Source organism: Tyto alba, unplaced genomic scaffold (assembly GCF_018691265.1).
Source record: "Tyto alba isolate M040663 unplaced genomic scaffold, T.alba_DEE_v4.0 Super-Scaffold_10, whole genome shotgun sequence".
NCBI lineage: Eukaryota > Metazoa > Chordata > Aves > Strigiformes > Tytonidae > Tyto > Tyto alba.
Window position 1 is genome coordinate 24,110,984 of NW_024881262.1, and position 72,089 is coordinate 24,183,072.

The 72,089-nt window shown below is 46.4% G+C and overlaps 1 protein-coding gene across 5 annotated transcripts; it reads right to left on the reverse strand.

The window, feature by feature from the left end:
• Nucleotides 1-7,521: 7,521 nt before the first annotated feature.
• On the reverse strand, nt 7,522-56,233 carry ST6GAL1 (ST6 beta-galactoside alpha-2,6-sialyltransferase 1). 5 transcript variants are annotated; one of them, XM_042799377.1, is made up of 9 exons: nt 56,004-56,233; nt 55,651-55,840; nt 40,903-41,069; nt 23,321-23,451; nt 21,626-22,307; nt 17,695-17,792; nt 12,448-12,549; nt 11,018-11,192; nt 7,522-9,004 (listed from the first exon to the last, which is right to left on the reverse strand). In XM_042799377.1, the coding sequence occupies exons 5-9, from the start codon at nt 22,254-22,256 to the stop codon at nt 8,763-8,765; spliced, it is 1,248 nt and encodes a 415-aa protein (XP_042655311.1). In that variant the 5' UTR covers nt 22,257-22,307; nt 23,321-23,451; nt 40,903-41,069; nt 55,651-55,840; nt 56,004-56,233; the 3' UTR covers nt 7,522-8,762. The 5 variants fall into 5 exon arrangements, with proteins under 5 accessions (XP_042655311.1, XP_032857523.1, XP_032857521.1 ...); XM_033001632.2 differs by having other exon boundaries at nt 23,324-23,451; nt 56,004-56,232; XM_033001630.2 differs by lacking the exon at nt 55,651-55,840 and having other exon boundaries at nt 23,324-23,451; nt 56,004-56,232.
• Between the last annotated feature and the right edge of the window lie 15,856 nt (nt 56,234-72,089).

Here is a 72,089-nt window from a genome sequence, read left to right on the forward strand (position 1 = left end):
GAGCAACTCCCTTGTGACCACCCACTCACAGTTACAGCTGAGCACAGCTGGGAATTTCAGACCTCGGCTAACAAAAGGTTATGCTGGCAAATTACACTTTGTGAAAACAAAGCGTGACTTCAGGTGATGGTATCAGCTCAGCTGCTACTAATTTGTGTATCAGCTTTTCCAAAGATGCTTTATTGCTTATGCTGGAAGATTACTGAATAAAGCATCCACATAATGCTGAGGCTACAGAAATATCACACACAGATCTACAGAAACAATCTGCCTCCAAGATCGGATGGATAGTGAATGATGATGGGATTGGATCCCTACATACACACAGGTTTCATAAAGGAGAAACACACTCACCACCCCCCTTCCAACTCCCTAGAGAACTTCCAGGGCAGGGAAAGGTGAGGTGGGGTGAAACACAGCCCCTCCATGGTGCAGGAATCCCCGGGTGTCCGCAGGGACCGTGAAACACAGCATGGCCATTCACACACTTAGGGTGACACAGGTTAGCAAGATAGGTGGAAAGCAGGGGATAACACCAGCTTTAACATTAATAGCTATATAAGAGAACTGAAAATGAATTGAACTCAAAGCTGTTTCCTGTATTAACCATTGTATGGCAAACAGTGATGAAAATAGCTGATTTCTTGACATACCACTTCCTTGTTCACACATACCACCAGAGCAACTCATTTGTCTTTTTTTTTTCCATTCTCTACAACATATGACAATGCTGTATTATAGCACCATCATTATATTTAATTATTAAATAAAAGCATAAAATTAAACCAGAGTAAATTAAATGAGAATTCTTCCAGGGTACCGGTTTGGGCACATACAGGCAGAAGGACATCAGGAGGCAAGGAACTGGTGTGCAGAGCTGGATGAAATTTTCACCATGAAACCTGGAGCAACACACCCTCCCCAAAGCCCAGCTTCCCTCTGCAGGTGTCCTTATGTACCTCCAACCCACCCACATTCACTCATTCTGCCCTCGATTGCTTTACACATCTTGAGAACTGAGATCTGAAGAGACCTTCTTCCTTGTAGGACACAGCTGGAGAGGACACTGTTTTATTGGTCTGTCACAGAGTAAATGTTTTTGAGTTTTATATTAATGAGAAGCAAACCCAGAGGTTGGCATTGCTGTGTACAGGTTGCACAGAGCACCCACCCAGCCAACCCCACCCAACACCCGTGTCCCAGCAGAACCTGGGTAGGGTCAATGAGAAGTCGATCCAACAATGAGTGTGTAGGCTTTGTTTACGAATACATATCCATTTTGTGGCTTTTTGTTGGCATCCTTCACCAGTACCTGCAGTCAGATCACCACACGAAAAGGAGCCACCCCCAGATACAGCTGTGCCACTTCCACTTGGTGGCAGAACTAAAATGGCTCAGACCAAGCAGCACTGTGTCTACCCCCAGGCCGCAGGGACAGTGGCCTGGACCACAAACTCAGAGGCAATGGCTCACCTCACGTGTGAGGTGAGCTCAAAGACAGTTCACTCAAGCTCTCTCAAAGGGAGCTCAAGCTTCAAAGTTTATTGAGCAAGACTACAAAAGTCTTGAAAGCACGGGGCAGAAAAAGCACTCCACACGCTGGAGACCAGACCTGCTGCCAGGACACTCAACTTCCCCAGAGCACTACCTCATGCCATTCAAAAGCAAGAATGCCAAATTGCTATCGTATTGTCCAAGTCACTCACTGATCTTCCTATTCAAACAATACCTAGAATTTGAAGTACAAAAAAATACAGATAAGTATCTTATCTATGCAAATTAGAACTCTTACTGAATCATTAAAAATAAGAGAAGAGTTTCTCTAAAGTATTGGTCACAATTAGCCTGGTCAGGCTCAAATTATCTACCACAACAGTCCTACTGTAACAAGATTAAGTTGCTTCTTGTTAAAACTGCTTTGAGCATCTCAGTCCTGACAAAAAAAAGTTGTTTTCTTCATCATTTCCCTTAAATTCTACAGCTTGAGTCCCAGTTCACACAACCCATATAAATAGCCTTGAACTGGCAGCTGGGACAAGACAGCACCTTCTAAATTACCTAGAAAACTCCATTCCCCATGCAAATTAGTAAACTGCAAATTGCTTTGCAGTTTGTCCTAGACACCAGAGGTCCAGCTTTAACTGCTTGCTCTGCCTTCTTCCTAAATTCAATTTGCAAATGCCCTCTCACACACACTTTCTTAAGAAATGTGGGCCTTCAATATATCTTTGGTAAACCAAGAGAGCATCAAATAGGATAATGTATGTGAACATACCCAAGATAAAAACAAGGAACTGGGAGAGGAAACAGATTCTGAGTTCATGACAATAATGTATAGCTTCCTTGAAGGCAGGATATTGCACTGATTTATCCCAGTTAAAGATCTGGCTCCGTTTTTGAAAAGTATTTTAAGTGGTAATGCAACTATTCAGCATTGCTGAATAGGTGTGGAACACTCAACCAAGCTGGAGAAAGCTAAGTAAATTCCTCCTTTGTATACTTCTTAAGATTAGCATTCATGTAACACTTCAGACACCATAAATAACACTGATTTTGTAATACATAAATCACATGTTGAGTGTGCAATTCAGTTTTCCTATTTTTATGTTGCTAGATGTACCTGAAAATGGTTTTTAATGAAATACAGCCTACTTTCACACATACTAGTGATTCTGTTTTCTTTTGGGAATGGCAATAAGTGCTGCAAATGCTAGTACTATATTCACCATTCAGGGCCCCGCATTTAAATTTAGTCTTTCAATATCAGAGGACTCAGATATTCCCTATTTTGACAGGTTGGGTTTATAAACCTGAAGTGGCCTCGGGCACTTCAGCATCACCAGAGCATCACCTGACAGACACAGCTACAGAAGGACTGCCAGTACAGCAGAGCCAATGTGCTGTCCATCCTCCTTCAACACACCTCTTCACACTGCTGAGAAGTGTCATCTTCTCTTTCACGTGCTGATAGCTCTGACCCCATGAATCCTCCCAAATGCACCTTCCCAGGGAGGACACGGAGATAACTTCTGCCATCTTTATAGAGTGACCAACCCAGACAGAGATTTTGAAAGCTCCCATTGGTCAGTCACAGCAAACTACTTTCCACCCCAGGAGCTTCAAAAACCCACATGAGGCTTTAGAATTCCTTGAAACCATAAACTACACACCTCTAAGCTAAAATTATAACTTCTGACATGCAGAAGAGCCAGCAGCATCTACCGAAAAGGGGTTTGTCACAGGTTTGAAACGGTTTTGGCTCATGGAAGTGCCTTGCTGCTGTTTACATCTGTAAAGGATGCAAGGGCCAGGCAGGAAAAGCACTTTGAGATATTTGCATGAATGGAAATAAAGACATTCCAAGTAAGTTTTGTTCCCAGAAGCACAGCTTTCAATGCACACTGACCTTCAAAACCAGCAGCATGCTCAGAGCTGGCACAGAGACAAGCAAGACAAGTTCACTGTGTTTTGGGAAGTATCTGTTTCTGTTTAAAGAGATCTAGTTTCTGCCAGAAGTTACTCGCACCAAACCAAACCACTTTCAGTCAACTCCCCTTCTCTGGCTTTCAGAGAGTTATCTGGAACAAATTTCACTAGACACACACTTTTCCAAACCATTTCCGAGGTCAGTTTTTCCCTCTTCACTTTCCATTCTACCTTTGCAAATACCCATGTATCTTTCCAAAACATACCCCAAATAGAGAATTTTTTTTTTTCAAATACTCATTGCTTAGATTTTCTCCCCAAATTAATTTTGTTCACTATACAATGAACAAAAGTTAATGGTAGAGTGCTAAGCTTCAAGTTTGACCTGGCTATCAAAAGATGCAATTGATATGAAATTCTCTCCTTATCACACATGAAGTTGGAAGGTAAGTGAACAGATACAAACTCATACAAAACGCAGAGACACAAGTACCCTATTGCACCACTTCACCCTCTACCAACGAGACATGAGTAGGAGCGTTTGCTCTCCCAGTGGACACACACTGCCCACAGGCAGATGAAGGCCTGCCGGCACACATGCTCAGAAAAGCAAATAGGTGAATAAATGATAAACGTGCAAGTTTGTGAGCTCTCCCTGTAAGAGAGATCCCACCTGCATGCAGAGCTGATATCCTGGAGGATAAGTAGCAGCAGGGGCCACTTATCTCACCCTTATAGAGGGAATGAGAAACCAAGTGTGAAAGCTGGCTCCTATGAGGGCTCCTTCCTTTTTCAGTTGAGATAGCATGAGGGTGCTATGCTTGCAATCCTCTAGCACAATCCGCTGAAAGAAGCTCTCCATACCCAACTCTAGAACAGCAGACAGGCTGCACATGACACAAGCTACGCATTACCACCTCCAGGAGATACCAGATCTCCCTCTCTTGTGTTATCAGGATGACTAGTCCTGTGTATGGAACCTGTTTTCCATACCTTTCACAAGACAAGGCTGCTAAACAGCTCACCGAGTTTAGTTCAGAAAGAAAAGCAGCTCTTTCCTTACAGATCAGGGAGGGTCACTTACCACTTTTCCTTCATCTGCATTTTAAAAGCAAGCTGGAAACAAGCACATCTTCCTCCTTGCAAGTTCTGTCTTCAAAATAGAGTCCTGATCTGTGGCTCCTTTTCACCTGGAGTGAGGCACAAAGCCAGCTGTGTCAGATTGCTCCCATAATTTCCCAATGAGCTCATTAGCTCCAGGTGATACCATGCTGAATACAGGGACTGCAGGCAGCTCTCTTCTCAGGACACCAGCTAATATGTCCACACCTTCACAAGCCCTTTCTCACTTCCATCTCCCCTATAAATGCACCAGAGTATTTCTGTTTCTGGAGCCTTTGCTAGGATCCAAGATTTGTACGGCCATGCACACAAATTATCTGCTCTAAAATGAAGCCTGATGCTTCTGCACTGTGCTTTGTATCATCAGCCAAAGCAAGTGAACACGTTTCCCTGCCGGGATGGTACAATTCACAAGTGAAAACAAACATCCACAGTGCTGGGCAAGAGCGTCAGACTTCATGGTACACAGCACTGAAGCATAAGCCATCTTGCTTGCACCCACACCTTTAGTAGGGTGCATGCACAGAAAACAAAAGAAGTATGTGGCTGTGGTGGCTTGTGTTTCTCTACAGGGAGTGCCATCACGTATGTTTTTAACCATATTGTTGATATACTAGTGTCTTGTCAGATCTAGTTCCCACTCAACCACTCTATTCTTCCTGGGGAGGTGAGGAAGGGTGTGTTGATTCAGGTGCACACAATTCAAATTTCTAGGACTTTTCTCCCTTTGTTTTCTTTAGTGAAAGCAAAACAAACAAACAAACAACCCCACAGGCAGTTCTGTTAGCCCAGACAATGAAAGCTCTCCTTCAAAGACAATGAAGTCCAATGTTCTTCTGCCAGTAGCATACTGTCCTTGCTTTTACATTACCCAAATATTTCCTCATCCAACCATGAGCCCCTGACAGCTGCACTTAACTCCTCAGGGCTCTAGTCCTACCAGATGGCCTCTCCACACCCCTGGCTCTCAAGTACACCTAAAGGCAAAGAGGAAGAAACGGGTTTCTAGCTGGAGCGTGGGATCAAGAACAATCTTTACTCCGTATTGCATGATAATACATTTAAGATTAGACTCTTTTCTAAGAAGTTTATAGTATGGAGAAAAAACCTTTCACTTCCTAGTATCTTGACAAATCAGTTTCTACTGTCTTGTCTAAATAAATTACAATATTTGACTATCACAAGTCTTATCAAAGTTTGAGATTTGCTTCAGAAACTGTTTCTGGTTTTGCAATTCTAGGTCTTTACAGCCATTTTAAAAATCTGCATCAGCTAAGTTTTCAAAATGGCAAGCAAGGACTAGTACATGTTCCCAAGAGCCCACAGTTAGAAATAAAGGTATCTTGACAGTGCTTATCTACCAATCCACTGTCATACTAACATATACTTTTTGCTAATTAATCAGCACAGATGCAGAAATAGGTGGAATACTGGATGATGAGAAGCTTAAACTTAAATTAAGCTAGAGTTCCCATCACCTTCTGGTATTTCCCTTTCATTCCCTTTACTTTCAGTACCTCAAAGACTGTAGCTTCTGCAAGTGCTATAGATTAGTTTATTCTGCAGGGAGGAGTTATGAAGTTACAGCTAAGGAAGAGTATTTCTAAGCAATATTCAGAAACAGAAATAACACCACAATCTAGAGGAGAGATCTTGCCTACATCAAAACCTAAAATAATCCCCTCATTCTCCTCCTCCCCAGACTTGCTGACCTTCCCCCACATGTTTCCCATATAATTATGGAGCATCTTTCCCAGTACCTAGCCTTTCAGTGACTAGCTGGGAAGAGTAGTGTTGCCCTCTTCCCGCTTTCTGCATGGATAGAAAGCTGTTCACACTCTGGAAACGATTAGAGACTGCAGGAGGGATAAGGCTTTTGTTACAGTCTAGCTATTACTGCCCACTAACTTAAACTTGGCTCTTCTAAATACCAGACTTGTCGTCATTTGAAATTTATGTTAGATTTGGATCTATGCAGCCAAAAAGGGAATAAAAGGAGGGTTAACACTGGCCTATTTTAAGCTCTGTCATAATTCCTGTAAAACTCTGTTTAGATTGTAAATGAATCACATGCTGGATCTAGCTAAAACTGTTAGCGTAACATTTGAAATTTCATGCCCTGTGCAACACTATTGCCTGTAAGTAACTAAGGGCTCTGAAAGACCCTGGGGAGCCTGTTTAACGTTTTGTCTTCTTGCAGGAGCACTGCAGAGGAGAGGGTGATTTGGGGGACCCCCAGGTGAGCAGGAGGCAGATTGTGCTTGCTCCCCTGCATCAAGGGATCATCCATCCATTACACAGCCCAAGGCAAGGAGGGTGGCTGGTCCGGTCACCCCAACAGGAGAGGTGCGGGGAAATAAGATTGTGATAAATAACAAATGAGATAGCCTCGGAAAAAAAGGCAGAAGCTATTCAGATCCCAACTAAACACATACCAAGAAGGCAAATCGCTGTGGCAGACCACCCCTTGATCCAAGGGCCAGAGGCAGGACTGTTACAAACTAAGAGTGGAGATGGAGACAGGTTTGCTATGGCTCTCCCAAACAACTCCTGCTGGCTGTTCCTCCAAAAGCTCTCTCCTTCCCTAACAGTAAAAATGAATGCTTAACTGGACACAACTGCCCACGGGCTTCAACACATCCTTGTCCTAGTGCTCCTGAACAGCAGGCTAAGGACCTCAATTATTTTACATATATATGTATATAGATATATGACATGACATACAAGTTGTAAACACTGACAAATCCAATCCATCCCAACAGATGGGCGTGTAGAAAGCCAGCCTCAGAGCTGGCACAGCAGCTCCGCAGCGGCCCTCCTCCCCAAGAGGGGCGAGAGCCATGGGCTTACTGAAACGGGCAGGTGAGCAGCTCCCTCCTGGCCCTGCCTGCGCAGGTGCAAGGCTGGTACAAGTGTCCAGGGCCACAAAGCAATGACATTTACACTGGTTTCACCAAGGCAAGAACAGGCCAATGACTTCACAGGATTTATTCAAAACAGGAGAAGAAAAAGCTTTCTTTACAGACATCATGAAACACGTCAGTACGGAAGAGGAAAGGGAAGGTGTTCTTACTGATTTACAGAGATTGCAGAGCTACTACTTCCACCATGCTGCCACAGGAAGAGTCCCCTCAAGTAGAAGAAAGGTGCCCTCCTCAATTCTGCCTGTGTTTCATCACGAGAAGCAGAGCATACGCTCCCTCCCCACTGCTCACGAAGTATGGCAGCAATGCATCTGCTCCCCACCTATGCAGCAAAAGCACACAGCAGCTGCAAGATCAACTGGAACTCATCTACCAGCAGCTATGTGCTCCTTCTGTTACTGGAGATGAGCCAGCAAGTAATCTGCCAACAATTGCAAAGGTAGACCAGCAAAGCGCTGGAAAGAGGTACTGATTTCCAGTGAGTTCTCCCATTTGTGCCTTGGAGCATCTTCCCCAAAACATTCCTCAAATAAGACTTCTTTACCAAGCACAGCACTGTACTGAAGAAGTAAATGTTCACTAAAATTTATTTTAAGCAATTAAAAAAAAGTAAAAAGATTAAAAAGTCTTGCAAAATCACTGAATTATGAATTGCCTCCCTCTTCCTTTGACAAAAATGTCACCTGAATGGTTTCTCAAGTCTTATACCTTGAAAGAAGTTGTCATGGTTATTTTACAAACTGTTTATAAAATCAGGTATTTTGGACTAGGCGTTTAGCTTATCAGTACAGAGCTTTGAAAGTGTTTCCATAAATCAGTCCTGCTCGAAAGAATTCCTAGGACTGTGGGAACAAGTTTTAAATTATTTTTGTTGTGTCTCAACGGACCAGGTTTTTGGCTGCCATAACCCCTTTGAAGCAAAGTGAACTATATTGAGCATTTGATCCTGACTTGTGCAATCTCTGCTTAGAAAGCATCTCCTGTGCCTCCTATTCACCATAGCATTGGTTGAGATGAAAACAGAGATATCCACCTGCTGCATGAGCCTGGCTCCATCAGGAGCACATTTATTGCAATGGCTCATGCAGATATTGCGTGGACACACCACGATGTATTAACACCAACTTACAGCTGGGAGAAGTTAGGCAACAAAGTCCTAAGAGCAAGTGTTGCAACATGGAAGAGCTGTCAAAACCCACCAGTGCTTAGACCTAACAAATCCGACAACCCTGATTTAAAAAGTGCTTTGACAGTCAAGAAAAATTCCTAAACACACTAAAAACCAATCTGCTAGCAATGCACGTTTCGGAAGCCGGGCAAAGTAACTTTCCCATGAGTATAGATGTCCTCATCTGTGCCCTGGTTTATATGCTTCACCAAGTTTTTCTCAAACAGGAGGGGGTGGTAAGCTCCCATGGTACAGGCACGGTCATGAAACTTCTGGTAATAGTGGCAAATGTCCGTCTGTCGCTTGGAAGGGAGAAATTCATACACGTCCACTTCATCACAGAGCGTCATCATGATCACAATGCCTAGGGAGGGAAAGGAAGCAGATATCCCCATGTCAAACCAGAGAACTGACAAAATATTCCAGCAAGACAGGAGGTCAGCATGGAGCATCCAGATCCAAGGGGAATGGTTTCATTTTTGAATGTTCAGACAAGAGGGGGAGAAAACAAGTCTGGCCAGACAGGTCTGTTTTCTGAAGCCCTCTCTTGCAAAGCATATGATCGACTTGATTATAGCAGACTGTTTACAGTGACAACCATGCCAAAAAGCCAATTTTTAAGAGCGCTACCATTCTCCGCGACCTTCGTGGAAACTTGGGCGCCTGCCAACCATGCACTACAATTAACTGATCCGGACAGTCCATCTCAAACATGCTTGGGTAAGCAGCCATGAGACCTTCACCTTTTCCCCATCTGCCTCTTTGTGAACACTGGGGATGTGAAAGGGATGGTGCTTGGAGGTGGCCCACCGAGGGGGAGCAGCCCCTGCTCGGCAGGGTCCCCAGCTGCCCTGCAGCAGGGCTGTGGCTGCCCTCCCGCGTCCCCTGACAGACACATGAAGTTCAGGCCAGTGCTGGGCCCAGACCTGCCAAATTCCTGACCAGAGCAGAGCTAAACCATAGATATTGGCAGCCTTTCTTCCAAGTGCAAGAAATAGCAAGAATATACTAGGGAAGTAAAACCAATTTATAATATCACAGAAAATTCATGCAGTATTTGAGACATCAGGGATGATGCATGATCAGAGGAACACAGTTTACAAGACATCAGAAGAACACATCCATGAAACCACTTGTTTAACTAAGGTGCATTTTAAACACATTTTCATCCACCTTTTCAAATGATAATTTTCATCCAGGCTTTCCAGGAAACCCAGAGCTGCAAACTGGAACTCGTCTGTGCCCATCAGTCTGGCAAGGTGACTTGTTTAACAAAGCAGGTAACTTGGCCCAAAGTTAAGCCACAGAGGAATTTGCTGCCTGATGTGGCCCAGTGCCTGCCCTCAAGCCCCTAACTCCAGTTAACAACAATTTTGCTGCTGAAGTCATTGACTATGCTGTTATGCAGTTATTCTGCACATATCCCAGCAATGATGTAATAGGTGCTGGGCAAGAGCAAGGCTGTGGAAGAAAACTAGACATCTGACTGGCAAAAATAAGAAGTGACTCTGTTTATGCAGAGGTAGAAGGGTGTCTGTGCCCCAGCAGCAATGGGAACAGAGACTGGAGCAGAGGAGGGGCTGAAGCACGGCAGTTGGACATCCACGTGGCAAACACGACCATACGTCTATGCTGTGATTTCAAATACATGTGAACTTCCTGAGAAGTTCACTCCTTTTTATTCAGCTGGTCATGAGATCTGCTCTCCAGTAAGAAGGAAAAGCTTTGCAACAGCAGAATGTAAAATGAGCCCCTTCATCAAGAGTCTGGATTTAGAATGCTGACAAACAAGATGTTAGCAAGCTGAATAGAGGGGAATATCACTGAACTTTTCAGGGAAATTATTCAGTCTGACCATTCCCAGCCATCCCAGTAAGGCTTTAGCTATATATATTTTTTTTCCATATATACATATATATGTGTATTTCCATATATACACATATATGTGTATTTCCATATTTATATATGGAAGGCATAAACAGGCAACCACTTAGATTTCATCTGCAGTAACCAGATTTATTTCCCTGACAAGATCTGAGCTCGCAGGAGCCATATCCTTCCTCTTGCACCCTGTGGTAACTGCTCTGGTGCTAGAAGCTAAAAATCCTAGAGACCATCTCGATGTTGCAATCTACTCTTGTTTCCACATGGAACCAGGCCATGTTTCTAAATGCTGTTTCAGAGGTGTGCTGCAAACTGATTACTTTAACACTACTGAGCTACTTTAAAAACAGGAAGCTTAAATTCTGGCATAAGACAAACCCTGAAAAAGCAACTCTGATAAGCGCCATAAATCTGTAGCTGTCTTTGAAAAAGGGCATCCTGGAGAGTTCCTGCCTGCAAACTGAACGAGAAGTTTAGAGGGCAATTATCTTACCGAGCATTCCTGATGATGGTGGATTAGGCTGAATATGCTCCAGGGAATTCTCCTGCAGAATATCCCAGAGTTGCCACTGCATTTTTGGATTCAGGATATAGAAGGGCTGCTCTGGATGTATACTACGATATGACTTATAGCTTTCAAAAAAGTTGTAGTCTGGTTTTCTGTACCACTGCAAAACAGAAACAGGAAGTCAGACTCTAGACCACTCTTTCCTGTAACCACATCATACGAGGATGAGTGAACCTGCTGCTGCCAGGGGGCAAAGGTCCTGCTATACCTACACATACTCACTCACTGACCCCACCACCTCATCTGCCCCTCAGGTCACTGTGGTGGTAACCTGATTCAGTGTACAGAGCAGGGAAAACACAAATCTCAGTGAAGAACCATTAGAGTTCAAGTTCAACATCTTCTATAATTTCTTTCTGCACCCTCCCAATAGCAGATGATGTTGAGAACTCTGCCTTAAATGTTATAGACCCCAACCTCTCTCCATGCTGGAGTACAAAGCATCCTATTCTGCAGGCAAGTGTCCCCAGCACAGCCTCCTAAACCAGGCTGAGCTGATTTGCACCCTAAAACTTCTCCTTTCAGTGAAAAAAACACTTACAAAGGATTTATGTCTTAAAGTAATTTTGAGATTTTTCTTCCCTATGCTAAAAAAATCCCATCGTGTCTTACTGACTCTTAAACATGCTGTACATACACCTTCATGTTTCCTGGAGGTGTGGGACTAGACACAAGAATAAACATCAGTGAGAAAATAGGAAATGCAGTTCAGAGAAAGGAACGCAAAGACCTCTCAGTTACAGACAGATCTTAAAATAAGAGCAAAGAATGGACTATTCACTCCTACCTGCTTTTACTGTGAGCCTCCAAAGCTCATCACTTATCAAATAACACCCCTTTGTACTCAAATGAAAAGTGAATGCTAGAGGGATTGCAACACCCACAAGTGAAAGTCTAGCTGACAGAGGAGACATTTGCTAAGGTCTTCATAGGGTTTCCCAATCTGCTCATAGTGCATCAAGTATATCTCATGTCTGACTGGTGCTTGAAATATCCAAGCATCAACCATCAACAAATCCTATAGCAACTGTCAGAAAGAGGAGATCATCCTCTGACAACTGCTGCGGCCAGTAGTGACCTCCTCCCTGCGGCATCAGGCCATAGGAAAGTAAAGGTGGTGAACTGTTACACTTGGCCAGAGGCCCTTCACAGGGATCAGGAACAGGCAAGCGTTTTCCGAGGAGCACCCAAGCATGGGATTCTCTCTGAAGTACATATGGATATATCCATGATAATGAAGAGGTTAACAAGAATGGCCTTAAAATGAGTGACTCCCCACATTAGGAGGAAGTGGGTTAACAGATGCACCTCAAAGCACATGAACCTGATTTTATTTACAGAAAATTCAGCCTTACCTCATGAATCTCTGCATGATATGGTGCTGGATCCCAGACAATTAAGATTCCAGTGTTGTATAGCGCTTCCCTCAGGAACTGCTGCTCCTCAACAGTTACAAGCTTGAATAACAACAAAAACAATAATATACAGTATGCCGTTGGAATTAGCAAGAAGCCAAACAGTAAAACATAGCTGACTACAGCCACAGCCACCCCACTGCATGCAGGCAAGGACACAGCCCCAGGGATGTCCTTCCAATGCCCGCTCCAGTCCTATCTAACAGCATGGGATTTAGTGGAGAGTTGCATGAAAAACTCCCATTATGCTTCACAAGGTTTTCTCTATCCATCTTCAATAATAAAATAAGGCCAGGACCTGCAGTGTGGCCCAGCTTGTATGATGGATACCATCACTACAGCTACCAGAAGCAGGTGGGAACATCAGTTGCTGCCACCAGTCACCAGGATAGGAAGAGCCTAACCCATACACACTGTTGACTTTGTCAAGAACAGTCATTTGACCCCCAAAAAGTCTGCATGTGGGTGGTTTCTCCTGAGCAGCATGAACTCAGGCAGCCAGGGCTCGGTGCTGGGACAAGTGGCTGTGACACCATCGGTGCAAGAGACAAGAGACCACGGCACCCGCAGCTGACCCTGCCTTGCACCGAGCCCCACGTCGCCTCTCCAGGGCAGGGGGATGCAGCTCAGGCAAGGGAGGTTTTAAATCTCCTGAGGGCAGCAACGAGAAGGAAAGCACCACAACAGCAAAGCACATGGGATAGAGCCAGGATTGGTGGAGAGAGACTGTTCCACCAGACACTCTCCTGAACGAACAAAACCAGGTGGTTCAAATGGAGAAGTTGCCCTCCACAGTCTGGACACAACCATCACAGCTTGTGACACCTGAAGGTAACCCAGGTCTGTGGCAAAAAGCAGTCAGAATCAAACAAGTCAGGGACTGATCTCCTGTCCTCCCCACTCAAAGGCATAACCCATACAGGCACGGCTTGTAAACATGTGCTGAAGAAAAGCATCATCATAAATATCAGCTACAGTTTGTCCTGATTTTCTCCATGGATCTAATTAAGAGCTAGCCAATTTATCCCTGAGTATCCTGGCTGCCCCCAGCAGCAGGCTGCCTTCTTGGCTGTCCCTGTAACAAGAGCACAAGGATGCTCTGGCCAGCCCAGATGCAAATTATTCCAAAAGCAAAAAGGGTTTCCTTGCATCTGTTCTTAACTCTGTGGGATTAGGCTTTGGCCTTGACCACGTGTACTGCCTGGTTTCATTTCCTTACAGTAGTTAAAAAATCTAGGCCACTGGTGAGCTGGAGCCTTGCAACGCTGCAGGTGTGAACTTCTGCCTCTGGTCCGTGGACACCAGCGGCAGAGGCAAGGAGAGGGCACGGCCGGTGGCACCAGACATCCCCTTAGCCACATACAAGTGGGATAGGGCACTGCAATGGGCCTGGAATAGGGCAAGGAAAGCAGGTGCTTTAGTTTAATTTCATCGTTTCTACTTAAAGGCTAGAAATCTTTCAGGAACTTTTCTGATGTGAAACACATGAAAGGAGGACTCGAGAGAGACTGAGCATTAGAGAAAGCAAAGGTCAGCCAAGCAAAGCCATGCAAGTTGGCAGAGGCACACAGACCCCTAGAGAGCTGTGACAGGCACAAAAGTAAAGGGGTGAGAAACCAGGTGGGAAGCACCTCCACAGCCCCAAGGTGTTTGCAGCTTCCTTTCCCACACCACACAGCTGGCTCTTGGCAGGAGTAGTTATCTATCCGTCACTTAACCCGTTTGATGGAGGAATCTGGCTCCCCTTATACTTCTAGTGCCTAGTTGTTCTGTTTAATAGCAACTGATTATTTTTAAGTAGTTAAATTAATTTAAATTGCTACATGACTTATTTCTCTTGCCCAGCTTTTTGATCCTAATTAGTTAACTGATTTCGTAATTAATTTGTTCTTTAGCCAATTCACTGTTTAGAAAGTACCTTGCTAATACAGCCCCTACCCTTCTGATATGTTTATTGACTGTATCAAAACAAGTTCCTTCTCTCTGGCTACCGCAGTCAATGCCCTGTAATCTAAACATGCTCCCCTTTCCCATCACAATCTTACTCTATTTCACTGATGTGCTATCTCCTTTCTCTTCCTCCCTGCAGACTTGTTAGAGCCAGTAACAGCAAACGTAGCCAAAGCAGAGAGTGCTCTCCATGACAGAGAGAAGCCAGACAAGGAGAACTGTAAACAAGGTCTGGGAAGAACAATGTACTCTGGTCCTTGGTCAGCTCTGCAGAAAGGAGCTGTGTCCTACAGAGTGACACTGGCATGCCCCCCGCACACTCTTCAGCCCTTATTTTCGCAAGATGTGACTGCTTTCCCAGGGCAAATCGATGCCTTACACACAAATGCAGAAAAACATGCCATTAAAGGAAGCAGTGCTGATGAACCTGTGAAAGTCTAAGAAAATAAGCAAGGCAATGTTAAAGAATTTCTTTATTTAGAACAACTACCAAGCCTGTGGACCTACAAGACTATCCTCAGATCTGAGAACCCCAAATATCTCCTCCTCCCACCAGTATCAATCTGTAAATCTTTCCCTATGCACACAGATGTACCAGATACCCCACTCTACTATTAAAACCATCCACCCCCACATATGTGCTAGAGACTGGTCATCAAATTACAGAAAAATATCTTAAAATAATTACTAAGCAACTTAGGGCTGCTGGCCACACATGCCAAAGGGATACTACTCAATACAGACTAGTTTTGACAGATTAGATTCAGAAGATTCCATTTTCTTCATTTTGGGAATGGACTGAGGATGGATCAATCGTAAGAGCCAAAATAAGAGCAGCCAAGCCACAGGCTCACCACTGTTCCCAGTGACCACTTGTAACGTCAGAAAAGCCAAACCCAGAACAAGAACAAATTACAGTTTGTCCAGCCAGTGCCCGATGCCAGCAAGAGCTCTCTGAAAGGCAAGACACAGCTTCAGCAGCAAGCTGAGAACAAAATGTGATCCGGCAACCCCACGAACAAGAAGGTTAAAATGATGTCGTCATGACTAGAACAGCACTGAAGCATTAAAAGTGCAAATAAAAACACAGAGGAAAACCAGGCTCCCAAACCAGTGATCGCTGAAGATAACAGGGACTACAATTAGAGCTGTTCAGCTTAGAAACTTCAGAAGAGAGACTCCTGCACTATTCATATGGAGAGCATCTTTTTGTCCTGTTCAGCAGCTAGATCAATGTTGCATTTTAAGTTGATTTTAGCCTCTAAAATCTGCAACAATTTTGCTCTCCCTGTAACTGACATTTTCTCAGCTGGTGTCTCCATTCAAAGGGAATGGTGGCAGATGACAAACGTCACCCATGGCTGCAGGCTGATGTGCATGGAGAACAGAAGCACTATAATAACCATGGTATCACACAGGTCACATACATGTTTTTGCTGGTAAATGACTTTGTATCACAGTAAATTTGGCAATGAGCACATCCTCCAGAGAAAGTGTTCTTAGGTGATAACATGCATCTGACATCATAAGAATACACACAGAAGGGAAAGATTTAAAAATGGAGAGGAAGAATGACGTCAGCAGCCAGACATGTCTGCTAAAACTAGGTTGGTACAAAAAGGACTAACTGCCCCACATCTGACTGGTGGTTTAACGCAGGGGAATTGAGACACAGCAAGCAGAACAGAGCACAGTAGCCAGGGGAGAAGGCAAAACCCAAGAGCAGAAAGAAGCAGCAACAGCATTCGCATGAGAAGCAAGAACATGGTTCAGAAGACACACAAAATGAACTAGGGAAGCTGGCTAAAAGCTAGCTCCACATCTTGCCTTTGAGAGCATGACCAAGCTCCTGCTGTTGCTTTGAGAAACTTAAAACCTCGTGACACAGCAACACCCTGGACCCCTCAGACAGGAGCAGATGAGAAAACTCCAGGCCTATAAATCTTATCTTTGGCGTGAGGAAAGGAAACTGCCTTCTCAGCTCTGGAGCACAAAAGCTACACCTCAGTCCCCAATTACCCCCCCAGTCTTCATGTGCCTGCAGCCTCCTCCCCCTCTTCCTTGGTGAGGAGGTGCTCATACTCTGCACTGTGATGCCAGGTCTTCCATCCGACGACTTTTGGCCTATTTGGTATTTTACTGCCCCCCTCCATTCTCTCACCATCACATGTCACTCTGATTTCCTCTTCTCTCTGCATGACTACACTTGAAAACTTCTCCCACCAGACTGGACAAACACAAAGGGTAACAGCTATATGGATGCAGGGTGCAAACACTCTCCAAGATGTACCTAAGAGCAGTGACAGTCTGTTGTGAGTCTTACTGCTCCTGAATGGGTAGCTTACTAACCCTGCTAACATATTGCCAGACATGCTTCCTAACCACTGAGAGTCTGCTTCAAAGCTGATTGAAGCCCAAAGAAAATCAGCAGAGGGACAGCCTCATACACAGAAAGAGTTCTCAGTCAAGGAGAATTTAACTCGTTATGTGATGCCTTGCATTAAAAGGTACTTTCTGCTATGCTCTGTAATGAAGTCATGTCCACTCCAAGTCACCCACCCAAGTCCTTACCCTCTCCTGGCTGCATGCAGACTACAGCTTTAAAGGTGGGTTCTTTGCCTATTGTGTTCAGTCATTTAACAACCCTGGTTACTGTGTCATCTACAGAGACTGTGACATCCCTGGGCAGAAAAGAGGTATTGTTCTTTTATTAAAAAACAAGTAAACTTCCTCCATTCTTCATACCCATCTCTGGGGCTGGCAGAACTCATCTCTTGGCACACCTCAGTTTGCTGAGCAGTGTTAGCTGAGCTGCAGTGCTGCTCCTGCCTCATGCTCCCAAAGCACAGCAGCAAGCAGGCAGCTGGTCTTCCTGTACCAAGAGGCTTCAAGCCAAGACAAAAATCAAATTACCTTGTGCCTGCCATAAATCGCAAGCAGGCTACTGCAGGCTTAGTTTGGCACATGCTAGTTTAACTGCAGTAACCTCAGATTTACCAACTGTCCCCCGTTATAAGGCAAGACATTCCACCTTATGGCTATCTGCTAGGGACAGGAGAAATCACACAGAAAGCCCTATTCTCCCCAGCTTCATTTTAAAGACCTCCCAGCAGCAGATGAACACAGAGGCCCTGTGGATGTTGTTACTTCAGCCTGCGCCCAGCTCCCAGGCAGCACAGGGGAGGCACGCAGCTCTGCCACACTTGGCCCATTTGGCACACGTTTTGTCAGACCTACCTGGGAGTTCACAAGACGAATTGTTGTCTTTTGCCCCACATCTTCTTGAAACCCCTTGATAGGAGCCCCATTGAATCGTAAGACGGCATCATGGCTGTCTGAAAGCAAAACAGAGTGAAAATCTGTGAACTAGTAACTGTTTTTTGAATAATAGAAGAGACGTGTAATATGTTATACATCTGTATTTCTAATACAATCTGACTAGTCCCTGCTTTCCCACGTAACAACTGTAAGTACTAAGCCAGATGCTGTGGAAGAAGTTGTTAGTCTAACTTCATTATCAATACACTTTTAAAAATCCACTTGTTAAAACTACAATATGCTGGCAGGCTGAGAGCACAGCCCTAGCATTTGCTCTGCATGGAGGAACGCAGCATCTCTCTCCCTCTCCCTCTTCTTTCCACTTTACCAGGAGATAAGACCAATATACAATTAATCTACCATGTGGCTGGCTGCAAATTAAGGAACTAGGAAATAACAGCGAGCCAGTGCCCTTTCTCGCAGCCTGGAGGTTGACCAGCCTGAGAAACATGTATAATAACCACAGTGGAAAACAAAGCTGGCTTCAGCCTGCCAGTGTACCTCCCACATTACAGAAATAAAACCACTGCTGTGCATTTAACAGGCATGGCTTGTTACATGCCTTGGGATTCATTGCATTTTCCTCTGCTGGCATCATCTCTTGAGACAGCACAGCATTCCTCCAGCACCCTCCTCTGCCTCGGCACAGCCAGCCACGCTGCTGTAATGCCACAGAGCCAGGCTGCTGCTGTGGCACAGAGGGTGTTCGTGCCCGTCACCCTGGCACCATGGCTTCTCCATACCTACTGGCTTGATTTGGACAGGAAACCTTTTGTATGATCAGGGGCATTGAGTTAGAGAAGCAGGACCAACTTCCCTGCCTTTGTGCTGAGGCCACACGACCACTGCTCACGGCAGGTCTGTGGGGAACCGCCGAGGCCCCGGCCAGCGCAGAAGGGCTTGCCTGGTTGTCTTTTTGAGATGATTTTCTTGAAAGCAGGGATGTTCTCACAATCAGTGCTGGAGTATCAGTAATCACTAGCAGCGAAGATTAGTTTCTCAGCTACTATATTCTCAAAGACAAGTGGATCTTGTTTAGAATCCTTCCAAAGAACACACAAAACCCAGAAAGGTGATGTTGCTGATAAAAAATAAGTCCACGCTAAGAAGCAGCTCTGTAGTTACCACTACAGACCCTTAACTCCACATCCTACCTTGCATCAATGGAGTACAGGGTTGTAATTTCCCCATATAACTTCAGCCAGACACCAAGTGTTATTATCCCCCAAATTTGCATTTTAAAAGGGTGTTTAATGACTGCACAGGCAGAGTGGCTGGCTCTCTGAAGCACTCTATCTCCAGGTGGTTGTGCTGCACTTGGTATCAGATTTTTCGCTGGCAATTCATAACCTCCAATAACACCAAGAGCCCAGTAAGATAAGAGCTGATTGTTTACAAACTTCTCCCTGTTCTGCTCTGCCAGCCTCCCATACACTGACTAATTGCTCATTTGATATCTTAATGTGATTACACAGAACAAATATTTACTTCATTTTAAGCCTGTCAGATTTAGTACCTTTTTGGCACTTTCCTCCAACAAAACCACAGCTTTTCCTACATGGAAATATGTGAGGTCAAAACTGGGAAAAAAAAAATGTAGATGAATATACTGAATACTCCTGAATCCTTTGATAGTCACTCTGCCCAGCTCAAGGCTGTGAGTGCCCAAAACTCTGCAGAATCACTAGCAGAGATGACTGCCTGAGCAGGAAGGTTGGAGCCTGCAATCCAGGTGTGGGGAAAGTAAGCCAGGGACACCAGCGGGGTTTAATGGCCTTTGCCTTGGGCACACTGCACAGTGGCCTTTCCAGCATCCATCCCTTGGGATCTGGAACAAACTGGTGCTTCAGTTTTGGGGACGGACTGTAGGAACAATGACATAGCTTTCCATGTCTGACGCCCTTTCAGCTGTGCCGCAGCCAGAGCACAGCCCATTGCATTTCTTGGCTGCTCTGACACTGAATGCAGGGCTTGCACGGACTGCATTATAGCACTCCATAAACACCACCCCCAGGTCTCGAGAGGGTCTCCTTACAGAGCAGCGAGCAGTTTTATCATCATGCTGGAGTCTAACAGAGACGCTCCTGAACACAAGCCAGCAGTGCCAGGGGAAGGTGTTCACCAGAAGGTCACTTCTGCGGAAACCTTTAGCTACTGAACTTCAAGAGACACCTAAACAAGCCAAAACAGGTACTCAAAGGAAAAGTCAGAATTGGCTTCCCAAGTCTTGACCCACCCAGCCTCAAACACTCCTAAGAGGCGGAAATAATTACATCAACCAACACCCACCTATAATTTTTACCAGAAGGCAATGCCATCCTGGTTCATACCGCCACTATCTTTTTCACTGCATCATTTTTCATAGCATTTTAACACACTTCAGACTGTTCAACTTCATTCTAGCGCCTACCTACCCGTCCTGTGGAGCACTGAGGAGTTTAGGGGAGAACTTCTGAGCAAACACCAGAACAAACCCCTGCCCCTCCCATGAGCATCCAGGGACTATGATTCTGAAGTCTTTGCCTAAGCTGCCCATGAACAATGTATTAAAAGCTATCCATCTACTTCTTTCAGAGGATGAAGGCTACTTGCAGCTTACTGCAGGCCAGAGAGACCTGATCCAACAAACAACTTATGAACACACCAAAGTCTGAAAACAATTTCCACTGGAGAAAAAACTAGGCTTTAAACCTTCTCCTTCAGTGAAGCTGCAAAGTGGGAATTTTAACTGAGCCTCAAACAACAAATAATGAAGAAAGCTGAGGGAACTGCCGGCCAGGCACAGGAGAATTTTCTGCCAGGCACAAAATCCTCAGTTGAAGGCTGGAACACTGGTTTCCCCTGCATGCTGCTTTCTTAAAAGATATAAAATGCTTTGGTATCAAAACATGCTTCTTTACAATCCACGGTACAAGACTAAAGCTTCAGCATTTATTAATTAATGCATCAACATCAGATAAATATGGTGAAATAAAACTGTGAAAAGCATCACCAAACTTTGTCTAAAGAAGTGATAATAAAGCCCTGTGAAGTAATAAAGCCCTGTGAAGTTTTTCCATGGTCTTCTGGGCCACTCAAACTCAGCCACTGCCTTACGGTTCAGGATGAAGGTGTGCCCCTTTGGAAAGCCATGAGCAAGAATTACGGCATCACAGAGGTTGGAAGGGACCTCTGAAGATTGTCTGTGCCCAGCCCCTCCCGCTTAATGCTGGGTCAACTACAGCAGATTGCTCAGGCCTGTGTCCTGTGGGTTTTTTCCCCTTTCAGTGTTTCCTTTTACTTCTCTGAAGAAGTCTTTCTGAATGAAAAATTTTCTAACCATTCACTGTGCAATGAGCACACTGGCATTACTCAACCCACTGCAAAACCTCTCAAGAAACAAACACTTGGGGAACCAAGACCTCTCTCTGGTATCCAGTATAAGTGCTACCCACTAGTGATGCCAAAGTGACCATGAAAATGGAAAGGACTAGCTGGAACACAACTACCTGCATATATGTTGTCCTTTCAGCTCAACCCAATCCTTCTATTCCCTTGGGGCTTGCCCATTTTGGTCTGCTCAAGGTCTAAGGCTCACAGGCACTGTGATCTAGGGTATGATAAGGCAGCCTACACTGTGTGGTGTGTACATTCTGAGAGGAAGAGAGCATCTGATCATTCCTCCCATCTCCTCCTAGGCTGTAATGTTCACTAACTTTAGAAGAAGTTTAAGGATAATATTTCAACTTCTTTCAAACACCTTTGTGACCACACCAGAGACAATGTTAAGAGCATGAGACTAGGTTACTTCTGTTCAGTGTAAGTTATAAAACAATGTTATTTGACTTTATGCTAATAGAAAGATACAAACCTATTTCTTGTCCCAAATGAGATGATTTCAGAGACCCTGCTGAGGACACGACAGCACAGGTACCCAGGCGGCCCACTGTTTCATTGAGGCTTTTCCCTGGTAAGTATTTCTGCCATTCAGAGGTATCAAAAGGACCATCTGATCCCTGTATCATGGTCACATTCACCCTGTCCCGTAGCTGGCAGAGCAGCTTCTCTGGGCTGAGTTTAGCAGCATTCCTCTTACCATTGTAAGTCACATTGTACTTGTTCATGGACAGGTAGTTTTTCCTGACCTTCTGCAACCTGGGTATGAGATTTCTGGATGAACTGTCCTTATCCCATACTTTCACAGAGTCTGCTGCTTTCTTGGACTTTTCTGCTGTTCCAGAGATGCTGCCTTTTATTTTGTCGTGGTTACCAAACCGTGTTTTGGGTATCTGACCCAATTCACTGTCCACTTCATGGAAAAGGCCCTGTGATTTAAGTGGGTTCCATTTTTCCAAAGTCCTGTGAACCTGCAAATCATCATTCTCGGTCTTGAAAGGAACGTAGTAGCTTCTTCTCGTCTCTCTCCACAGGCAAACTGTCAGCGCTACCAGTATCACCACAAGAACACACATTAATTTTTTCAACACATTGATGTGAACCATAGTGTATGGTGCATCCAAATGGGACACTGAACACGGGACAGGAAGCTGGTCCTGGGAGAAAGGAACACATCTCAGTCAGGGCTGCATGCACAGGCATGCATATATATATGTAAAGTTATAAACATCAGTGTGTGGGCAGTGGGAGGGGAGAGGGAGAACATAGGGGCATTTTTAAAATTTCAGGCTGTTTAAAGATCTCATTTCCAAGTCTACCACCTCAAACATCAAAGGGAAAGACTTGAGCTGGCTATTGGCCATTGCATGCTATGTAACAGTGATCTGAGGCCACTCCCACTCAAACCTTTTTTCTATTCCCTTCCACAGGTGACAGTCAAGCTTAACACAGCCAGTATCATAACCGTGGCCGCTTAACTCTGCACTTTTCTTTCCTTCACCTCCCATCCCAGTCAGCCAGTATCCATATCCCACCACTAGCATTTCCAGAACTGAGCTTCCACTTGACCATAGGCATGAACACGAATGAAGCACATAATGAGGCCTGTAACTGTTGAGATAAAAGTTGGGAGTTCATGACCATCAGGAGCTCCACCAGCCTGGTACTAACACACTTGATGACTTCACAGGGAATTCCTGCAAGCCTGCTGCGGGCTGAATGCACGCCCAACGAGAAGCCTCACTCAACAGCTGCTGGGAGTCAAGTAATCCACAGTAGGATTTGATTGTTTGGGTTCATAAATGCACTCTGATTAACATTACTCAACGTGTGTTACCCCTGGAGAAAGTAAAGGCAGACCCTGTCGTGCAGTATTGCCTGTCTTCTTTTGCACTGCCTCATATAAGCAGACACCTCCAGCTCCCAAAATGTTATAAAAGGGGGCAATTCAACAGCAGGAGTGCAGATGCTCACTTCCCCATGTGGCTGCTCCGGGATGCATCCATGAACATGGGAGCAGTCCAGGTGTCCCAGTGCTCCTCAGGAGACAAGCATGCAGATCACTACCCATCCTAGAGAGACCCTAGTGACAACTCCCTCCATGAGCAACTTGCTGAAAGCAAGCTGTGCTAAGCTCTGGTATTGAGAAGCCACTGAGCTACCAACGTACTACCTGGGGATAAAGCAGCAGCTCTCCAACTCAGGTCATTTTTGGCTGTTGGCAGGTTTTCTTCTGAGGATTTAAGCAGGATACCCCAAAACACAACAGTTCTGTGACGCACTGAAGAGTTCAAGAAACACCTGCAAAAAAAGAGGGGAAAAAAAATCTATTATGGAAGAACTGTGTGGTGCTGGGGATGAGCAAGTAATTCCTCAGATAAGGCCCACGGTCCAACAAAAGCTGTCACCCAGGCATGGAAGGGCCAGCAGAAAAGCCATTAACACCACATAAGCCTTTTAAACGCTTAAATGCCCACTCAAAACCTTTGAAATCTACTCTCAGCTAAAGCAGGAACCAGTTTGCAGGCTGCCTGCTCTATGCTCCCACCAGACCAACAGCTTTCTCCATGGAGAAGGCTCTGAGCAGTGGATACACCAGCAATACTCTCAAGGAAAATTCCCAGTGCTGATGCTTAACACAACAAACAGGGAAAGGAAAGAAAAAGCTAACTTTTCCTAGGGAAATATCTCACTGTCTGTTCTTGAGCGATTTATGCACTCTTTCTGAACTGCAACAGCAAAGAAGACTCCCTGCTTTTTTAGAGTGAGTCATATGAAAAGATGCTTTATAACATATATCTTAATCCACAGATCTTCACAAAATAGACAAATGTATTTTAGACTTTATAGCTTCACTCAACCAAGGAAATGCAGCAAGAGAAAGGGAGGTATCACAGTGTTATACAATTCAAGAAGTAGCTTGCTTTTGCAGGAACTCTGAGTCAATACACATAACCTAAATTACAAATGCTACCGTTCATAGGATTAAATACTAAATTATTAAAGCATCCTAATGCTGACGACTTATATTTTCTTTTAACTCTATTAAGGAACTCATCCTGATTCCTCACAGAGCAGCCTACTTACAAAGTAAACATTCTTCTACCTCCACTTCATAAACTAAGAAAAAAAAATTTAAATCCTAGAGGCACAAGTAATTCTAGTTTTTATTGAAGTAATTTCCCCTACCTCCACAGACCGTCTCACTTTTCATTTGCTTGAGACGCAAGCGCTAGAGAGGCACACCAAAGCCTTTTTGTCCAGAATGGTTTCAGATGCAAAAATACAGCAGTCTGGGGAAGAGGGGTGTCAGGATAGGATGCAGGACATCGCTGTGCTCTCTTCTGCCTGTAGTTAACCCTGTTAACTGTTTACAGTTCTTGTGCTGTTTACAGCTCCTCTTCTGCTGTGGTCTCTGCAAGACACTCTCCCCCCTCCTCTCTGCTGGTCCCCTCTGCAGCTGGGGACCCCGGTGGGCCAGCTGGCTCGGTGTCTGCCCGGTGCCCTTGGGAACAGAAAGGGCCATGTGAAGGCAGGAGACTGCAAAAGCCATTTGCTAAAGGGGAAAGCACCACTGTGTCAGCCTCCATGCTGTCAGAGGCTCTGCAGGCAAACCACACCTGGACAGCAATGTTTTACAAATTGAGAGCAAGAGAAACACCAAAATAGAGTTGTCCAGTGCCAACTTAGTACAAAATGCTGACACACCTCCCTCTGACCACACTTCGTGCAGACCCCGACCTGACTTTATTCATGCTGTACTTCTTCACACAACATGAGGGTCTACTGAACCAAGATCCTCTGCGTGGGCAGGACAGAGCCTCCACACTACAGGAGGTGCCCGGCTGCCCACCACCCTGCAGAACAGAGCTCTTCGCTCCAGGCTGTGGAAGACACTGCCATGCTTTTGACTTCAGAAGCCTCTCCTGATGGGTTTCCAGATGGAAGTGATAGCAGGCACATCTCAGTTCCATCAGCTTTTGTTTCCCACTGCTAGGATAATCTAGGGGAGTGGCAGGTTCATCGTGGTGGAACCACCCTTACAGCTCACTGCAAATTCCTGCTGGGATGCTCCTCCCGATGCCACACAGCAGAGGATGCCCAACAAGTTGCAATACCTCTCCTTCCCAGGCCACACAAAGGAACCTGGAAAACTCACCTTCAGCACTCAGCACGTGATCCCCGCCTTCGATGACTCTGTGTGCTGCTACAACATGAATTGTTATCTTCCTTTGATTTGTAAGATGGCAAAGTAAGGTCGGCAAGCAAGTACATTTTACCAGGGCCACAACACTTCAAACACTTTTTGTTCACATGGGGTTCACTGCAGTTCAGTTTAATCATTACTACTACTTCACATGATATGATTTTATTTTATTTGCACAAGCAGTGTCCTAACATGAAATCCCTCTCAAGCATTTTGCAATCAAAACTTTTCTGCTGAGTGGGAAGGCAGCTGCTCTTCCAGGCAAGGTAGGATAGCCCACAAGTGGTGCTCTCATTCCACACCTTTAGCTAAGTCACTTGCGTGCATTTCTGTACTGCAGCAGTTAGTACAAATATGCTCTTCTGGAGGTGATGGAAACTTACCACATCCACAAAGAATAGGGTGTCAGCTACGAGTACTAAGAAAGAAAAGACAAAAAAATAAAATCCCCCCAATCTATAAAAATACTTAAACAAATAGCTGCTGCCTTCTCAAAACCTAGAGGCTGATGCAGCTGTGGGTGCAGCGCTGGCTGGCAGGCTGGCTAACCCCACACACCAAGTCCTCAGGGGGTAAAATAATCCTGGGCAGAGAACGAGTGAGTGATGCAGTATCTTCAAGGCAGTCAGGGAATTATATCCTGCCCACACACTCTTACGCTTTACTTTTATTGTCCAAGTATCTCACTGCACTCAGGTCTTAATCATCGAAGTACAGAAGAGTGTAGAAGTCCTGCCTTCTCTCACATCCCAGCCACTGCCATACACCCGGGGAGTTGCAGCCAGCAGTGCCCTAGCAGATAACACCATACATCCCCATTTCCACAACCCACAGGAGATTTACCTTAAGAGTGCTAACAAGTGTCTTCACCTTGTTAAACAAAAAAATATCAGTCAAACCCTTACCTGTCTCCTATAGTGACCGACAGCATAGACACAGAGAAACCACATAAGTATGGACAAACGTATGAATATATTTTTTTCCAGTAAATGCACACAGCTTCCAAAAAAGCTGTGTCATCAGCTGTCCCAATGCCCATCCTCTGCCCATTTGTTTAATTGCTTCTTGAAACCACTCACATTTCCCAAACAGCCCGAGGCAATGAATTCTGCAATTACACACAGTGCAGAAACAACCCCACCTCTCTCCGCTTCACACCAGGGAACTCAATCGCACCGACAGTAATCCTTCTGCCTTCATTTTCTGCACAGTGTCCATGATTGCAACATCTCTCCTAACACCCTCCTTTCCTCACTCATTGCTTTTCCAAGCTGAATCCTGCTTGTTCCAATCCTTCCTTGCACAGCAGCTTTTCCATACCTTTGACTCTCTTGTTCAACTTGCCTGGCACCGTTAGTAGCACGTGAACATCCCTCGAAGCAGGCACACGGGGACACCCCAGCTGCACGCTCAGGCCAGGTGGTCTGGCAGCAACAGTACAACAGGGATGCTTTGTTCTCCATCCAAAACTTCCTCCACCTCTATTTCCCTTCCTGACCATTTCTAAGGCCTGAGCTCTAGGCTGTCAGTAATGACTTCAGGGTGTTTTGCAAGCAGCACTGACTCAGAGAGCTGTCCCCAGCACAGGGTGGAGAGCAAGAATAAAATACGACTGAAGAGCATTATCTTACCCCCTGCTAGACCAGGCTTCCTTTGCCTTTGTGCTGCCCAGCCACCCAGGATTGCTGGATCCCTCTGTAGCTGCTTGGTGTTTTCTCTGGTCCCGGCAGCCCTCTGAAGACAAAGCCAGCCAAGCCCATAACCCAGCCTTTCCTCCTTCCCTTTACAGATCCGTTATTGCTGCTCAACGGTGGAAATCTTGAAGCAAATCCCTGTGAGACTTCTGTGATGTTGTGAAACCTGACCGCTTGGTTTCCTACCCGCTAAGCAGTCACTAATCCAGGACTGGAACTTTCTCATACCATGATAGCTTAGGGTTGGTTGTTTTTTTTGTTTTGTTTTGTTTTTTGCTTTTTTTTTTTTTTTTTTTCCTGTGGCACTTGGTGAGCAATCTCACCAAAACCTTGAAAAGCATGCTGTTTGCCTCTCTCCAGCTTCACTAACTTCTGAAAATGAGAGAAGAGAGAAGAGGAAACCAGCAGATAGAATTGAAATGTGCCTCTTCTGCAAACAGATGATACTTCTCCATTAATTCTTACAGATTCTACAGGTGTTAGTTATTTTTATTATGTTTACTAGTCTGAAGGAACAGATCCTACCAGAGTCTCTTTGAAATGCAGTCATGTCGACTAACACTTTTAATTTAATTTAAACAATGACTTGAGAAATGCAACCCTTGGGGATGGCACATGCAGGGATCACATCCACCTGTTCTACTATGCCTGTCCTTGGTCCCTCCATTCATACGTCAGCATCATTCACCTGCAGTTTTACTGCCTCTGATATATGCACAAAAGCTTTTTACTTTAGCAAGTTGTTTCTCAGTCTTTTTTTTTTTGACTAATGTGATAATGATTTCATCTTTAAACTTAGAGCATTTACATTTCTTTCCAGGTTTCCTTCATTTATGCATTTCCATCTGTACCCACAACTGTGCTGTGCCTAAGTAAAAAGCAGTGAAGCTTTGTTCCCAGCTTTTGCTGGTGCAGTTTTGAATGTTTTTATGCTCCCCCATATGAACATTTTATATTTCAACTATGCCTTTTTATTCTTTTTTTATACATTCCTGGTGCTAAACCTTTTCTCCACCCAGCAAGCTCTGTAAAGCATATGTGAAGAAAGCACTGGCTGGCAGCAGAGGCAGAATGAATTCACATGAAAGCATGTGAAAAGAGGAAAGACATGGAGGTGTAGGGTAGGAATCCCTCCATGCAAAATAAAATAACATACCCAAGGAAGCTGAAGAGAAGAAAAAATTGGAATTTGAGAAGTAACCTCGAATTCACATCTGCTCTTAAAATTCCCTATTCCTGTCCTGAGGAAAAAAAAAAATTATGAAGAGCCTTTATAGTATGAAACAAACTATGATTATGCCATTTTGCAAATGAAGAAGCTATATTTTTCTTGATACATTGGATGAAGGTGGTAATAAATTTGTTCAAGCTGAAGATCTGTCTCTCTGAAGCAGAGTTTCAGAAGATCTTTGATATTTTGTTTAGCCTGGCCTGTTAATTCAACTGTGTGTATTTCAATTTTGTAAATATACAAATAGGGAAGACTAGCTTCTAGCAATTCTTGTTTTTTTTTTTTTCCAAAACTCTACTGTGCTGTGAAGTAAGTTAAGTGCTTCCAATGCCACTAAACAGAACAAAAAAAAAAAAGTGGAAAATGAGGAATTGTTACCTAGAGAATGAGGAAAATAAGCGTTTTAAGTGAGGAACATGGTTAAATTTCAGATGACGCACTGAGGAGCTATACAAGTCACTCGTTAATGAAATAAATCATTCCATTCGTCCTGCCTGCATTAAAAATCTCTGCATGTGCCAGAAAAAATATGCTTCTGTCACAGTTGAAAAAAATCCTCCAGAAGAACAGGAGAGGCAGATTTTGGGGAAGGCACAGGGGGAAGTTTAAGCATGTGTTTCATTTTGGTTTTACGCGTCAACAAACACTGGGATTTAATAAAGGCGGAAGCCTTCATTTGCGGCTGTGTCAGCCCTTTATTCCCTCTCTTTTCTGAGGTTCCATGTTGGCTTTGGAGGGTGGCTCTGCAGAGCAGCATGCTGCCTCCCCTCCTGCCCTAATTAAAAAGCAGCAGTTTTGTGCTCCCCCACTGCGGGTGCTCTGCCAGGCACCTGCAGAACTGCATGGTCACCATCAACCACAGCAAAGGCGACCCATGCTGTCGTGGCTTCCCATCTCAAGCTCCTGCCATCCCAGAGGGACACCTGCGCAGCTCCGGACCAGGAGCAGCCCGTGGTCTTACACGAAGTATGTGTTTGGAGCTGTTGGAGCTCAGCTCTAACAAACCACTTTACACTAGCAAGTATGACATAGGCGATGACAAATCTGCTCCAGGGCACTGAACCAGGTAACCCATGCAGTTAAGGAGGTGCCATCAGCCTCGACTGCAGCAAGCAGCAGTATGCCCAGCAGCACCCACAGGGATGAGAAGCAGCTTTCCCAAGAAGTGACTCTGCTGCTGTGCTCCTGTCCAGGCCACCAGCGGACACAAATTCGCATGTGTGGGGACAGTCTTCAACACTGATGTACCAAGAGAGGAAGGGAGGGATTCAACAGTGCTACAGCACAGCCATGCTGCTCTAATAGCTGGTGACTGTAAAGGGACACTCCTCCTGTCCTTTTGCCTGTTTAGAGACTGGCATCCACAGAGGGATGACCTTCAGCTCCAACAAGTGCATCACATTACCACCCCTCACTCCAACCCTGTCAGGAAAAGGGTTAACACCAAAAAGTGTATCTTCTCCTTCCACAACGCCACAAGCTGTAACCATCGCTCTGGGCCAACAGAAATTGTCCCTGACCCTGCTGGCTGAGGGAGAAATGGGCTACTGCAAGGTCCTTTGCAGGTGCATGAAGATGGAAGAACAATTTAACACTTAGGACAGAAGACAATAATGATCAAGGCATGACATGATGAAGAATACCACATACATGTTTTTTGCTTGGTGGTTTACTCGTCCAGAGGGACGGCATGTTTATGAGCTCCAGAAAAGGACCACGCTCTTGGTTGGCTGTACCATCACCTCTCCATAACAAAACCTCGCTTCCTACCGCACAGACAGATGCCTGCTGATTATTCCTTGTTAATAGTAATGAAGCAGAAAGACTCCACCTGCGCGGGGTGCCAGCATGCCTCAGGCAAGCCTTGGGCTCTGGCAGCGTGTTCCCCCTCGGATGCGGTCAGACAGCCACCACGGGAGCTGTCAGGGTACAGTTCAACACAGAAGCCTTTTCATGATGGGCACATGGCTATGGGAGCCTCACTCAGTAAGATATTTGGAGACCACTGCTGGTAAAAAACCTTTTTCAGTTTCTAAAATTGCCAGTTTCATGTTCAAATTGAAGAAATAGAAAGTTCATGATGCCATGCATGAGCAGCACCAACTCTCCAAAGCACTGCTTCTCCTCCCATAGCTGGACCTCCCAGTGTCATGAATTTACAAGTGAGGTTTCCATTATCAGTCAGATTTATCATAACCGTTCCCACACTGAAAGCCAAGAGCAAAAATTCCCCCCCAAGCCTTAAAGACCAGGGTGCAATCACTCATTTAGGACTATTTACTTTACATGGAACGTTACACCTTCAAATCAAATCAATCACTTCTTTGTTCCCCCCCAATCATGTGTTTCTTTATGATGTTTCTCTTTTAAAATGAGAGGGAAGTGCTGCTTTATTTTAAATTAACAGCATGTGTCAGGTCAACACTTAACGCTTCTGCAAATATCACTGCACGCCAAGATGTGTAATTGGTATTCCATGGCCCCAGAACAATAAATACACTTTGTGCCAGCTACAGCTATGCTAACCTTCAGGATAATATTTCTCTGACACCAGCCTTTTGCAGGTGGGTGTGATGTCTTTCCATCTCCTCAAGGACAACACCCTAACTATTTACAACTTGCTCAGAGAAGAATCTAATTCAATCTAACCTAAGAAAGTGACATAAACTTGCAGAACTCTGCATATACCATTGCTAGTTTTCAGTCCAGCAGCACTACTGAGATTTGGTTTTCCTCTTCACACCCAGAGCTCATTCCTGTTGGGGATGGCAGGGTTGGCAGTCAACAGCAGTGCTCCACCATGCCAGCTTCACTGGAGGACAGAAGTAAAATGGGAATTCTGGCCACTGACTTCAGAAAGGACTATTCAAACCCCTCTAAGTTAAGCAAAACACTTCTTGCATTACATTTAAAACAAATTAGTTTTCACTAAGAAATCCATACTTTATAATGTAAGAGATGCATACAGATGTCAAGAGTGTTCATCAAAAAGTATCAGGTGCTGAGAAAAAAGGCATGTCCCAACAGCAATAGAGACAATATTAGAAAGGACACCCATTAGAGCCTATCAAAGCAAGTAACTTTCAGAGAAATTGTAAGAAAAATTATTTAACAAGCGCTTCAGTTACTTATCTGGCAAAACCCAAAACAGTTCCTTTCTATGCAAGGAACTTGAGGCATGGAAGACAAATGGAAACATCAAAATTACAGTTAAGTATTTTGTCTCTGACAGAAGAGGAGGCAGAAAAAAAAAACCACAGTACAATAATCAGATGTTTTTCCACAAACCAAAAATAGTTGCTTTCACTCTCCATAGCCAGTGATGGGTAAGCTAAATTGATACCGCTTCTACCACACATCATCAGTTCCACTGGTTAAACTGAGACTGAATGGCCAAAGGAAAGCCAGGTATAACCCAACACAAGCTGTTGAGGAAGCCCTGGTCCAAGTTCAGTGTCAGGCTGTAGCAGAGCAGCCAAGGTAGCAAATACACAGGAAACTGTATACCCCAAAGTTCCGGATATCACTCATTGTTGAAGCCAGCTTCTCAGAAGGCAAAATATTTGCAGTAGCAGATGTCAAATACGCGTTTTGCCAAGGCATGTCAGCGAGTCACGTCCTCGCACAGGGGGCTCACGGCATGGCTGGACTTCAGACGTTAATAATGGCAAGTGTTGCTCTGTTTTTTTAAACACAAGCCTGGTTTATTAATCTAGTAACACCATCCCCTTGTAGGATCATCTCAAATGTATCTACTGTCAATAAGCCCACAAGAACGTCACCAGACCTTGCCTGAATAAAATTCAATTTTATGAATCATGGGCAATATAAATGAATCACACAAATCTGGGTGCCTAGATATATTTAAAGACACTTAAAGAATTAAGACGCTTCCCTCCCCCCCCCCCAGACTTTCACATATGTATTTATAAAAGCAGAAAACATTAATGAAATTTTCCTGATAAAGCCTTCATTTAAAGCCTTGCTATTTTCTTCCCCCAGCGTCCCCCCTCCAGATGCTTAGGAAATAAAAGCAGGTTCAACAGTACCTCCTACCCAAACCCAAGACTATGTCCTCTGCTTAAGGATGCAGCACGCAGAACGCTTTGCAGGAGCAATCAGGCGCCTCTCAAAGTGGCATGCAACACCCACTCTTCGGTAGGATGGAGGACCTGGCACAGCCTAGCACCAGCTCCAGCTATAAGCTCCTGAACACCGCATGCCATGCATCTGGCAGCTCCGTGGGGCCAGAAACAACCTGTCAAAAGAATGTCCTTTTTCTTCCCCATTTACACACCCTGACAGCATCCCAGGGATGGATCAGTGTGATTATGGGCGCAATATCAAGTGATCTGAAGTGCAACAAATCTACACAGTTGCCTCAGGGAAAAAAACACCATGCTTGTGAAATTGAAATATATTTAAAGTTTACTGAGGTTCAGAGATCCCCAAAAGGCAATAAAGGCCATTCTAGTGTCCCTCCACTACATTTAATACCTTCTACTCCAAGTGGTTTTAGCCCGATTTTTCCTCTATCGAAAAACCAGGCATAAAGCCTGGAAAGCACTACCTAGCTCCTGTCTCCAAGCATATCACTCGCCTCCTATGGTCAGCACTTCGGAAATAAGGCCGGCAGCAGAGCTTACAGGTGGCAACTAGATGGATCCACCACGGATCTGAACCACACACCTCCCCTTGAAGCAGGCTGCTCTCTCCCCTCTGGCATTTAAGGCCTCAGAAATTTAATGCACACGGGAGTTTGTGCCTCCACTATGAAGGTTGCCAAACGCATTCTGCCCACGCTGTAGCACTGCCTTACTGGCACGAGCAGGCAGGAGTAACGCGGTCACTACCCACGGCCACAACGGCGCCTGAAGTCTGCAGGACACCGCTCTCCCGGGGTGTCACTAACAGTGGCCCGTCTTCCCTGGGTTTGCGGAGTGCCAGGGGAGAAACACAGCCCCCTGCCCCGCTCCTGCTTGCTTGTGGCAGCCACCCCTGCCGAGCGTGCGAGCCTCGCACGCGGCACGACGCGCAGGGCTGGCTGCACAGCGCCGAGCCGGGAGCACGAAACAGAGCGGGGTGCCTGAGAGAGCGGGGGGAAAAAAAGAGAGACAACCAGCAAACCTCAGCACAAATGTGTTTTTCATCAAACCCAGGTAGCGACTTACAGCATGGAGGAAGAGATCTAGACAGATAATTCCAACAAAAACATAAGTTACTCCCTAAAGCAGTAAAGGAGGCCCCAGACATTTTTGTATCTCCTCCATTCAATATTGGCTCTTATGCTGCTTTTAGCACAACACATTTCAGCAGTCTTAAAGAGCTCTTGTATGACCTAAAAAAGCTCTCTGAGCCTCCCAGAGCAGTGAAAGATCCCTGTCTCCCCTCCCAAGACCAGCCAGCACTTTGCTGGAAGAAGGGGTGAGATATAGGAAGAGGACATTATTGTCAAGAGCTCAACTCCCGCACAAGAGCAAGCAGCTATCTTCTCATCTACTCAGTGCCACCTGGCCACAAAGACACCAAACTTCTTTCATGAAGGAAACTCTCCAAAAACATAGAAGTTGGGCACCTGTTGTGCCTAGGACAGATGGCTTCAGAAGAGGCCATTCTCAACAACTGATAATTTCCATTACTAGTTACAACACTCCACTCCTCACCCCCACCTTGTTTTCTAAATATAACTGCTAAAAATGGAGCCATCTCCTAGCACTTAAGAGCTGGAGGGCCCTGAGGTGAGCAGATGTGTAAAAGCATTAATTTGCAGAGATCATGTCCCAAGAGAAACTCAAGTTTATCTGTACTGCAAGTTTTCTTTTTATAGCATCACCAATTGGTTCTGTTTAAATATTGAAGTTCTTTCAGCGTTTCCCAGATCAGTCAGCTCTGTCCTCAGGTCAGATATTTCATAGCACTGCTAACCCCAACTTCTTCACTAAGTAAATCCTAAAGGGAAGCTCAAAGAAGTACTTGTAAAAAAATCAGGGGGATAGGAAGGGGTGTTACTTATGACTTCTGTTGGTGTCCTTCTACTGGAAAATGCAGTAGCCCAAGTAACTGGTGCAACCATTAGATGTTAGACCATTCTTGGAAAGCTTCTTTTTGTTGGGTTTCACCTGATTCGAATACTCTTTGATCAAAAACTGCTTCCCAGGATGGACAGAAACACATTACGTGTAGGGGAGATCAGCTTCGATGATGCAATCCTGACCAAAAGTACATCACGGGAGTAGATGCCCTCAACTTCAATGTTAATCAAATCTATGCTACACTACTCTCTCTCAGGAAGCCCAATCCTCAAATCCACCCAATTCTTTCAAGTAACATCTCAACAGCCCAGACACAGAAGGCCAAAGTACTTCGCTGGGGCTTCACCCACCCCCAAGGAAGGAAATTGCGCTGCAGCATCGAACAGTTCACATCTGGTTGAAACAAACCTTTACAAACCAGGGAGAAGGTGCAGAATACTGCAAAACCTGTCTCTGAGATGAGGCTGCGCAGCAAACACTATTTACAGTCATCTCTTACAGTAACACACCTTGATTGACCTCACGGATAAGTACAAGTGCCAAAACCACCCACATCTCAGCAGCAGACACACTTCTGTGCAGACAAGGAACCTGGCAAAATCCAGCTGAGATGTTCCACGTGTGCACCAGTGGCTGCCAGCTGCTGGGGGTGACACCATGACTAACTGCTTCAGAGCAAGAGTGAGGTGTTTCCCCATACCAGCGATCTCACACGCTGTAGCATCCTGCACAGTGCTCAAGACTGGGAGAGTCATCTCATGCCACCTCTAGTACATGCCCGATTTATCCAAGACAAGGCCATTTCTTCTTGCTGCTCAACATCTGATCCAAGCTCAAAGTAGAAAAGCACTGGGCTTAAAGTTCACTGAACTTTAAACAAGGCTGACTTTTGACCTGGCTCAGATCAAGCTTTAGGTTAAAAGTTACTCATTCATTTTATTTAAACAAATCTGCCTCCTTTTACTCCAGTACGCTTTTAAGGGGCAAGTTTTTAATTTTTTTATTTGGGAATGCCACCATAATCTCATGGGAGCTGATCCTAGGTGACCCTCCACCTCCACTTTCCTGCCTTTTCTTGCCAAAGGGATCCTGACTAGTGGTGTACCTCACTCCCTGTTCCATGACCACTCACTTCAGCTTTTCAGGATGGGAGCTCGGTTGCTACTACACCATGTTTTAAGCCTGCACAGGCATCTGAAGGTACACACTCCTGGCCATTCTGGGGTCTCCTGACAGGAGGCATACAGTTCCTTTTCCAGCCTCAGGCCATCATATCAGTAGCCCCCGAGGCAAAACTGGCAGAAAACCCCTAAGCCCTAGGTATGCTGGTTAGAGTCTCTCCTCCCGTGTAGAAGGAGCTGCAATACTCCAATATCAAAGCAAAGAAAAATGACAGAGGATCCTAGTCAAGCCCTCTCATGCTATTTTGGGATTATTAATTTGCATTTAATTGGTCTTTCTGTTCGTTTTTCTAATTTTCAAGAATCAGGCCAATTCAGCTAAGGTTGTTCTGCTTCCACTGAAATGTGTATCTCTCTCTCTCCAATATATAATACAATAATATATATACATATCTACTTATACGCCGATTTCCACCTATTTTTGATTTAGGTAATAATACAATCAGGATACAATTAGAAATTGAGATTGCTTAAATAAAAGCTTTTTCATAAGCTGTCCAACACGCTCATAGGTCGGAGTTGTATGTTGTCAAGGGAAATTACTTTTACAAGTCATCTTCTCTGAATTTTTCTTCCTCCTTCTGAAGTTATTAAATATAGAAACCACTAGTTAAAAAAAAATGCATCAGTTTGATGAATATTTCCCAAAATCTGTGAGGAACAACAATTTTCAGGTTTTTTCCCAAAGTGCGGGGGTAAAAATTATAAGCCTGCCTCAGCTTTTAGGTTCCTCTCACTTCAGGTTGTGTATAAAGCCTTATCTTGTCTGGATCTCCGTAATGATTTATCTGTGGCCATCTCAATCAGGACGGAGCATCAGTGCTTCAGAAATGAGCGCACTTGCAGCTAACCTCCTGCGCCCTTTTTTGGGAGGTTTTTACAAGTTGACCAAACATCAGAGCTCTGTCAGAGATCTCGGCAGATTACAGCCTGAAGAGGTAAAAAACCATTTGTGTGAGAGCAGGGAAGCTGAGCGTAAACCTCCCAGGCCCTGCCTAGAGGCGCCGGCTCCCCTGAACCCTCTGAGTTTGCCAGGGCACCGCGGCTCCGCCCCGGCCAGCCAAGCACTCCCAGGGCAGTGTTGGTGGTTAGCGCTTGGCAAAACCACTCCAGCGGGACTTAGAAGAGCTATTTTTAAGAGACCAAGGATGCAGAGCACCATGTGGAGGAGGGGCTGAGGGCTGGGTATATGTGCTACCCGTGAGGAACCAGGTGCCTTCCTACTGTGTCTGCATCTCCCAGACTCTCCTCTTTCTCCTGGGAAATCTTCCCTAAAGCCCTTCACACCCCTTCCAGCATCGGCACTGCACAAGGATGCCCTAATTTCCGTGGCCTTTCCCCACAGTGCAGTTACAGGCAGCTGCCCTCCTGCCTCAGTGAGACCCATATACCCACCGCCAGCCCTCCTCCCACCCTCCACAAACCCTCCTTGTTGGGACTCCTTTCCTTACCTGCATTTTGGGGCAGCTTTTCTCCCATCTCTCCTGGATCCCCTGCGTGCAGTGCCTGTTCTGGTCTCATGTCCTCAGCTCACCAAGATGCTTCAGAGCTGATGCATAAGTCCCACAGGACGCTTCAAGTGGGAAGCAATGCCTGAGATGGGGGTCTTCTGCTGTAGCATGCCACAGCATGGACCTCATGCATGTAAGATAGCAGAAGCCTTGAATATCCAGAAACAGGCTGATGCCACAGCAGCCACAGAGCCACACGCACCAACAGCCAACTCCTGGTAAGAGAAAGCTGCCCCAAACTGAGCGTTGCTGCCATCTCTAAAGCACATGAAAAACTACAGCAAAGACAAGCAGATGGGCTGGCACTACACTTCAGCATCAAGTACACAGAAATTAATTACTCTGTTAATCTTACACAATACGATTACTTATGCATCATCCTATTTTCATTAAAGGGAACTGTATTTTAGTATGTGGTCCAAGGTTTTGCCGAGTGTGCCACTGGTCTGGACACCCATCTTGGAGAACCACTGCTAAATCTGAACGCAACCCACTCAAGCACATCCCTGTCCTCTCCTTCACCTTTGACTATCCAGACCCAACACATCAGCATTTCCTCTCCTCCAACAGGCATGTTCTGCTCAGCCACAAGCCACTTTCTAAAGAAGCAGGGGTCAGAGGCTCTCACACAGCTACATGGAGCAATGGGGGCCAAGGAGGGGTAGGGGGTGTTCCTATTTTTGGTTTTACTTTTTGATTTCAGATGTGCCCAAAGGAGGAAAGAGAAAAGGCCCTTCAGATATTAACATATTAAACAGCTTAACTGCTGCCAAGATGTGCTGAGTTTTTGTGGTGGGGTTTTCTGGTAGCAGGGAGGGGGCTACAGACGTGGACCCTGTGAGAAGCTTCTCAAAGCTCCCCCAGCTCCAAGTCAGACCCACCTCTGGCCAGGGCTGAGCCAATTAGCAATGGCTGCGTCTCTGCAAGAACGTATTTAAGAAGGGGGACCTGAGAGGGGGTTGGGACTTGTGAGGAAGAATTGGGAAGGGAACACCTATGCAAACACTGAGGTCAGTGGAAGGAAGGAGGAGGAAGTGGGGGAGGTGATCCCGAGCACAGAACCCCCCCGGTGTATCCGTGGTGAGAGGGCAAGCAGTGCCTGCAGCCTATGGATGTCACCAGTGGAACAAACACTAACCTGCAGCCTGTGGAGGAGCCCACAACAGGACAGACGCCTGTGACTGAAGGACTCTGAGGGGAGCAGCAGCCCCCGCTGCTGTGGTTCGGCACTGGGATTACTGCTACACACGGGGGTGACCCACGCTGGAGCAGCGTGGGAACGGCTACATCCCGTGGGGAGGACTCACTGCGGAGAAGGTTCGTGGAGGACTGTCTGCAGTGAGGGGGGAGCCACGTGGAACAGGGTAGGGATGTGCGGCATTCGCCCCACCTCCCAAGAAGGAAGAAGCAGTGAGCTGTCTGTAGCCCCCACCCCCTGCCACCATGCTGCTGGGGGAAGAGGTAAAGAGATTGGGAGCAGAGCTAAGCCTGGGAAGAAGGAAGGGGTGAAGGGAGGTGTTTTTGGGGTTTGATGGCACTTCTCACTGTCCCATCTTGTCCGATTTTGTTACTGTTTGAATTAAAATGATATAGTTTTTTCTTCCCCTATCGAGTCTGTCTTTTGCCCTGACAGTAACAGGTGAGTCACCACTCTCTGTCCTTATCTCGATTCCCAAGCCTTTTATTTCATTTTCTCCTTTCCAGGGCTGGAGGGAAGGGGTGAGTGAGCAGCTGCATGGTGCTCAGTTGCCCTCTGGGCTCAAACCATGACACAAGATGGTTGGGCAGACTGAAAGATACATGTATTACAGACCAAATATATCACTTTGCTCATTTTCAATATTCAACTCCCCCAACAGCCTTTGCATTTTACAAGTCAGGCCTAACCTGGCTGCCTAGTCTGAAACTGTATTTAGTAACAGAGGATTGAGTTTATCTGTTCAACAAGAAGACTTCTGAGCACTTCAAAATGGGCTAAAGATTTTGTTCTGGCACAAACAGAAGGTAACTCTTCAGTTTACTGTTAAGAAAGTACATTAAGAGAAGGAATACCTCTGCACTAAAAGTGAATCTGCTTGAGTGGTTTTCTTGGCCTTAAATTTTAGCTGTCCTGAAGACTGGCAACGAACAAAGGCCAAAATAATAGTAATCATTCACTGCTGCATATCTGTACTTCGCACGTACACACAGAGCCGCCCTGAGCTCCCTCATGTCCTGAGACAGGATGACTCCCATATCTGCACGAGATCCTGCTATCTCACCAGCCTACCCGAGGTCACACCCCAAGACACATCTTTGTCCAGTGAGCAGAGGATTTCCACAGAGGAACAAGGAAGAAAAACAAAATTAAAAAACCTGATTTCAAAAAAAAAAAAAAAAAAAAAAAAAGAGAAGTTTTACAGGGGTGGAGCTCCATGGCTGACCTGTTTTTTTGATCCTCTACTCTATACCCAAATCCCAGCTTGCCAGATGTTAGGCTGTCTCCATCTTAGTTTCCTTCTTTCCCCACGAAAAGAGCAGCTGCCAAAGGTGCCCAAGGCAATGTGTCACACTCTTTCTTCTCCACTCACCTACCTCCAGTAGTGCATTGTCACTTCAGCCAATGTTCCTCAGGCCCCATTCTGCTCCGTCTTGACACCCATGCAAATTTTGGCTGCTCTCTGCTCTCTTTGGGGACAGAAATCCAGTAGCCCCCAGGCAGTCAGTCAGCTCCACCACCCCAGCCCAAGCGTTTCAGTTTGCAATGCTAAAGGTAATACAACACTGGGAGGGAGAAGCGTTCCCTGGCCAGAAAGGAAGAAAGGGTGGTACATTTTCCGTATTAAAGATTCAGGTTTTAAGCAGATGAGATTAGCATGTTTCCAGCAGACGAGGAAGTGAGGAACAACATCTGGCATTCTTGATGACAGCAAGTTAAGGATTTAAAGAAGCAGCTATACAATGAAGTCCTTCCAAACCTTCACATATGAAAACAGGCATAAACCCAATACTTGTATTTGCAGTCACTTCTAAAAAATGCCCCCTACCAAGTCAGCTTTCCCATGTGCAAGAGAGAAGCAGGGGGTCCCCATGTTACCACCTTCCCCAGTCACTGCAGTGGATCAGACTGCCCAAGAGTCTTGCTCTGCAGGATCAAAACCTTACTGTGTACGCTAACTGTATGCCAAAGGGTAGCAGCATTCACACAATTATTGGACTAATCAGGCCCAAGGCTTAAAGCACAGAGCTCTAGGAATATTCAACACTTGATTCAGACCTTTTGGACTAGCTCGTCATCGCAGGAGGCTGCTGCCAAAGGCTTGCAGTGCTGTGATAAGGGGCAAGATGTCAGTGGGGCAGAGTGACAGAAAGAAAAAGTAGTGGCACCAACAACGACAAGATTTCAGGCATGTTCAGCAGAAGTCGGCTGTGAAAGCAGCCTGCTAATTAGTCTAACCTAGCACCACTGGCAAGATCACCAGAGGGTTTCTGGGGAAAGCCCTAACCAAAATAAGACCCAGCACACATCTTATATTAATTTTTTGCAAGTCGGAATAATGACTGGATCTTGGACATGTATCTCTGGAGCATAACCAATATGTATCAACATCTACAAGGGCTCCCACAAGAAGCAAAATAAATGTTTTATTTTGCTTTAAAAGAATAATATAGGATAGTTGCTGTTTTATTTTGCTTTAAAAGAATAATACAGGATAGTTGCAAGGGGAATGGAAGAAAACCCTTCCTGTTTTCTTCACCATCCTCCCAACTCTGCATGCAACCCAAGACAGCCCCAGAGCAAACAGCAGTGCCTCTGAATGTATAGGGCCTCATCACACTGACAGCAGCCATGCTCTTGCTGCAGGCATGGGAAAGGGAAAAGAGGAGCAAGGCAAAGAGGAAGAGCTGGTTGTTACCTTCATCTCCAGGTTCCTTCGCTGTCCAGAGTGGATCCTGTCACACTCCTCCAGGCAGAAGCAGATTGCTAGGTAAGATCTGTAGGAGATGCCACCACAGGGAGCACATCCGTGCTCTGCACATAATTCTTCATGCTCCCATCTCCCTTTCAATCAAGTTCTCTAGCCTAGGAAAGAAATTAAGGGAAAGATGTTAGACAGCCACATCAGACTGATCAGAAACCAGTGGACTGGGGACTACAACTGCCAGCCAGGACCACAGAACAAGTCAGTAGTGACACAGAAACACCTACAGCCTGCAGACGCTGCTGCACCCACATCACGGGCAAGGGTGTCCTGGGTAAGACCAACAACTGAGCTGTCAACACCTTTAAATATAACTTCTGCTTGAGTAAAACAGCAAACGGAGCCTTATTTTGAAGGCAAAATCTGCTGGTGAAGACCAGGAGCCCAGGCCAGGGCAAGCTGGTAATGCCCACATTAGGGCAGACAAACTCACATTCAGCACTGGAGATCTGGGTCCCTAAAGAGATCTCAGCAATTCAGCCTGTATAAACACACGTGCAAAGCCCCTCTTTGCAGATCCCTCTCCCGCTGAACCATAACAGCAAAACCCACTGCCTACACTGATGCAACGGAGCAGTGATGCACTGCACTTATCTGATGACCCTTGCTGGAAACACAAAAGAGCCTTTAGAGTTTATTTTTCTAACCTCTCCCCTACTTCTAAATGAAACTCTGTATAACTGCAGCACGTGTCCTAAAATCCTCTTAAATAAGATATTAATCACAAGACTGTTTAGCAAGTCAGAGCACACAGTCCCCTCAAAATACACCACCTCCCATAATTATCCTGCCCTGGGCAAGTTTCCAGTGTGTGTGCATGGCCTGGCATATGTTTCACCCCTGAGTCCAGCAGCTCAGCCTTCTGCTCTCAGCAGGGAATCCAAGCTTAAGGAAAGGTCCTAATATGCTGATATCCCAAATTACTGGCAGCTTGAATCACCCGAGGACCGTAACACATTGCAGGGGAGGGAAAGCAGTGGGGAAAAAGGTAAGCTTAGGCTTTACAAAGTTTGTGTGATGAGGAAACGGACAAAGATAGAAAAATAGAGAGGTAAAAAAACAAGAAAGGAGAAAGATAGAAAAAAGTTGGGGTGCTGCTCGGTCCAAAGAGACACCGGCATGCAACGCCTTACCAAAAGCACTGAGGTCCCACCAGCACCAGCTGGTGCAGGTTCTCTTGGGGTGAGAAATAATGAAACTAAAATGACACTTGAGGGTTAGGTCAAAGGGAAGGAAAACAGAAAGAGCTGGCTGCCAGACTGAAAAATAATGTTCTTTGCTTCTCCTGGGCAGCAGCAGTACCTCGGCATAGCTGCACCTTTGAGAGCCACCTCACCCAGCGAGGGGTCAGCCATCACAGCAATTAGATCAAGCCACCCTGGGGTGAGGAAATTTGGGCAGGCAGACCACAAGAGAGCTGTAATGCAGTACAGGGAGGCTGGGTGAGTGATGGTAAGCATGAGCTGCAGCACATTTACATGCCAGGCTAGGAAATCCCCAGCCACAGTGCTCAGCAGAGCAGCAGGATCCCCTCGCTGCAGGCTGTGCGCACACCAGGCTTTGAGGTGTGCAGTAAGGGCACATATAAGTTAGAGAAACGATGCAAACAGGAGAGAAAAGGAACAAAGAGGAGCACAGGCAGTTGAGCAAGCCCTGCACACTAATTGTCCAGCCACGCAGCACTTCTTCAGAGACACTTAAAATGTATGACAACCCACCTCCAGCTCCCTGCTCTCTGCCTGAGTCTGCCCTTACACATGACTGAAAAGTGCACCCAGAGATGACATCAGAGGTGTGCAGCTTCTGCCGGAGCAGCCGCAGAGCTTGGAGAGGAAGCACAACCATCAGGCTGGGGCCAACAGAGCTGCTCAGCTGTCCACTGCCTCCCACTAACAGGGCACGATGCTCAGAAATATTCACCAGCATCCCTGGGAGGTAAGAGGATCGAGGGGACATGAGCCCCTTATCACAGCAGGACAGTGAGATTGCCTGCTCGGGAGCACCTCTGGAAGCCCAGCACCTTCCAGATGTGCATGGAGCCCATGCTGGGAGCCACTAGCTGCAGGACAGGCAGCGTCCCTCAGCAGAGCTCGAATCCTCAGCACTTGTCCTATGAGCCATGAGCACCAGAGTGATCAGGCCCCCTTGTCTTCTGGTCAAGTCCGAGTTGAGAAGTTGACCAACACAGCACTTCTACAGGGCAAGCATCTGCACCACCAGGAATACTAGCAGAGAACTACTAGAAAAGAAGATACCTTTAAGGTAAGGTTAAGTAAGGACCCAAAATTATCCCCTCATACACAACAACATTGCAAAAATTATCATTAATTTATCAATAATTTTTCTTCTTCCCTCCTCTGACAGAGGATCTATATGATAAGATATTGGAGGATGCTGAAGGTCTAGTATCAGCCCAGGTGAGTTCATCTGCCTCAAGGCAGTTAATTAATACCCTAGTAACATGCAGGCTCCAGTGTGACAGGTATGTGCACCAACAGTCAGCAATCACAGACACTGGGACCAGGAGGCAAGAGGGGGCCACAAGCCTCTGCTGCCATTCAGCATCTCTCCTGCTGGCAGCTGGCAGAGACTTATGGCTTATCTTCTTTCTACAAGTGAGAAATTATTTCTCCTTCCCACCTTACCCAGCTGCAGCATAACCAATTGTCGGATGGCTGCTCTGGAAGAGGAAAACATCCTGCTGTCTATGTTCTTGTAAAATAAATGGTATTTGTTTATTGCTTAATTATTAATGTTCATTCATCTCAAAATTAGAAATCTTGCCACCACAACTCCTCTACAACATAATAATCAAAGCCCTGGCTGTCAGGTTAATTACAATTAAATAGAAAACCATTAAATCCCTGCAGAGCACCAGGCCAAGCAGCAGGCCCCTCAGGTGCCAGCATGGGCGGGAGGCACCACCATACACTGCTGCAGGCTCTCCTCACAGGGAGCAGGGACATGAACACACACCGCCAAGATCACAGGCACCTGCACCCTCCACTCGTGTCAGCCAGATGAGGAGAAGATGTGAGGAATGAAGAAGGAGCCTGGATAGGGCAGGTCTACCTGACGCAGGGGATGGGACATGAAACCCAGAGAAGGGCTCAGCTGAGAACCAGAATGAGATGCTGAGGAGCTTCAGACCAGGACTGGTCCATGAAGATGGCTAAGGCAAGGACCTGGAGGTGGGCTGGGAACAAGCTGGACAAGAGACAATGGCTGGAGCAATTACCTTCCTCTCAGGCCACTGACAGAGCCCACAGTTCCCCAGGTCACCAGTGCCAACCAGCCAACAAATTCTCTCCACGCAACCTCTCCTCCCCACCAACGGTCAATAGAGAGGACAACATTTTATTATCACTGTCTGCTGATCACTGAAGCAGCAGAAGTCTGTGTGGTGGACTTAGGAGCCCAACCCCTGGCAGAACAGCCCTCTCCTCTCCCCACACATCACAAAACACACAAAAAAACCACATTATAATCCTTCACCTCATTTTGTAACAGCATACTTCCTTCACACAGCAGAAGCGCTCACCGAGTAACAGCACTGAAGCAAGGTTCTACCCAGGTTTTTTTCCACTAACTTAAAACAAAATGTGTAGTAAATAAGGCACAAAGGCCAGTCAAAGTGACACGAGAGAGGCAAATCAAAGTTCCCAGAGAGAAGTGATTCCTGCCTTGCTTCTGTCAGAACTGCTATGAAACCAAACATCTTAAAATAAACTTTTCACATCCCTTCCTGCCAGGCCCTTGCACAAGGTCAGACCCATGATCAAGTCTGCATATGGGCTGAGTTCTCAGCACCAGAACTGCATTTCGCACACAGCAGAAATTACTGAGAGGAGCAAAGCCCTGGCAACCTTTCAAAAAAGCACTCAGAACTGGCCAGGTACTCTGTGTGTGCCTCAGGTCTCCATCTATACAGAGATGCTTTCCAACAAATGCATTGCAAGCTGCAGATGCTCAGACATTTATGAGGAGCACCACAGAGAAGCATACTGGAGAACTTCTGTTTCTGTCCTTGGGGCAGGGTTTAAGTGCACAACAAGTAAAGTACAGTCTCAGAACAGTAAATATTAAAAAAAGAAAAAAAAAAAAAAAACAACCAAAAACCAGCCACAAATACACATCCGTTTTGCACAATGAGCAAGGCAGCATCAAGCCAAGAAGCAGCTGTGAAAGCATGCAATCAGAACTTGTAGCACACACAGAAGTCAAATTTGGGCTGTATTAGTACCTTAAATGTTGCACTGCCTTCTGAGAGCCTGGTTTTGCAACCCTTTCCTCCTGCTATTGAGGCCCAGGTTGACAGCTTAACAACTCTACAAGAACACAATAATACTTGATAAACCTGCCATTACTACAATGTAAACTGTTGCATTTATATATAAATTTTTGACATGGCTGATGCTACTAGAATACCACCTCTGGTACAAAATGGAACCTTCTTATAAATAAATAATAAAATCAAAGACACGAACATAGTCTGAGCTACAGGAATTCCATAAGTTGCATTAATTTTCACAGGACGTAGCTTTACTTGGTTTTGACACCTTCAGTTTAAGGAGCTATCATTCATCCTTACTCAATTCAATTGCTTCACAACACTGCAGGAGGAAGGCTTCAGACACCAACCACCACTGAAGAGGGAGGAGCAGAAGGCAACAGTTTCCAGATGAAATTAAAAAAAATCCTTTCACTTTCATTAAAGACCCATTCCCCTTTATTAAAGCAAACTCTAGGACAAGCCTAGGGCTACTGCAGAGAGCTGCAATTAATTCCAGTTACACAAATTGAGCAGCCTGTCCTTGAGTCTAAGGATCACCATCTCAGAGCAAAAGGTCTTTGCAAACATGGGACAAATTCAACAGCACCATAGCAGACACAGGACCCCAAACAGCATCCCTTCTGCAGAAGAGAGGCTCAGCTGCTCAGACAGCAGAGAGCAGTGAAGGCACTCAGGGGGTGCCTTCGGTGGGGATTTGAGGATGATGAGATCTCTGCTGCCAGTCCTCAACCTCTGGTACCCAGGAACAGTGTTACAGCCCTCAATGGCAGGAATTGAAAATCCTGTTATTGATTGCTATCTTGGCCATATGCCTGGGGAAATGCACTGCCAAGTTGTGACATTATCAGGATATGCTAGCGAAGAAATCCCTTGCTATCACACTGCCTCCCCATGAACAAAGCTATAAATTTGTCTGTTGGCAGACAAGTTCAAGCAGGACTTTGTTTCCCACACCTCACCAGGACACAGTGTGGGAAGACAAACACAGCCAACCCACACAACAGCCGTGGTTCAAGAACTATCCATACCATGGCCATGAAGACAGATTACTTGTGCAAATTATGACTAAACCAATCTCTCTCACCCAGGCAATACCCTATCAGGATCCTTTTTCCACATCCAGCAGCTTCACAGTTTCTCACCACTTTCTGCAGGCAAGGTACTGCAAGCAGGAACAACACTTCCATTTCAAGCCCATCTTGCTCGAGACAAACTCATCTTCCTTGCTCCTCCTCCTCAAGCCCAAGCTGAAGAACTGCTCATTTTCAATGAGCAACACCAAAGTAGTTTCTCCCCAGGCTTTTCCTAAGGAGGTAGTTTTTGCAGCTCATCTGCTCTGAACCAGTGCACCTACTTTTTGAACACAGCTAATAGTCTCCTGGTAACCAGCTATAAAAAATTTCATTAGAACTACTGATAACACCAACAGCTACATTCAGTTTGGAGAAAAATAAGAAGTGTAACTACAGATGAGAGAGGTAGAATGTATCTGGACATTTGGAGGGGTTTGGGTTTGTTTTGTTTTGTTTTGTTTTGTTTTTTCAATGCTGGAGTTAGTTTTCATGAAACCTAAAAGAAAGCAAGCAAAGGTCGTGAGTGGGCCCAAAGATGCCCAAGGAGCAGAGAGACCCAAAGCCCTCTAGGTGATGGCTGCTTAGGAACAAGCCCTGTTATTATATGGCAGGGGCCAAGAGGGGATAGAAGGAGCAATACTGGCAAGGAGAGGAGGTTTCCAGGAGCATATGGTTAGCCAAGCATTTGGCCAAGGGAAGATGTGCGGACTGGGTATTCTTGGCATGCCTGCCAGGTGCTCTTTAGGCTGCTGATCTAAGAAACACTTTAAAACAATTGCACAATTGTGACACTCAGCATTAGAACCTGCAATAGCTTGTGGGGCAATCTCAGACGGGGAGAAGCAGGACATGAATACTTCCTTCCCCAGCCTGAGTGCTTTCACTTTAGAAAAGCAGTCAGCAGTAGAAAAAGCTAGCCACGAAAAGCCCACAGCCAGCACAGCCTGCAGTTATTTAAATCCTCTTAGGTGAGCTTAGGGCAGAAATGGTGGGTTTGGCTCTCCAAAAGTCACTGTCACCATCCTGCAGCCCCTGGGTGCCAGCTGGCCAAGAACAGCACGTGTTGGGGCTGCGTGCTCCGGGGGAGATTCACGCTGGGCTGAAGGACCTGAGACCTCCTGACAGCAGCGATGGGTGTTATCAGCTCAGCCACCGATCAGACCACGGCCGGGGTGCTGAGAAGGCTGAGCGCTGCCCAGTAAGGGCTCTGACAGATGGGCAGTCTAAGACTCGGCTTAAAACCTTGCTGAAGGTGGGGCTGAGCCATGAGCAGAAGCGGCTGTGAGAGAAGGACCTGTGAGAGAATCACCCCTTTCCTGCGCCGGCGGCCACCCCACCGCCGCGTCGGTGCACATGTGGCAGGACGGGACGTTCATGCTCGAGGACACTTCACAGATGTGAACTGCTGGCACCAGCGAGATGATGTTTAGGCACAAAATTAGGCATTTGAAATATTACCTGCAGGGTTTTACTTGCTGTCCTCACCCAGCATAAAAATAGCAGTTTGGAGGTTGCGAGGAAATAGAGGGGGGGGGGGGGGGAAAGGCATTTCTGCCATGCCTCAAAAAAAGTCATGCTTCCAAAGCGTTGTCTGCATGGTGACAGATGGGAAAAATCAAGCCAAATTAATGGCAGGCATGAAATTTATAAGTATGAGTTAATATGCGTTAATGACCTTGGTACACCACTCACATCTGTAGCTACGGTAAGCTTAAATTTCCTTCATTTCCATTCACTTCCAGCATTAACTAAACTAAATTTAATTAAGTGTCCACGCTGAAACTTAACACCATTTCTGACATCAAATTTTACAACTAATCCTTAATTAACAGTTCTGAATTTTTCTCCTTAGATTGCAAGTATACGATCATCTATCCATCTAATTAAACAAGCCATGAATATTAATAAAATATTTATCTGATTGCAGTCCCCTAACAACTAGGAAAACTTCTCAACCTTAGAACACGTCGTTCATTGAAATGCACAGGTGTTGTCCATCTGAAAGAGACAGGTATTTTGCAAAGTGATTTACAAAGTGGTAAGAAGTTTCCAAAATTGAGAGCAGAAAGGCAGAAGGGAGCTACACCATACTTGAAAATTAACTTAATTTTTACCCCAGGTGCAGACTTGAAAGAGTTCCCCTCAATTTATAAAAATTCACTTCCAACCACATTTGAAATTGCTGAGCCACATCCACAGGACCTAAACTATTCCCAGTCCACACCCACGCTACATTATAAAAGAATAAAATAGAAGACAGCAAGTAGTGACTGTTCTGGAAACCAGCAGATAAATCTAAAGAAAATGAGATTCCTTCCATGCCGCTCTCCCACCTCTGCAGTTTCCAGAGCCCTCTGTTACAAGCAGGCAGCCCTGCAGCCAGTTCGGCGGCCAGCACAGCAGTGGCCCGTGCACACAACACAGGCCACTGCTCAACACCAAGTCTCTGTCACCTCTTCAGACTCCTTGACCCATAAGTGAGCTGCTCATTTTGCCAGATTCACGACTGCTATTCTTTAAACACACATTAAATTAAATTTGAGGAGCCTGAAAATGCCAGTGATCCCTCAGTCCCCATTTTGTATCACAAGCAGAAAGCCTGACTGACCCATCACACAAGTCATGCTTGAATTAAAGTGACCTTCCAGCATTGTTATTCCTTCTTTTCCAGCTGGGCACTCTCACATCTCTTAGAATACCCTTCCATGTTACAGGCACAAGCAACATTTATTTCTATCGATCCCATTTTTGCCTTTGGGAATCCCTCTGCCTCCAATACTCCAATACACCTGGGACTATTTCCTTCGTCTCTGTTTCAGATTCCTTCAGCCTGGATCCCATCTCTGTTCCACTGAGACATACCCCTGCAGCATTTCTTGGAGGTAGCTCATAGCATGTCACTGGAGAGGAGCCTCCCCTTCACCATGTGTTTCAGAAAGGTGCAAGGCAGCTTCCTAAGCAGAGTTATAGACTCTGTAAAATACATGCTGTCAAAGCTCTGGAAGGAATTTGTTAAGGTACAACTGGTCGCTCTTTTATGATCTTCCCAGGAAAGCTTCACTCTTTCATGGACATTTGGGAAAAGTGAATTTCTAGACTGCAAGAACAGCTGTTAATAGGAAACAAACTTCAAATTCACAGACACAATTATCTGGATGAGAGCAAAATCCATCCAGCACCTTCCAGACTCTCATAAAACATATACAGAATTTCAGTCAGACTCGCCTGTGAAAAATCAGCACAGAGGAGCCAGAACTCGTTTCCATCTCTGCTCCATTTCTAATGGACGTCACTTACAAAGCGCCCAGCTCCCCAACAACTCCTTACACTGAACCTCTGCTCAAGAAATAAGAGCTGGGTGGAGTATTAATATAAATTTATATAAAAATGTAAACAAAACAACAAAAATATATAGTTTGGTCCCAACAATTATAATCTTGTACATCCAAATCTCTAATTTCCTGAAGACCCTTTGCAAGCACAAAGGATGGTAGGATTACAGTTGGGTCATAGAGACAACCGAGCAATAACACAGTAATTATCCATCCCTGTGCCAAAGTAAACTCTTTTAAGTTATGCAGAACTATATCTTGGGGGAAGAAGAAAAAAAAAACAACCACCCAAAAACCCCAAAACAAAACAAAAAACCACAAGCCAACCAAATATATAAACATAACATCCCAACTTAGCTAATAAAGGATCACACTTGAATTTTCAGTCTTGCTAGGCAATGTAACTCATAGCATGAAGTTATCTTCTCTACGCAGAGATTTTTATTTATTTAGAATATGAACTAATTTTTTTTGAGGTGCTCTGTGCCTGAGCAGCTCAGCTTAGAAGGCACAGGGAGCTCTACACTACTACTCCACTCACAGCATTTCCTGAGTATTATGTCTTAGAAACGAATTCAGAAAAAACAAAATCGCATTACTCTGATGTTGTGAGTTGAATATTATTTCAAGACAAAAAGCAGCTCCTTGAGATTAGTCATCTGCAGGGGGAAACCATGACCACGGATCTCTTTTAGTCCCCAGGAGATCCACTTTAGAAAGTAGCTATCATTGCTGCAAGATGGCCACAACAATTTCTACTGTCGTCCCATTGAGTGTCAACACACTCTCACCACAGGCTAGGGATTCCACTGGCACACGCAGTGTATTTGCAGAAAATCCAGTAAACGCAGCCAGGGTGATTTGAACCCCTTTGATTTTCTAATCAGCGAATGCTGTATTACAAAGATACAAAGGGCAAGCCGTAATGCATATTTAGAAAATTAATCACTGATGTCAACAACTTCTATTTTTCTGCAACATTTTACAGCTGAAAATGCAAACTCCTTCATTCATCATAAGCAGGAATGGATGCAATATTTATGAGGGGAGCACTAGCTCGTTTCCAGTTTCTCTCACCCCTAGGAATCCCAGGCACAAGCCCGGGCTCTGTGATAAACACACTTGCCAGTGCCACGGGAGCTGCTGAACCAAGATCAGTATGCAACATACAGACAGACGGACTGGCATCCTGTGCTGGACATGTTTAGGTTCTCCCCTTCCTCCAGCAGCACAGAGGTACGCATCAGCAAGCAGCTTCACTCAGTTAATTTTCAGTAGCTGCCAGTTCCTGGAGGAAACATACATCAGGAGCACACTGAAACATTAGCACAGCCTGGCAAAGAGCTCTCTTCTGCTGGTACAGACCTACCGTTCCCAGGCAAAGGCACCTGGGGCACAGGAGTAAATGTAAAGAAGCAGGGGCCTCCCTGCCCTTCAGCATCCTGTTGGTAAAAAGAGGAATATTCTGTGCAATGTTTCTATTTTAAACAGAGATCTCACAAATAGACCTTTTTTTGAGTTATTAGGAGAAGAATAAGCAAGATACTGTGCTGCAGCTTTCTGTGCAACCTTTTTTTGAGAACAGAGGTTGTGATAACTTGTCACAGATCATGAGCAAATATTTAAGATCACCTGATGACTTGCTGGCAGAGCTGTACATTCAGAGACACCCCAAGCCAAACACCCGAGGCAGAAACTCAGCAGGCGGCTTCCAAACACTGCTGAGGGACTGGCAAACCCAAACTAAGCAAAGGCACCACTTGGGACCTGCTGAGACAAAACACTAGAGGACAGACCTCCTACGTTGCACAGAGATGCTCAGCCACATAGCCCTGTTACTAGTTTCACAGATGAGCTCCTAGTAGCTCATAGGACCAAATTAGATACCATACCCGAGATCTGCAGGTGAACATGCTGCCAGACAGACACTCCACTTGAAAGGGCCTTTACCAACCCTGGCACCAGTGAACACACCAAGAAACACATGTGCAGTCTACTGGTACATGTTGGGAGGCACACGTATACTAGCACATGCACTTCTCATTGCTTCCCAGTACCCTTCAAACTAAGGGACGTATCCTGAAGAGCTGAAATCCTAACAACAGGCAGGAACGGGCTTAAGCACTACCTTAAAACAGCTAAGTCACTGCTTCGCAGACCCAATTCTGGACCCTCCTTTTTATCACAGTTCACCTCGTTACGCCAGGAACCAGAAGGAAAGCTCACCTGCAAGTAGAAGTAGACATGCATTCACACTGTACTATCAGTGAACCCCAGGGAGGGATTTTATGAGGGAAGCTCTGGGTTCACATCTCACTTAAGTCTGAACTGCAGTGCATGTTTCAGAAAGGCAACAAACCTTGATTTTTACCTATAAGCAAGTAGCTCAAATATATAACCTTTTTTTCAAGGTTTTTAATTACACAAGTGATTAGAGCATCTGATAACAATGATTCCTGCCGGCTAGACATCTAAAAGCACTTTATACTGAAAGCATCTCATTTCATCTTCTAGTTTTTTAATCAGCACAATTACAATTAAAAGAACATTCAAAGGAACCACTTATATTTCACACTTCATAGACAAGTTACCAGTCAAGCAGCACAGACTTCAAGCACACCCGAAGTCACTAGGAATTTTAGTCAATCTCTATGTAATCTCAATGAAAATGTTCTCCAAACACAAAGATCTCTGGCAGCTGGGCCACCTTACACGCAGAAACAAAGGCCATCCTCAGCAAAGCAGTAGTAGCGAAAGCTATAATATGTAGGTCAGCAATCTAAGAAGGGCTACGGTTAAGACAAAGTATCAGATTGATTCATAATGCTCTTTGATCGCTAATCCTGTGCAGAATTGCGATTTACATCACTCTAGCAAAATCCAAGGGCTATGGAATAGGTCCGTGCATTTCATAAAAGATCATCAAAATGATTCTGTCAGATCTTTTATCGAGATCTTTATGAATGTTGAGAGCAGGAAAATGACATTTTCACGGATGGCTGTGCATGCTGCTGAGCCTCTCCTGTGCAAAGGGAGGAGGTCCACGACTCCACTGCATTTCTGCCCTTTCAGAAGCTGCCAATGCAATAGATCAAGTTGGTCTGGAGAAGCACAGAAGGTGAAAGAACTTGAGTTCAAACATTTCCTCTATGCCAGCCAGCCTGAGCAAAGGGCAGGACAACCTGAAGTGGATTTTGGCCAGCACTCATTATCATCCTCTGCCTCCTCCAGCCTGGAGCAACACAGAAGCAGGGAGAGACACGGGCTTCCCAAGCATCTGCGGTTAAGATGCCTGCGTGGGCAGCATCATGCATGCACTACCTTTGGCAAAAGGCTGCCCTTCTGCAGGACATCTATCCTCTGACAGAGGCAGGCAGGGAAATAAGCCTCTGAATATACAGTAATCTGCTTCTGCAGCTGCGTTCCTCTTGCACCACAGTCTCAAGGACAGAATTAAAGATATGAAACATTACTGGCTGTGTCTGCTTTGTCATTTCATTAGACCACCCCTGGCCATCTCATACTGGCACCTCTAATTCTTCTCATGCATTTCCAGCTCCTGCAACAGAGGATTCTGCCAGTAATTGCTTCCAATCAAGATTTAAGTACTTGCCTGTTTTGTCCCTAGAAAACTAGGTCTCAAGGAACGACAATGCACCTCCATTTCCACAGTTTTGTTTTAACCAAGTTACAGAGTATTTGCAAACAAACAGGAGCCACTAGAGCAAGCAGCCTGCTTATCAAAGCCTCATCAACAAATATTTGTGCAGGAATGAGGTAGAGATGATCATGTATTCCTCCTGTTTTCTGAAATTTAACCTCACATTTGCCGTCAGCCACATACACACCCAGCTGAGCACTGCAGCACCCCTGGGGTGTCCACCTCCATCTTCAGGCCAGCCATTGCTTTTGCCAGTCATGCACTTAGGCAGAGGACCCCATGATATACTCACAAAGCCCACATTAAGTCACCACTGCTGTGTATGAATGCAGCCCAAAACAGAGCTCCTTCTGCAGTATTTTGCCTACCTAAGGGAAGTGACCATAAAACAAAGGAAAGCAAGCCAGTGGATAGATTTATCTGGAGCTAAGCTGCAGCCCCACAAGGCTGTTCCATCCCCAGCAGCTGCGCCGGAGCTCCCCGAGCACACATACCTCGGCACCATGGTGCTGCTCATCTCTGCAGCACCGTCCCCTCCAGCAGCAGCAAACCGATTATTATCTAAACCAGAAGAAAACGAATGAGTTGTCTAGACTCAGCACCTGCATCACCTCCAAAGCAGAGGCTTATGCCAAGGCAAGGAGATCGGTTGCCCAGAGCAGAGACCTGGAGAAAGGCTGCCTGTCCTCAGTGGTCCCTGTGCCTGCTGACTCCAGCCCCCAGGCCCTCAACCTCCAACAGCAAAAGTAGCAGCTAACAGGAAAAGTTTGCCTCATTAGACACTCTTGGCCTCTGTCCCGGGGGCCTTCTGGGGAAGATTTTTCCTGGGAATATTATTCCTCCCAGGAAGCATCAGCATCATCATGTCTATATGAACTCCACAGTTGCTCAAAGCTTCACTTAAACCTTCCCTGACACTGTGACCCAGGCAAAAGAGCACTGTGATGAAGTGCAAGGGATATGTTATTACCTTATCTTGTCCTGAACTGTAGCAGATAAGGACAACTCTCCAAGACACATGACCAAGGCCAGTAACAAGGGTTTGCAGCAAAAGCTGAGCACTGAAAACTGCCCCTTTCCCCCTTGGTAACATACATCAGGTGAGCCTGCCCCATGCAGATGGGGTCTTCTTCCACTGACTCCTATCAAGAGCAGGAGGATGGCGCAGGCATGCACCACAGTGATCCCACATATTTAAGGTTACCCCAGCTCAGGAAAATTATTCCAGTCCTTTGTGTAAGGAGAGTTATAAAATCCTGTTACGCTAACTACCAGTCTTTTAGGAAAGTGCAGCCCAGTGAGCGTGCCACTAAGAAATAAGTTGCACATTGCAAGTTAGATTAATTCCCCACACATTAATAGGCAGCTCTGGTTTCTCACTCCCTCACAGCCAAGAAAATCTCCTGCTACATCCAACTGCCCTGCAATGGCACCTTTTCCCTCTCAGATATTTTTGTTTTGACACTGTCAGCTATTAAATCCAGTTGCAAGCAAGCAGTGACGGAAACAGCAGTGATTTCCATTCCTTTATCTCCCTGGGTCCCCTTCCACCGTCCCGATTTGCAGGGGTGGGCTCGTAAATACAGCAACTGGGATTTGCCCTGAAAGAAAACACCAGTGCGTGGCAACACAGAAAACATGTTAAATGTTATTTTTCCTCTCTGCAGTCTGACCTGCTCTGAGCTATTACAAACGCATCTAGCTACTTCTAAAACGCCTTACAGCGTGTATCCCTTGCTACAACTCGTGGGTCCGCGCGGACTGCCCCACGCCAGCACGGCTCAGCTAAATTCCGATAGGAATAGGCACAAACACGAGGAGGGGAAGGGACTGGAGGCACTGGGGACGTTTTCCGTTAGCGTTATCTGCCTCATCCCCCGCCCGACCTCCCTCGGTGCCGGCACCGGGCGGGCTCGGGTGGGTTTTCTGCGGGCAAAGCCCCGCCGAGCCGCGCCGTAATCGGGGCCGGGGCGCCCGGGAGAGGCAGAGGGGGACGAGCAGCCCGGGCAGCCACGGCCATAAGCAACTACCGCTTAAAAGTTGCTATTTATGGGCTACAAAGGAGATACAGAGCTATATATAAATAATAATTATAATAAGAATTAATAAAGTTGCGCCGCAGCGGAGCTGGCACTTGTCAATCCAAGCAGCGCCCCACGCCGCCCGTCTCTCGTGGGGCTCCGGGACCCCCCCGAGGGCCGCGGGGCCGGGCAAGGCAGGGTGGGGGGTGGCGCGGCCCCTCCGGCCCCTCCCGCGGCACCTGCGCCCCGGCACCCACCCAGCCACCAGCTCACCCCGCCGCCCACCCACCCACCCACTCACCACCGCCGCCGCCCGCCTTTGTTGCCGCCGCGGCCGAGGCGGTTCAGTGCCGCTCCCCAGCGCGGCGCTGCGCCGGGGCGGGGGGAGGCGCCGCCAGCCCGGCTGCCGCCGGCGGGGACGGGGCAAGCGGCCCCCGCCCCGGGCAGGGAGCGAGCGGAGGGGGGGCTCGGCGGCCAACGGCCGTGCTTTCCTGGAAAGGAGCAGTCAGTCAGTCAGAGCAGGGCAGCGGCGCCGCATCCTCCTCCTCCTCCTCCTCCTCCTCCTCCTGCCGCCACGGCAGAGCTGAGGAGGAGAGAAGGGGCTGCCCGCACCCACCCCCCCCAGCCCCCGGGGCGCCTCCTCAGCGCACCTACCTCCGCGCCCCGCGGTAACGGACGGTCCTCGCACCGGGAAGCCGTTAGCGGGGCTGAAGCGTGACCGGGGACGCTGCTCAGGCGGAGGAGAGGGGTCTCGCAACGGGTTCTCGCCTGGGAGAAAGTTCTCCCATCCCCCTGCAGAAACCCTTGGGTGGGAGCACACAGCGCCCTGCCCTGCCCACCTGCCTTTGGGGAGCTTTCTCCGGAAACACACAAAAAGCGATCGTACCTCTGTTACAGAGACTAGCTCCAGCAAAGCTGTCATCTAACGCGATTACTACAGGCTTATTTTCAATACACAACACAGACGCATCAATACTTTGTTACCAAGACGCAGGCAGCCTCCCCCAGCACCTTATTCCACTGCCACCCCCGGGAGAGCCCCCGGCCCAGGGCTCCCTCGATGCCAGCCCCAGCATCCGTGCAGGGCGCGTGTCCGAGGGCTGCCTGTGGCACAGAAAACGGGGCTCATGGCTACTTTCTGGCTTAAACTAGGTGCAGGCTTTAACCACTTTCAGCCTCTTCTATTTCTCTGTCAAGCATACAAGCATGAGCAGAAATCCATGTGCGCAAATACATTTTGCCAAGTTGTGTGCTAATTAGGCTCCAAGCAAGCTAACAGGATTATTGTTATCATAAAAGCTTGAACTCTGCGAGAGACCCTAGCCATGCAAGCCAAAAGAAGGGCCCTGCTTAAACCAGCGCCATTCCCTATTGGGGGGCAATCAGGGCCGTGGGACACGGTATGCTGTACCCACCCCGGCTGCAGCACTTCCAGTGCTCAACTGGGAGGAGTAAGCAAACCGTTTCTGGCGTGTATCTGTGTTTTTCCACCTTGAAAGGAGTCAACTTCTGCTCTGGGGTCATATGTTAGAAGTTGGTGTTCAAACCCAGCATCTCACTCTGCATTACTCCCACCTTGGCAGAAGGTGACATTCCCCTGCACATGGACCTCTCCACTCCCACCAGAGGAAGGTCTTCCCAAGGGCTCTCCGACATCAGAGGAGATGAAACATCTGCAAGGACACATAAAGTATATTGAAATAACCCCCTCGGAAAGAGGTAACCCGCAGTGCTATTGCAGCATGCAGGTCCACAGTGCAACACTGTGCTCTCCCCAAGTGCTGCCGCTACTGCTGGTACCAGTCTGAGCCGGGCGCCCCGGGGAGAACCAAAGGGGTAAGATGCAGCTTTCGTGTGCGATGCAGCCCACTGCTGCTGCCTCTCCCCAGCTGCAGAGGGGCTGGATAGGGCACTCCCAGGAAGCAGTTTGATGCACTGCCCAGGAAAATCAGGGAGGCAGAGCCTGCTTGCCTGGGCAAGGCTGGGGTGGAGGGGCTCAGGTCCTGGCTGTGTTTCCGTACAGCACCCCGTGCCCTCCAGGATCCTTGGCTGAGAGCGCTGTTCAGGGAGCATGAGCACTGGAGCTGGGGTTTCACACCAGGCAGATGCTTTCCTGCATAGGCAAAATGGTTTAGGGCACTTCCCAGTGTTTAAAAGGTAGTTAAACCTTACAGATATGCTGAACCTGAAGTCAGATGAGTTCCTGTGGCTCTTTTGAGTAGGGACATAAGTGGGATGGGAATCTGGCCAGCCCTCATTTATCACTAATTGTGGTATGTTTATGTGGATGTTTGCCAGAAAGGTCTTAGTCTGGGCTGAGGTGCTTCACTGAGCATCTTCCCAGTCCTTTTGCGCTTAGACCGCGTGGAGGTGGGTACCTGCTGTCAGCGCAGGAAGCTGGACAAAAGCCTCCTGCCCTCCAGGTCAGTAACGCACGGGCTCACTTTCTGCTTCTCCCTCCACCCACTCCCCTCCTGCAGAAGTCCTCTTCTCGCTGGTCCTCAGCTCCATCTCAGATTCCCCTTGTGCCGCACTGCTTTCAGGACAGAGCATAACTTAACGAGTTCACCTGCCCAGATGGTACAGAAATCCCTAAACCACTGTAAGCACCCCCTCGCCTCCTGACACTGTTCCTCCCTTCTTGCTGTACTGAGGTTTCAGACCATGACGGTGCCTGAAGAGGGACCACCCATGGTGGAGGGAAACCTTCCCCTACCTTTGGAAACTCTTAAAAAATCTGCAGCTATCCAAAAGCAATCTTTTCTGGAGCCCAGGAGCCTCCACAGGGTGAACCTCACCCACTTGCCATGCCCCCAGGCAGTCAGCAGAGGAGACCACAGGGGTAGAAAGGGAGAGCATCCAAATTCCAGAGGGATGTGCTGATCTATGCTGGCTTTTTCAGGCTCATGACTCCTACCTTCCGGCAGTGCTTCTTTCTGGGGAACAAAGCCGGTGTCAGCATCTTCATCCAAGTCATTTTTTCCTATGCTGCAGAAGAACAAGCAGTTACCGGGTAAGCGCCGGGAGTCATAGTCACTCTTCTCCATTTGTCACTCTAAAGAGATGTGCAGCCTCAAAAGAGGAACAGCATAAAAAAAGAAGGCTTTTGTCCTAGCATAATCTCGTCCTGTCCCAACCATGTCCCAGGCCAGTTCAGGGACTCTTCTTCCTGCTCCCAGCATCAGCAGCTGCTGCGTGTCCCAGCATTACCAATACTCCATCGCATTCTGTTTCCAGTGCCCTCAGTGGCTTTAGTGGGAAGAAGACGGCAGGTCTGCAGGTTGCTGGCTGACAGCTTTGCCCCATGGCTGATTCCATGCCATGTCTAGTTGTGGCTCTCTCAGCGGGGAAGGGGCATGCTACCCTGGGCATCACTGCCAACATTACAGACAAGCATTTGGCTGCCCAATGAAGCGATTAATATTTATGCTCCGTCCTGCTAATATTAGAAGTTCAGGAACAATAGCTAATGCTTTTACAGGGCTGTTTAAAGGAATCTTCCTCAAAGGCTCCTTTACTGAGAGGCCTATAAAGGTGGGTTTGAGTGGCTTTTACATGAAAAAACTATTTTGTCACATCTTCATCTGTCACACTCTTTGATTAAAGCTTTAATAGATTTATGACAATAAGTCGCCACCTCCTTGCTTGCCTAACTTGTTTTTTTCCCTGCATTGCAGGCAAACCACACACGCTGGGCAGAGGCACAGGAGTCCCACCACACCTGGGACATCCGTGAATACCCTCACCCTGTGCAATGGCAGAAGTTTTCTCTGGAAGCTTCTGGCTTCAGCACAGTGAAACCAACTAAAAAAATAATTGAAACTAAAATGACCCTCAAAATCCATGTTGTCCATCCTTGCTGCCCAAAGCTGCATTCTTGACAGAGGTTTCTTTGACCAGGTCTTAAAAAACATCTATTGATGGACATGTCCCAACCTGTATCTTTTCAAGGGCTTATTTGTCTTGCAGTTGGAAAGTTTCCCTCAACATCTTTTCAAAAATCTGTATTATTGTAATTTCTCCCATCTCCAGTGGGAGAACGATTTACTGCCTTATTCTCTGATAGCCTTTTATATACTTAAAGGCTTAACTAGTTTCCCTAGTCTTCTTCCAGATTAACCAATGCCAGTTTGTTCAGTCTGCCCTTACAGGTCATCTTTCCAAGTTCCCTGGTCCTTCTTGTTGTTCATCTCTGGTTCCTCTCCAGTCAGGCTTTATCTCTGATGTCTGTCCTGCAGCCTACCTGCCCTGAGCAGAGGAAGAGGGTTGTATGGTGCCATACATGTGCACTTCTGTCCGTATTCTCCTTTTCATTTGCTCTTCTCACAGGAGAGTGTTGTTATTGGCTTGCGTTCAGCTTGCTGTGCACAGCAACGACCAAGGCTTTTTCCATAAAACCAGTGCCCAGCCAGCCCCTCACCAGACCTCCCGGGGCAGCCATCCCCCTCCCTGGAGAGGGGCGCTGGGCAAGGCAGAGAGCAATGCCATTCAGCCCCCTTGTCCTCCTGGGCACCTTCCTCCTCCTGGCCCGTTCAGAATCCCAACTTCTTGTGCAGGCAGGATGAGTCTTGTTTTCTGAATTCCCATGAGTGCACTTTCCAGGCAAAAGTGAAGAAAAACAAGAGTTAGGCCATGGTGTTTCATCCCTTGACCAGCTCCAGACAGTCTCCTGGGGCTGAGAAAGTCTACCAGAGCCCATGATTCATTATGCCCGTGTTATATTTATCTCGTCTCAGTGTTGGGATGTTGCTATTCAATAAAAATATGACACATCTAACTGGTGGAGAAATGGCAGACCCCAGGCATCAACAGCAAAGAGAAGGGAGGATGCATAATCTCCATTGGCACACACGCAGTATATACCCACAGCAACAATTAGGCATGTTCAATTGTCTCAGATTGCAGTTGCAGACAATGTTAAAAATGCAAGTCCACACACAGCCTGAGCTAAAAAATGGCAGATCCATTTTATTTTTTTCTGAAAAACTCTGTATCACTGAGTTGCCACACATGGAAGCAAGTGAAATCTTGCTCGGAGCCCGGATTCTGCCCAGGAGTGGGTTAGCACAAATCCCAGCAGCCTATGGGCCACGTTTTCTTCTCCGATTTCTGTCTACCCAAGCAGAGAGGTTAGGCTGGTACAGCAGCCTGGGAACTTGCATCTTCCTTTCATCTGTCAGAGGAGGGAGAGGGCTGAACCCTGAGCCGGTGTAGCTCAGCAGGGATGCGCCTCTGCTCGGCTGCCTGCCGCTGACCCTGCCGGGGGAGCAGCTGGAGGAGTCAAAGCACGGGGGAAAAGCTATCTGTTTAAATACCCGGATTTTATTAAAGGCAAGATTCACTCTTCACTCTGTCCAGACACCAAGTTTTACCAGAGCCTGGCAGGGTGCTGGCTTTATCACAAGATCCAGGCCGTAATAAATGGTACAAGCAAAACCCAGCGTGGCAAGACTCAGGTGTGGTTTTGGTCAGGGTGACTGACCACATCAGTCCATTGCCTCCAGAGTCCCACACTATGCCCTGAGCACAGCACAACCCCCTGCGTACTGTTTTACAATCTCACCGGGCTGCGATTATTATCTCCCAGCAATCCTGCAGGCCCAGGAGCAGGGTGGAGCGGAGTGTGCACCGATACTGTCACTTCCAGCCCGGCTCAATTCCAACCTCCTCCCAGACTGTCACCGGAGGAGGTTGCTCCAAAGCCAGATCACGACGCACAGCGACATGCAGATGAGAAAAATTGCACCACTCTTATTGCTGTTACGTTCCAAACTGAAAATAGTGACTATCCAACTGCAGGTAGCGTTTTCTTTGTTTTCTTCACACAGGAGAGAAGTTCAAGTCTGAACAATTAACACCTAGAAGGATGCCTGTGATCAGCATCCTAACACGATTATGTACGTTGATAATGTTTTCAGCTCCTTGCAAGTATAAGAATGGGGAAGAAAATGGCATTGAGCATTATTTAGGTAAGAGAGGAATTCATATACTTTAAAGCTTAGCAGAAGCAGATTACATGAATATATGAATGGCTTTCCCGCCCTCCCCCATCCATTCTTATTGTCTTGAATAAAGAAAAAATAAAAAGCAAGTTAGCCTTTCTAACTCAGAAAACAAGGAATTTTTCTGCAGAAAGGGATTATGGAGGTTACACAATTTTTTTAGGAGAACTTGAGGTCCCTGCTATTGCTACAAAACCTGCTGTCCTCCAAAAAACAATTTGTAGACTGGTTAAGTTCAAAATGCAACTGAAACATCTTTACATTACCTCTTAAACATCTAAAACAATATCATAATTCTGGAAGAAAGTCCAGTCCCACCTACCCTGCAAGCCATAAACATACCAAGGCAGCAAGCAGCAGAAGGCAATCGGGTTTTCCCATGCGTAGCATTCACGAACAGAAAGGGATGGGGGAGGACTCGTAATTTTTCACAAACTCATTTCCCAGAGGTAAGGCGTGCCGCAGCCCCATCAGCGTTCTGGAGTCAGAGGACGTCTTCCTTGGGTCACAGCCAACAGTCTGGGAGGTCAAGGATGAGCAAGAGGAGTTTCCTTGGATGAGAGCGGCGTTCCCCAGCCCAGGCTCACCAGCAAGAGCTTCCTCCTTGCAAAGCTCTGTTTTATTTCTCATGGATGGTTGTTTTTACAGGCTAGCAGGAAGAGTGCAGTTGCCTGCAGCCGCTACATGGTCAGTATTAGTTCTTTTGGGTCAACAGAGGTCGGTGGCCATCCTTTAAAGGTTTCCTGCCTGCAGAAGAGCTGCCCTTCACTCTGCAGAGACGGTAGTGCAACTGTCACACCTGAGACGTGACCGTCAGTGGTCCCCAGTCAGACGTTGCTTGAAGCTAGCCCCAAAACTTTGCTTTCGTGACAGTAATCCAGACTTTCACAAATAATATCCTTATTTCTGCAGTCACTCATGCCGCTCCCCACTCCAGCAGGCCCCGGTTTTGGTCAGTAGCTGCAGCAGGAGCTGCCCGCAGCCTGCGTGCACCCACCGCTGCCTGCCTCCCTGGCCCAGCCCCCAGAGCAGCCCTTCGTTTGCTTCTGTGCAAAATCAGCCCAAATCTGCCTGTCTTTGCATTGAAGTGAGACTGAAGTGAGTGAAGAGCTTTCACAGGCTCTGGTCTACCACTGCCTGGGTTTTCTTAGTGTTTGCCTTTGTTTTTTGTTGGTTTTTTTTGTTTGTTTGTTTGTTTTTTGACAGGGAGGCAACAGTCTTCCTCCATGAAGGTGAATTGCACAGCCCTGAAGTAGTAACACAAACCCCTTGCCTCTCCTCCCTGCACTGTAAACCATCATGGGTCAAAGATAAAAGCACATCAGGGCACTGTGACCATGTCAGAAGTTTTGCAGGGTCTTTTTTTATTTTCCAGAAGAATTCCCAGCCAAAAGCTGCTTTTACAGGCAAGTTTTAATTTTGTTCTCTTGTCCCCCATGAAATACAAACACACCACATGGCTCAAAAATCAAATGACCTTGGTCTGGGGCTGGCTGAGTCATCCTGTTTGACTGTCAGTCTATAGTAATTAGACTGCGTGCACTAAACCGTTTCATTACAAGGCACCCCAGAGTCAGACACTTCAGCCAATCCTGTCAGCACCTGCCATTAGTGAGAACATAACGTTTCACTGAAAACCAAGTATTCCAACATGGAAACTGCTCAATTTAAAGTGTTTCTCTTTATGGAATTTAATAAAAATGTTTCTTATGTTTGTTAGGGGAAAAAAAACAAAACCAACAAAAACACCCAGCAAAAAATTAGTTAACTTAAAAATAAATTCAACAAAACATTTTCAGGTAGTTCTCACCAGGACATACAACTCCCCACCACTCCCCAGATTCACAGACAAATGCAAGGAGGCTCTATGAGCCTCCTCCTATAGAGGAGATGTTCCAGCCCAGCCCAGCATTAAGAAACAGTGGATCCAGCATAGTGACTTCATGCTCTTCCTGGTATATATATGTGCAGTTGAAGAATTAGGAGCTTATATAAGCTGAAGTCAACCCAGTAAGTCTAAGAAACCTTTAAAGATACATCAAAACTCAGCACACACCAAGCAGAGAAAGGTGGCCTCAGCAGAAACCACTGTGCCCAGGTTCATAGAGTGTTTTTATACCCACTATGCGATCACAGTGTATGGTAGGAATACTTTGCGTTGGACCAGAGATTTTGGCTCTGCTTACCAGAGGGCATCACCTCTCCCAGTTCCTCGCCCATAGCAAAGAGCACAGCGATGAGGGGCCTGGCTCAGGCTTGCACGCTTCTGCAGGGTGTTCTCATGCCAGCTGATCGAGTTGTCTGACTTGCTGCAGCAGGGCTGAAATTAAAGGATGTATTAGACAAGCTTTAAGAAAATAAATCATTGCTTACCTTCCTTTTTAGCAAACTCACAACAAGCCAGCTGACTTTAAAAGGTCCAAATGTATGCCATTCCTGCCTGCTTTTACAAACTCTATGTTACCCTACAACCCCTTCTTTCCTTTAAATCCAGAACAGTGCTTTGAATTTATGAAAGCATAACATTTCTTTCTGAAGTAATCAGCTACATGATGTTGTGCAATGCTGCACTAGAAAGGGTATGGCTTTTCTACCGTCCCTAGCAGGGAGGCAGCACGATGGTTTTGCCATGTGTTGTTCATGTTAAAAGTTAGCAATTCCCCCTTGGTTCTCCTGGATATAGTATGTGTACCTGCATCCTTAACACACTTTACACCTTGAGATCCTGAACTGATCTGCAAACAAAATAACTGCATTTTTAAGCTGCAAACGTGGAAGTGCAGGGACAGATTTTACAGCCTTTATGCATGTTGCTCCACTCTCATGTGCAACAGAAGTTCAGCCACAGTCCCAGCGAGGTATTGCTCAACACAGCAACACACCACACATTCTGCCTTTTTAAGATTTCCAGAGAACTGGTGGGGTAGTGAGAGGCCTCTGGTGTCTCATTTTGTGATGGTTCATTGGAAACTCAGATTTCTCCATTCTGATTCTGGTGCCTGCTATTCAGGGGATTTTAAGATCAACAAATAACATGCCTTCAGGTTCAGTCTTGATTTTGGTTTCCTGAAGAAGTGCAAGAAGAGATTGTTGTAAGGCTGCTGGAAATGCTGACTACAGCATGTCCTGCACCCATGCTACACATAAGGTGACAGAGACTTTGATTGCTTAGTTGAGAAAGTACAGTAGGGAAGGCAAGGTGTCCAAGAGGAGTTGACTATCCAGCATGCTGACTTGTTAATCTACATCCAAAATAGGACTAAAAAGAGCTCACACAGTGCCTGGAAAGGCACTTTCCAGGAGCACTGATGCTCGTGACACTTGGCTGCACTTCTAGCACCACAGCAGAATTTACTCCAAATGACCCTGATGTGACAAACTGGGGACTGGGACTGAGACCACGCTCACCCCGAGTCCCACAGCTCTGTGATTTAATAAAATATCTAGAATTTCTTCTACTAGAAGCATAGCATGGTGTGTCAGGACAGCTTGCTAATCCATTACTAGGGGAGAAGTCTGTTATTGCTCCAGCGACTGGCAACCACACAACTCCTGCATCTCTGACAAGAAACACCACGTGACTACAGTCGTGCTTGCTGCTCTGGCCTGGTCATAGGAAAGAAACCTTAGCCCACAAACACCTTCCCAGCCCCCTCTCCTGGGGGGTTCGCTGCCTGTATGGCGCCAGTTAAGAGTGCAAGACAAATGGCAGTGGATTTCCACAAGGCAGCAGCATCCCCTGACCAACGGCTGTTCTTTTTCAGCCTGTACCAGCAGCAGAAGGAATACAGCGTTTGCCTTGGTACCATTTCAACATCGCAGCATCACCAGCCAATGTGGGGCTCGCACTTCCCTGGTCAGTGCCATGGGAACAGCCTGGCCCTGCCATTCTCTTACACCAGCAAGGACAGGCTCTTCTCTTCTGCAAGGAGTTGCCCCTCCTGCCCACTGCTCCCTGAAAATTACCTAGCATTGCCACTTATATCACAAGGATAATTAGAGTTTTCTCTCTAAAATTCACAGCATGCATGATTTTTTTACAGAAGTAGCTGTCCTCCACCATGCTTATGATGAACTCATCCAATAGCACTAGTTACTATATGACTGCTGGGTTAGTCAGGAAAAAAATTGGGAAAGTTGGCAAAACCAGAAGTGTGTCAGAAGTGCGGCTCCACTAATGCCATGCAATCGGTGCAGCACAGACCCAGCAGATTCAAAAGGGAAGTGCTGGGTAGCACCAGCAAGTTAACTAATCAAAGTAACTGAAATAATGTATTTGAAATATAGGTTATACCGGGGGACCAGGATCCAGAGAAAACCTTCCCTCTTCCCATCACCCTGCAAAGTGCAGGCTGTGCCGGCTGGGCTACCTGTGCTTCAGCCCTCCTGCATCCCCCCACACTTCTCTTCTTCCCAAAGGGGCTGAGAGGATGCTTCAGGGGAGGATGAGGAGGGATTGGCTGCCGCCAGGTTGTCCTGGCACCGAGAGGGACTGCTCCCCATGCTGGTACAGGAGGATTCAAGGTGCAGAGGAGAGCTCTTGCAGCTGGCTGTAGGGGAGAGCTGCTGAACGCTGTTGATGGCAAACCCTGCTCTGCAGGATAAGCCCTAGCACCAGAGCACTTACGGTAAAGCACAATATCCCTAAAAGCACCACCTGAATGTCTCTGGGGACCCAGAGCCCACTTGAAAGCATGCAGCTGAAGCAAGAAATAAGCAGTGTTTATACTGCTGAAAGAAAACATATACTGTATTCTTCTCTGGCCTTGGGATCCCAGATAAATAGGGAATCAGGGCAAATAAAGATGTCATTGGTTGATACTATATGCACAGGAATTTCCACACAGTGACTTATACTGACTCTGGTATATTTGCCCATGCAAAAATACAGTCACAAGCAAAGCATTTGGGATGCAGCCCTCCTTCCTCCTAAACACACCTTGCCTGTGCCGTTTGTTCTATTTTGCTTTAGAACTGCTTAAGTGAGGGTCTATGGATGCCTCTCAAGTATTCAGACAGTGTCTTCTTAACTGGTGGCCCTTAACACCTCACTGCTTTTGCACACAATGCTCAAGAAACTCAGGTACAACTTTCCAATTAGTATTGAGGTGCAGGAGAAACAGAATCCTGGTTATTCTGCTAGTGTGGTAGCAAAGGCAGGAAAGCAGAGCACTGGTGCAAAGCTGCCGTTGCTTACAGGGAGGCTTTTCTAAGCTACTTTATTTATGGCTGGTTTGGTTACCTGTTCAAACTGCCTTGATACAAAGAAGTCTCCAGCCTGCAGCCTTGACCGTCCTTTGGCATGGAAGGTTGCGTTCAAAGCACAACCTGGTTGCCACCCACCTGACCCTACCTGTTTGCCCACACCCATGCCTGAAAAGCAGTTGCACGCCTTGGTTTGAGGCAACAATCCTTTGCTCTTTGCCCCCTCACTTGTGGCTGCCACCTCAGCTCTACCGGACCCGTGGCAGGGCAGGGTGAGGCGAGGACGTGCCTTGCGTCCTCCTCAGCAGATTTCATACAGAGAGAATGCATCTCCTCATACAGAGGAGGCACCACTAGATGCAGAAAGTTAAACACAACATGGAAAAAAAAAGAAAAATCAAACTAAGATACGGGTTCCTCTTGGCATTGACTTAAAACTATCACCTCCCTTCCAACACACTGAGCATTTCAGGAGCCTCACACCCTGCACATCTCTGGTTGTAATTATCACACTAGGAGCACCTGCTGATTACTGCTGCTTTCATTGTAATCCCTCCTGGGAAATTGAAAGAGCGATTTTTCTGAAGTTGAGGAGAATGGCAAACATCTTCCATTCCTTTCTTATTTCCTACCCCACTTCACTCTCCAGCCACTGAAGCATGAATGGTGCATCAGAGGAACTTCAGCCTCCTCTTGAAACACCCTATGTCTCACACACTGATTTCTGCAAGACTGGCCCCAATTACTTTCACCTTAATTTTTCATAGTGCTAACAATAACCCTACTCCTCTACCATCATTTGGACATGTAGGATCATGTTTTGTCATGATCACTCTACCTATTTTCTTTCACCATTTTTTTCGTACTGCCTGCTTGGCCCATGCTTTCTTCATATATTTTATTTTTAATGCCGTGTTGATGTTTGTCTTCCATGCATTTAACACCTTAATTGGCCCTATAGGTATTACAGCAGCCTTCTCTCTCCCTTATCTTATTTCCCACTTCCTCTAACAAGGGATGCTTCAGCCCCTGTGCCCACACTGTCTTGCAAGGTGCCTCTCATATCTCTGACGCTTGCTCTCTTCCTTTACTTGCTCATCCACCATTAGCTTCTCAGTCGCTTGTGGCTTGATCCTATCTGCATGCCTCATAACCTTTTCACAGGTTGTTTTTATGCCTGCCTTCTCACCACCCCCTTCAGCTGTGAACACTGCTTTCTGAAGCTGCAGTCTCGGCGATGCCTCCCCTGCCCAGTGCAGTGCCTCTTGCCCACGCTCTCCCTGCCAGGCTGCCTTCACTGCTTGCTCTTGGCCCATTTCAACCTCAGAACGGCCCTGTTTCCATCTAGGCAGGGGAAGAATCACTGACACAAAATATCCGTCAGTGACATAAGCCAAATCCCTCTGTAGTGTGAAGCGGTGACTCTCCAGGGTCAGCAGACAGAGATGTGAGAACCGTCATGGCCAGCTCAGCATCCTCCAAGCTCATCCTCTCCTCCTGTTTCCCACAGTCATACAGCTGATGCAGCGGTAGGCATGCTTCAGGCCAAGTCCTCTCCTCCTGCTTGTGAGGGCAGGATGGCAGCAAAGGCAGCACAACCTTCCCAAGGGACTTGCATGGAGATGGCACCAAGGCAAGAAAGGAAATTGTGCTGATCCTGTCAGCCATCACCACCCACATCTGGGATCCTTTTAAGATCTGCACAGCAGTTCATCCCCAGTGAAGGAAGATCTCCTGATGGGGAGATGGTTTGTGAGTCCTAAAGGAGGAAGGAGGAGAGCAGCGATATGGATCCAAGTGCTGCAGATGTCAGACCATGCAGTGCTCCCAGCACTGAGGAGACACTCCCCACTAACCCTCCCAGCATGTCTGCATGGTCACTGGGGGTCCTGTGCTAAGATTTCTCCTCAAAAGGTAGTGCTGTGACTAACTTTCTAATTAAAAGAGAGGAGCAGAAGATCTGCCCTTGTAGCCTGCCCAGCTCAAAGCACAGGGAACACAGCCCTCCCTTGTCCTACATCCTCCATCACCTTTATTTGCTTAGAAATCCCCTAGGCCAGAGAAGAAGAAAAAAATATGTGCTTCTGAACACTTAGCAAGAGAAAATCTCAGGCCAAGCCTGGCTACTCCAGTCTGCAAGGGTATCCTTAAGGATGTCCTTCCACCTGCAAAGCCCACAGACCTGCCACAGGAGCGGTCTGTCCTTCTGGGTGCACAACACCCACTCCCTTGACGCTGGCACACTGGAGTGTGCTGGCTCCAACCCAGGCTCTGCCCCTCAACATGTTAGTTGATGCAGATGAGACTTTGATCATGGTAACTGAACTCTCCACCTGCTCTGGAGCTTTATCCTTCCATCTGTTGCTGTACAGACACCCACTGCAAATCCACAAACACCACAGCTCTAAACAGGAGTTATCCCTGGTCTGCCTCAGCCCACGTCTCCTGCATCTCTTCTTTTCTAAGGAGAAGCTGTGAACTGAAAAAAGAACTCAAGGAAATTAAGTTCACAAGGGAAGGCGATTTCTGCATTACCTACACTAACACAGGAAGCAAAAGACTCACTACTAGGTAAGAACAGCAGATAACTGTTCATTTCCCCAATAGCCAGCTGAGCTGTAAAAAAAGATATAGCCTTTTACCGCTTCCTGTTTTCAGGGTGGCAGGGTGCACCCATGATGTCCTCCAGCAGGAGATTCAGCCCTTGGTTTACTGCAGGGGGTGGTGAAGCCAAATGTCACCAAGGGGAAGATGTCTGGTCAGCAGCCTTTGTCACGCAGCAGCAGGATAAACACCAGAGCCCCCTCCATGTGTGTGTCTGGAAAGAGGGAGCTGGCCTTGACAGCACCTGACTTGAAAGAAAGCTTAAACTTTTCTCAAGCCTTCTTTGATACTGTTGGCAAAAGGCCACCTGCAGTCATTGGCTTTATTCCCTCATGCATGTGCATTTACTTGCAGGAGCCCAGCAAAAGGGCCAGGGTTAACAAAGATCCATATGTATGGACTTATAGAAGAGGGCTGCTGTTTGCAGCCCCATCTGCGAGGGGTTTGGATTGCAAATGCTGGAAGGCTCCAGCTGAAAGGTGGTTCAGGTTTAGAGCAGCTGTTGTTATTTCAGTGGTGGCAGCCCGAGAGAAACATGTACCTCTTTCCCTAAATTATATTAACAACTCATCCTAATGCCATTGCAAAGTCCTTCCTGGTGACTGTGATGCTGGGTGATACTGAAGATGTGGGTCTAAACACAGAAGATGGAAATGGGTGGATAACGTGAAAGAGAGTAGCTATAAAATCTCATCTACCTCAGCCTCCCCAAAATACTTGTGACAGCTGGACAAGGTTCAAGTAAAAACTTCATCTTTTCTGGGAGGCAGATGGAGCCTGAAAGGGAAGATGAATAAAAGCCACATTTTTTTATTTAATACCTCTAAATCAGAGGCAGTAGGTCTGTTCAGAAGTTAAGTGGAGAACAGCAAGTAGGTTATTGTACTGTGCTACACAGATTTTAAAGATACTGCATTCACAGATTAAATTAAACTCTGAAAAATATTGGATTTAAGAGAAACAAAAGGGGCAGGAAACTTGTGGAGAAGCTTTTATGCACAGTGCAGGGACAGCCAAATTAAATATGCTATTTGGGAAGGCGGGGGAATCCTTCACTCAGGTTGTAATGGGCTCAGAAATTTAAAAGGGCTGGAGAGATTGCCAGAATATTCCTCCTCAAATATAGAAAGCCACAGCTGGATCAGGGCAGCATCCACAGCATGTGAATGAGAGGGGCTGCAAGGCTGGGTAGGAAAGCAGGGTGATATTGCAGCAGACCAGCATGGAAATCACAGGAACATGCCAAAAGAAGGCAGAAATAGGAGCTCTGAGGAAATGATAATTGCAAAATCCACACCAAGCAAAAAAGCAGGAAACAGTCAGAAGGAGCATGCACATGGTGGGAACAAAGACAGGCCAGGGCAGAGCCCACCTGTGGGTAGAGTTGCCATGTTTGTGAGTGGCAAGGCTGATTTGCAGAAACATGAAATGAAACACAGAATTTTGCTATGGAGAAATAAATCACGCATACACAGTGCACAGGGAAGAAGCTGGTAGCGTTCTATATGGGGAGGGATGAATGGGTAGGGGGGTTTCACCAACAGCAAAGGAGATTTCCTGATGAGATTTGCTCAAGGTTGTGGTTGCCTCCTTGGACTAGGTCCCTGACCTGAGCAGCGCACAGCACAAATATGGCAAGGAGAGTGGAGACAAGGCCAAAGTATGCTGGACACCACTCAGCCGCTTCTCAGGTCTCCTTAGTGACAGGAGGAGGTTGTGAGATCCTACCCATCCTGCCTGATACACACACCCCCTGAGAAACATCTCTCTGGTGCCTAGGCATAACCTGAGGGAATGGTTAAAGTAATCAGCTCAAATAAAAGTGAGAGAGACAACAAGGGAGGTTCCTTTTCTACAGAAAATAAAAGGATGATATCCATTGCCTATGTTCAGAGCTAAACAAGTATGCAAACCAGACACACATCCTCATGCTCAGAATAAGAGGTCTATGCAGTGGTGGGGCAGGTGTCAGACCACTTCACACACTTGAGGCCTCACCTGACTTCCTCCAAGTGTAAAACCAACCAACCTTACCCCAGTTGAGCTCACCACATTCTTAGGAAGACACTGCTTTAGGAAACAGCCATTTGGATGGTACCTGGCACCCAAGCCAGTTCACAGGTGGCTACAATGGACACCAAAAGCCTTAAGGTTCATGTGAGTAATATGCTGAATTGCTAATAAGCAATAGGACACAACCAAAACTTCCCAAGGCTTATGAAAGATTGCTTCTAGTTTAAAACATAACCGTAGCATCTTAACCACCTTCCTAGAGAACAACTGAGCAGTGCCTGCAGGTAAATACCCATCTATCGCAAAGAGTTAGCAGTAGACCTTCACTTTCAAAATCAGATTCACTAGGAATAGAAAGCTTTGCCATGAAACGCAACATCCCTGGTCTCTCTGCTGCAACTACTAATTCTCTGCCTTCCTCACATATAGAGGAGAGGATGTTCCAGTGGACACTCTTGGGAAAGCAGGTTCCTGGTTCAGGAGCAAGAGAGGCTGGGGAGGAGCCAACGGGGCAGACAGCCCAAACAGAGAGAATGGAGCTAAGCAGTACTGAAACCAAAATACACCAAAGGCTTCCACACTCTGCAACTGACTCACCCGCTGACTGTGAAGGTTGCTGAAGCATGAGATTTTGCAGCCTGCCTTTGTAAGGGGGAAGAAAACAGGAGGGTTCCTGTATCTGAGGCTGGGCCACTATGCAGCAGCCTTGGGATGTGCTGATGAAAAGGAGCTGCACCTGAGACAGGTTCCTACTCATGCTCCTTCACCACCTCTGGTCAGCTGCCTTTCCTTACCTACCTGTTATTGAAATCTCAGCATGCATAAGGTCTCTACCATAGCCCTGTCATTACTATAAGGGCTAATTTTTGCTGCCCTCCAACACTAGCAGTGGAAGAGTATGATTCAGGTGTTGCCA

Bases quoted from the DNA above. Each gene is read 5' to 3' on its own strand.
- ST6GAL1 (XM_042799377.1), bottom strand. From the start codon at position 22,256: ATGGTTCACATCAATGTGTTGAAAAAATTAATGTGTGTTCTTGTGGTG. The intron at 12,550-17,694 runs GTAGGTCTGACA...TTGTTATTCAAG, and splicing joins TTCGTCTTGTGAACTCCCAG to CTTGTAACTGTTGAGGAGCA. The intron at 9,005-11,017 runs GTAAGATAATTG...TTCCCTCCCTAG, and splicing joins ACCATCATCAGGAATGCTCG to GCATTGTGATCATGATGACG.